This window comes from Orcinus orca, chromosome 7, assembly GCF_937001465.1.
Source record: "Orcinus orca chromosome 7, mOrcOrc1.1, whole genome shotgun sequence".
Taxonomy (NCBI): Eukaryota; Metazoa; Chordata; class Mammalia; order Artiodactyla; family Delphinidae; genus Orcinus; species Orcinus orca.
In genome coordinates, this window is record NC_064565.1 from 117971338 (window position 1) to 118026577 (window position 55240).

At 49.4% G+C, this 55240-nt stretch overlaps 2 protein-coding genes, 1 long non-coding RNA gene and 1 pseudogene across 11 annotated transcripts; 3 read left to right on the forward strand and 1 right to left on the reverse strand.

Annotated features, from left to right (window-relative positions):
* The first annotated feature begins 2136 nt into the window (after nucleotides 1-2136).
* On the forward strand, nucleotides 2137-12869 carry ERFE (erythroferrone). Its single transcript, XM_049712411.1, has 9 exons — nucleotides 2137-2389; nucleotides 2947-2967; nucleotides 4833-4955; nucleotides 6755-6857; nucleotides 8057-8319; nucleotides 8392-8500; nucleotides 8594-8684; nucleotides 9444-9522; nucleotides 10795-12869. The coding sequence occupies exons 1-9, from the start codon at nucleotides 2219-2221 to the stop codon at nucleotides 10891-10893; spliced, it is 1059 nt and encodes a 352-aa protein (XP_049568368.1). The 5' UTR covers nucleotides 2137-2218; the 3' UTR covers nucleotides 10894-12869.
* A 1112-nt stretch (nucleotides 12870-13981) lies between these two features.
* Nucleotides 13982-43363, reverse strand: ILKAP (ILK associated serine/threonine phosphatase). Of its 9 annotated transcripts, XR_007478476.1 has the most exons (14): nucleotides 43148-43363; nucleotides 34245-34310; nucleotides 33715-33771; nucleotides 31735-31782; nucleotides 30391-30510; nucleotides 28843-28969; nucleotides 27341-27447; nucleotides 26619-26712; nucleotides 26252-26339; nucleotides 24759-24880; nucleotides 17668-17787; nucleotides 15649-15747; nucleotides 14515-14596; nucleotides 14118-14256 (listed from the first exon to the last, which is right to left on the reverse strand). XR_007478476.1 is itself a non-coding variant. In XM_033424204.2 (13 exons), exons 1-13 carry the CDS (start codon nucleotides 43200-43202, stop codon nucleotides 14116-14118), a joined length of 1227 nt encoding a protein of 408 aa, XP_033280095.1. In that variant the 5' UTR covers nucleotides 43203-43357; the 3' UTR covers nucleotides 13982-14115. The 9 variants fall into 9 exon arrangements, 6 of the variants coding, with proteins under 6 accessions (XP_033280095.1, XP_033280122.1, XP_004262593.1 ...); XM_033424204.2 differs by lacking the exon at nucleotides 15649-15747 and having other exon boundaries at nucleotides 13982-14256; nucleotides 43148-43357; XM_033424231.2 differs by lacking the exons at nucleotides 15649-15747; nucleotides 43148-43363 and adding an exon at nucleotides 34101-34147 and having other exon boundaries at nucleotides 13982-14256; nucleotides 34245-34307.
* On the forward strand, nucleotides 35479-36633 carry LOC101271462 (heterogeneous nuclear ribonucleoprotein A1-like; annotated as a pseudogene).
* A 165-nt stretch (nucleotides 43364-43528) lies between the features above and the next one.
* LOC125965012 (uncharacterized) lies at nucleotides 43529-47797 on the forward strand. The gene is made up of 3 exons (XR_007478436.1): nucleotides 43529-45039; nucleotides 45805-46466; nucleotides 47331-47797. It is a non-coding gene; the product is annotated as an uncharacterized LOC125965012 (long non-coding RNA).
* Nucleotides 47798-55240: the final 7443 nt, after the last annotated feature.

The window sequence follows — 55240 nt, forward strand, 5'->3', positions numbered from 1 at the left end:
CAGGACCCTGATGGGCAAAACATGTGGCTGTGAAGATGTGACCATGCCCAGGGGGCCAGAGGGCCCAGCCCGGCCCCAGCCCGAGCCCAGGCTGTGAGTCCCTAGTGAACCCTCATCTCGCTGGGCTGACCAGTGAGAAGTGAATGAGGTGCTGGATGTGGACAAGCTTTTTCAGAAACATGAAGGTACTGTTCACAGAGCTGCATCTCCCGAGGACAGAAGCCCCTCTCTGCCAGCGGACTGTGGGTTTCAACGATGAAAACACCCCACACTTGGCATCCCATGGTCCCAGATGAAGTCTCCCCCGCAAAATGAAAGTGAACAAAATTTTAATACCTAACGCTGAAGCACACGCCCAGCACACACACATGTCATTACAAAGTTCCAATGCCTGGCTTCCTAACAGATGTTCCTTGTGGGACCAGAAATGAGAAGCCACCCAAGAAGTCCTGAATTCTTTGAGAACCTTCTGGCAACACCATCTACAAATTTTGGAGCAAATGGCCTTATTTGTAGCAAATGGTTGTTGATGGAATAAGTTCCTATAGTTTATTGAGTATGTATTATAAAAGCCAGTATTTCTCAAATATCTTCTTGGAGAGCTGCAATTTCTATAGGAATTTCAGTTTTTTCATTCCACTGATAATTTCCCCCCCAAATTGAATAAAGATAAAGACAGAACTCCTTTGCAGTTCTAATTTGCCTTTCAGTAAGTCTCATAGAGTAAGTCTGTAGGACACACCCAGGCGGGGACACATTCTCAGGGTGGGAAGGGTGTTTTTCTCTTTAAACCCCCCCAAAACTACCACCATCCCCCCATCTTACAGGAAAAGAGGCAGAATCACAGGGAAAAATTAACATCTAATACCAGGCTTTTTCTAAAGTATTAAGTGTTTCCTGTCCCCTGGAAACAGTGCAGGGGTGGGGAAAACCGCAGGCGAGGCGGTGAGGCCCTGACTGAGGATGACCCCCAGCCACTCCCCCAGGCCCTGGCTGCACTTGCTGAAATTGGCCGGAGCCACGCTCTGAAACAGGACAGGGGGAGGTCCCCCCTCTTCTCAGAAGAGGTGGAAATCATCCCTTGTGAGGGTGGCAAACCCTTGTAAGGTGCAATCCTCAGCTGTGCCCTTCCCTTGAACCCCCTGAATAAAATGCACTATTTACCCACCAGGTTCAGGCCCCTCGGGAAGAGACACCGGAGAGCCTGGAGTGCCAGCCTCAGCAGGCAGTCGGGGCGGGGTGTGGGCGGAGTGGACGGTAGGGGTGGAGAGGCGACGCGCAGGTGATAGAACAAACAGCCCAGGGAAGAGTGAAGGGGCTGCTCTTTTCCGGGAGAAGCCTGGACCCCAGGCCTGCAGGGCCTGGTCCACCTGTGCCCGCGGCGTACCCTGCGCTGATCCTGGTGGGCTGAGGGTAATGTGGTCCCGGGTCGGATCGGCCCCCCCCGGCCCCCAGGTCGAGATTGGGCTCAATCCTCCCAGTCCAGGCCTCAGGGCGCCCGCTTCAGTGCAGGGCGCCTGTCCCCGGCCGTAGATTTGCTCCGTGCCCCACCCCCGCCCCCGGAGGCCCCTGCAGGTGCGCCCTGCTGGGGAGGAAGAGCCCATCTCTGACCTCAGGGCGCCCCAGCCTTGGGGAGAAGGCTGCGTCGGAAGGAAGGGGCCGCCGCCTGGGAAAGGGGCTCCAAGGAGGGACCCTGACGGTCTTTGCCCTCCGATGTGCTCAATCTAACATGCAGGGCGCGGCCGGGAGAATGGGGAGGAGGCGTCTCGAGGTCCCCGCAGAAGACGCGCGGGATAGGGAGGAGAGAGGGATGCCCCGGGTCGGTAGAAGGGGCGTCCGGGCTCCCCGCCAAGCAGAAGCGCGGGACAGAGCGCAGGAGGGACCGGGAGTCCCGAGCTGGGGCGGAAACGAGCTCGACAGGAAGGGGCGCTCAGACCACCGCCAGCCAGCGCTCCCCGAGCCCCCTGCCTCCCCTGTACTGCCTTCCTCGACCCCGCGCCCCCTTTCCTAACGCGTGCCCCGCCCCGCAGCGTCCTCTTCCCTCCCCGCACCGGCCCCCCGCCCCCACGGCTGCAGCGCGCGCGGGAGCCGGGAGGGGGCGCCGGCGGTGGTGCGCGCTCTCCGGGCGACGCGGGGGATTCAAGCGCGTTATAAGGCGCGGAGCCAGAGGGCGAGTCCCAGACGTAGCGCTCGGAGGAGAGAGGGACCCGCCGCCCTCATGGCCCCCGCCTGCTGCCCTGCCGGAGCCCTGATGCTCGCGTACGCGGGCCTGCTGGCCGCCGCCGCGGGCCTCGGCTCCCCGGAGCCCGGCGCGCCCTCGGGGAGCCGCGCCCGCGAAGAGCCGCCGCCCGGGAACGAGCTGCCCGCGGGGTCGGCCGCCAGCCCGCAGGTAAGACGCCGCCCGACTACTCGCCCGGGCCCCAGCGCCCCAGAGACCTCCGGGCCTCAGCTTCCCCACCCGGAGCCCGCACCTCCTGAGCTCCAGGGCGCCCCGGAGGCGGAGGGCGCTTGCTTCCGGGGCGGTGGGGAGCGCGGCGCCGCGAGCGGGGACCTGGGCTGGCTTGGGTGTCCTCCTTTGTAAAGTGGGCAGAAAAACGCTTAGCTTGCGGGGGAGGCCCAGGAAGTCTGGACGCCTCCTCACTGCACCTCCCCACGGGCGCCTTAAGGCCAGCCGTGACCTTGGCTTTTGGGGTAGTTCTTTGGCATTGAAGCAAAGTTCTACCAGACCGGGGGAAATGCCTTTTCTTTGGTGACTTCTGCGTTGGGAAGTGAGTAAAGTGTAAATAACTTCATTCTCCTGAAATTGGGAAGAACGTATTTGTAAAAGTGTGAGCAAGTTACTGACCACCACCGCACCCCACCCCTGCCCCCAATCTGTTTGGTGCAAGTCTCTCTGGAAAACAAAAACTGCCTTGCTGCCGGTTGGGGAGGGTGCAGGGGAGAAAGGGGTGGGGTGCCGGGCCCCCAGTGACGTGTGATTTCTGGCCGAGGCCGGTGATGCTTAGCTCAGCCTGCTTCTTCCTTCCCTTGCTACCAAAGAGGGTGCTCAGGTTGGAGGAGGCTGGGGAATTGGGGCGTTCAGAGAGGCCCTCGGTGTGGGTGGGGTCTTTCAGACAGGGAGGTGAGGGCCGTCGGGGAAGGAGCTTTGAGTTTCTTTTTTCTGAAGATGCCTGTGGGCAGTGCAAAGGGCAGAGCCTTGCTGGGGCCTCAAGCCTGCACCTCTGCTCTCAGCATCACTCTGGGAACCATGATGCCCCTGCTAAAGGACACCCCCATTAAAGACAGGTGGAGGCGGCGGCCAGCCCTGCCTGCCCCCTGGGAGGGGCCTCCCCGAAGCCCTCGTTCCCATCACCTCCGGCCACTTCCCATGGACTGAAGGCAAACCCTACCCAGCCAGCCAACCACAACCCCTGGGGGGCAGGGTTGCCAGATGTTGGGCTGTGGTGGCCAGGAAGCAGAGGGGGCTTCACGTGCTTCCAGGTGGGGTTCTGGCCTGGGACCTTCCTTGGGTCCACAGAGGCTCCTTTCTGAGAGCCCCTGGAGGCTGGAGACTTCAGTCGGCCAGGGCAGTTGCCAGATACCCACCCATACTGCCGCAGGCCCATCTCCCAGACCCCCAGACCAACGTGGTCCCACCTGTTTCAGTTCCCCAAACCAAACTGGGGTCCGAGTCCTTCCACAGGCTACTGGTCCAGCTGGAGGGCCAGCGTGGCACACCATGCAGCCCACGTAGAATCCTCCTGCCACGTGTTTCCACTGAGGCAGTGTGAGGCTGTGAAGTGAGGCCACAGGTCCTGGTGTCCGTGGAGAGGAAGCAGTCGGGGGGCGCCTCGCGGGGCCCAACACCCAGGGAGATGTGGGGAAGCCCCAGGCACCCTGAGGCCTTGCCGAGGCTTCCCAGGCTCCTCCATCACAGAAGCCCGTCCCCATCACAGCACACTGGCTCCTGATGCGAAGCCCCAGATCCTTGCAGAGGGGCTGCCAGACCACTGAGTCTGCCTCTGACGAAAGGGCCTGGTGGCTCCAAGACCCCAGGGTCCTTCCGTCAGTCACCGGAGTCGGCACCCATGACCTCATCTAAGCCCTCTGGAACCAATTTCCGTCCCAGCTGGCAGCCCTGCCTGGAGCTCAGACTGTGTGAGGCCCACTGCCCAGAGGGCCAAGGGCCTCTCCCTGCAAGGTACCTCCTGGAACTCTCCTCCGTGTCAGGACTAGTCAGAACGCACTGTGAAGGGGAATGGACATTTCTGGAACCATCACTGTCCTTGCTTAGGTCACGCGTCTCAGAAGTCCTGAGGCAGATGAGTGGTGTCACGTGCCGTGCAGGCGCCTGGAGTCATATCTCAGTGCTGGACGCCCCCTACCCCGGTCCCCCTAACCGCACTGGACTGTAGGCTTATCATCCCTGAGGGCTGAAATTGGCCTCCCTGGAACTTCGGACCGTCGGGCTTGGTCGGGGGGCCTGCTGGTAGTCGGGGGCCCCTGCCTGAGCGCCCGTGGAGCCGGTGGTCTGATTCTCCGACTCCCAGGAAGGTGCATTCACTGCAGCTCCCGGGACAAAAGCTGGGACAGGCCTGGTGGCCCAGCAGAGCCCGATTCCCACGTGCTCTGATTCCCACGCACCCATGCCCAGGGGCCTCTTCTCCCGCAAGTCCAGGCTGTGGAGTGGCCTGTTCCCCAGGGGTCGTCCTCCGCGGGGCTGGGGGCCGGGGCTGTGCTGTCTTGGAGGACGCAGTGACAGGGGCCCGAGGGTGCCGGAGGCCAGTCCTGCACAGTGACCTCCTGCAGAGCGTCCAAGGGAGGCAGACCGGCTGATGGCCGCCATGTTCCAGGAGCCGCCCGTGGAGCAAGTGCGCGGCATCGATGCGCGAGATGCCTGGATGCTCTTCGTCAGGCAGAGTGACAAGGGCGCCAACAGCAAGAGGGGGAGCAGAGGCAAAGCCAAGAAGTTGAAGGTGAGCCCTGGAGCCCCAGCCGGTGTTGCGTGTGTGTGTGTGTGTGTGTGTGTCCTGGGTGTGTGTGTGTGTGTGTCCTGGGTGTGTGTGTGTGTGTGTGTCCTGGGTGTGTGTGTGTCCTGGGTGTGTCCTGGGTGTGTGTGTGTGTGTGTGTGTCCTGGGTGTGTGTGTCCTGGGTGTGTGTGTGTGTCCTGGGGTGTGTGTGTGTGTCCTGGGGTGTGTGTGTCCTCGGGTGTGTGTGTGTGTGTGTCCTGGGGTGTGTCCTCGGGTGTGTGTGTTTGTGTCCTGTGTGTTTGTGTGTGTCCTGGGTGTGTGTGTCTTGGGTGTGTGTGTGTGAGCCCCCACCCACGGGCCTTTCCCCAAACCCCCAGTCCACCACCACCACCCCACACCCCTCACTGGGTGTGTGTGTGTGTGTGTGTGTGTCCTGGGGTGTGTGTGTCCTCATGTGTGTGTGTGTCCTGGGTGTGTGTGTGTCCTGGGTGTGTGTGTCTTGGGGGGGTGTGTGTGTGTGTGTGTGAGACCCCACCCACGGGCCTTTCCCCAAACCCCCAGTCCACCACCACCACCCCACACCCCTCACTGGGTGTGTGTGTGTGTGTGTGTGTGTGTGTGTGTGTGTGTGTGTGTGTCCTGGGTGTGTGTGTCTTGGGTGTGTGGGTGTGGAGGTGTGTGTGTGTGTGTGTGAGCCCCCACCCACGGGCCTTTCCCCAAACCCCCAGTCCACCACCACCACCCCACACCCCTCACTGGCTCCCCCTGGACACCCTGAGCAGTTCCAACAAGCAGAGACCCTCACCCTCGGGCCAGAGGGCACAGAACTGTCAAGCTGGGGCCTAGTGACCCTGAGTTTGGGGCCTGTTCCAACCGTTTACCCTGCACCCCTGGAATGCCAGGCAGCCTCACTGGCTCCCCGCTTTCTCTCCCCTCTGCATCCTGGCACGGGAGGCCTGGGCTGGCCTGGTAGGGCAGTCAGGGACCAAGCTGGAGGGGCCTACAGGCGGGCTGGGGTGACACGGTCTGGTTCCTAGTGGCTGGGGGACGTGGGGGCCCTGGCAGCTGCCGGCCCCCACTCTCATTCAGCCTGGCAGGGACCTGGCACCTGGTCCTGATGGCTGACTCTTGCCTTGAGACCCAAGGAGGGCTGTGTCCCCTGGGGTGAGCGCTCTGGTCACGGCTGTGCTGCCCATGCTGAGTTCGGGCCTCACCCTGCCCCAGATCTGACCCAGTGACTGAGTGCCGGGTTCTGAGCCTGAGGCAGCCGGGCTGCTGGGCTGTCACCATGGCCTGACCCGTCACCCCCGACGCTGAGCTGGGGGCTCCCCCAGGCTCCTCCTTGCAGGGGACTTCCTTGCTCCTGGGTGGGTACCAGCCCAGCCCAGTGAGGGCTCCTTGAGGACCCCAGGCCCCGGTGCTGGGCCAGGCACAGGGAGAGCTTGCCAACTGCTGCTGAGACGACCTTGAGTCGAAAGCAGCCTGGCGTGTCCCTCCCTCCCCTTTTCCCTCCATCAGGAAATCCAGCCCCGGGGCTGGGCTGCAGCCCTCTGCTTCCCCGCTCGCTCGTGCACGTTCCTCCCCCCAGCCCTGCCCCCAGGGGCCCCACCGCCCTGAGGCCCTGTGCCTGCAGCTTTCACTGCCTCCTCAGGGGAATCGGAGGCCCTAGAGGCTGACCTCTACCCCAGGGGTCAAAGCAGGACCCCACCCCCTTGCCAGGCTCGGTGGCAAGAGCTTGCAGAGGGGGTGCCCGCGGTCCCCAGCCTGCCTGTTCAGATGTCTTCACCGTCAAGCTTCTCTTTCAGCTCGGCCTGCCAGGTCCCCCAGGGCCCCCCGGCCCCCAGGGCCCCCCGGGCCCCATCACCCCACCTGAGGTCCTGCTGAAAGAGTTCCAGCTGCTGCTGAAAGGTAGGGCGGGGCCCCCACCCCACCCCCGGTGTGAGCGGGGCCGGGGAGGGCATCCTGGAGGAGCTGAGGTGGGCTAGACCTTTGTCTGTTGACCCGTATCCCAAGGAGGCTTCTGCTCCGGTGCTGGCCTGGGTCAAGGCCGTGGGTCGGGAGCTTGTGGGGGAGGTGGGAGGAGCGTGGTGAGGAGGTGGCTTCCAGAGGAAGGTGGACTTGGCCACTCGGTGTTCAGCAGGGGCCTGGGGACCAGCATCCACGCCCCACTTGCGAGTCCAGTGAGCCTAGCAAAGGCCGAGAGATCTAAGCCCGTGGGGACTGTCAGAGGGGGCTCAGGGCCCCGTAAGCTTGTAAAGTGCTCCTCTGATCCCCGCAGTGACACCAGGGAGATCGGAGGCTCAGCCCAGTAACACAGGCCCCCTTCTACCCCCTGATCACCTGTGCCCCCGCCTCTTCTCCTGACAGATCTCTGCTGCTGGCCTCAGAGCCGCATGGGAGGGCACCAGGAGGCCGCCCTCACGGGGCAAGGAGGATGGTGTCTGGGGGCAGCACAGGGAGGAGGATGGGGCAGCCGCTGGAGGCCGCAGGCGGAGAGAGCAGCGCTGAGCGGGGCTCCGGCACTGAGGGCGGTGTCCCTGCACTGTGGCCAGCTGCTGAGTCGCAGCTCACGCTATTGACTAGATAATGTCATTGTGAAGAGCTACTGAGTCTTTTTCCCCCTTCAATTTAATGTACTGTTCATTTAAATAGACCAGCTTCAGCGGCTGAAGAACCTCCATATTATGTGCAATATAGCTGCAAAATTATTTATTTATACCCAGCTTCTTTTCAAAAATGACCAGTCTGGCTTAAACTATTGCATTCCCTGATACAACAAAAATGTAAACAGAGAAGAAACAGCAGCGGGAAGGGGGAAGAAGCGGTAGGATAGGCAGGTGAAGCAGGAGAACGAGGGTCCTGGGTGAATCAGCCCTGAGCTTCCCAGTAGCCAAAGCGTGAAAGGAAACAGGTGCAGCCGCAGGATCAGGAGGCAGTTTCCGAAGGCCCGCCAGGCCCGACTGCGTGCGCCTGGCGCGCGGTTCCGGGGTAACCGGTAATGGCCCCCCGCGCTCTCAGCAGCGCCCGGGGTTGGGGAAGGGGTCCGGGCGGGACACGGAAGGGCGAGCGAGGTGGTCCCGGCGCGGCCACCGCTCGCTCTGTGCCAGGCGCGGTGCGCACACGCGAGTGCTTGGAGCCTGAGCCCCGCCCGCGCGGCCCCGCCGCGGTGCCGGCCGTCCCCGCGGAGGACGAGGAGGACGAGGAGGAGGAGGCGGCGGCGGCGGGGGGCGCGGGCATGCTGGCGCTGCTGGCTGCGCCCCTGGCCCCGGGTCCGCGGGCGCCGCGCATCGAGGCCGCCTTCCACTGCCGCCTGCGCCGGGACGCGTCGGTGGAGCGGCGCGCGCTGCGCGAGCTCGGCGTCTACTACGTGGTGAGTCCGGGCCGGGGCGGCCGGGGCGGGGCGGGCGCGCTGGGCCCGGGGTGACCGTCCGTGCGCCCGCAGCCCAACGCCGAGGGCGCCTTCCGCCGCGGCCCGGGCCTGAACCTGACCAGCGGCCAGTACACGGCGCCCGTCGCCGGCTTCTACGCGCTCGCCGCCACGCTGCACGTGGGTGAGGCCCGGGGCTGGGGCGGGGCCTGGGGGGGGGCGCCCCGCCGCGCTTGGTTCCTGCCGCCCGGTGACCGCCCCCGTGCCTCCCCCGCAGCGCTGGCGGAGCAGACGAGACGGGCGCCGCCGCGCCCCCGGGACCGCCTGCGCCTACTCATCTGCATCCAGTCCCGGTGCCAGCACCACGCGTGAGTGGGCGCGGGCAGGGCGCGCAGCCCGGGCGCCCGCCTCCTCCCTCGGGGCTTCCCCCGGCCACCGTCAGGCGTTCCTCCCGCCCCGGCGCGCGCTCCCCGAACCCCGACCCGGGACGTGGGGGCCCGGCCCGCCCCAGCCCCTGCTCTGCCCGCCCCCCACAGGGGACTGACTCCCCTCCGGCGACCCGAGACGCCAGCGTCGCGTCCCCAGGCCTGTCCTGACCAGTCTGTGCGGACCCTCCCCAGGCTCTCTCCCAGCCCTTCTCCGTGAACTTGTCCAGCTTCCCGTCTCTTGCTGGTCCGGGAGGGCAGGGCTGCTCCTTCGGTGTCCCCAGCACCCAGAACAGCCCAGGCAGAGAGCAGGTGCTCCACAGCAGTTGCAGAAGGCATGCATGGGTGAAGTTCAAATCTTCTCACTCTGGTTTGGAAAGCCCTGCACCCATTGGCCTGAACCCAGCCTCACTGCTGCCAGCCCCGCACCTCCAGCTGCACCGGCCAGTGTCTCGCTTCCCATCAGAGCCAGGATTTGCTGCCCGGCCCTCACGGCACACCTTCAGCCCTGTGGAGCCTGTCCTTACTCCTCTTGGGGACCCAGTTCAGATGCCACCTCCACCGGAAGCCCCGGCTAAGACAGCCGTTCTCATGGCACTTTGCTGGTGTCGGGCGCTGCGGTGATTGTGAGCACATTGTGGGTGAAGTTGGTGGTTCTGGGGCAGGGGTCTCAGGCCCACCCTCTTTCTGTTTTGGCCGCAGCTCCCTGGAGGCTGTCATGGGGCTGGAGAGCAGCAGCGAGTTCTTCACCATCTCGGTCAACGGCGTTCTGTATCTGCAGGTGTGTGGGGCAGGCTCAGCTATGGGGGGGGCCACCACCCGGACACAGCCGTGGGGGTGACTGGGCAGGGAGGGGTGCTGATGGGTGCTCAGAGCTCTGGGTGCAGTGCCCTCAGCCTCCAGGTCCGGGCAAGGGTCAGGGCGGCACAGAGCACTCCCGCTAGCCCAGGCAGAGCCAGGCCGAGACCGGGGCTCCTTTCCCCAGACCTGGCCCCCCCAATATTGAGGACTGGTGCTTCTGGCCGTAACGAGCCCTTCGGAAGGGACTCAGTGGGCAAGGGGGCGGGGGGCAGTGACAGAGGTCAGCTCTTTGCCCAGGATGACATCACGACCCCCTGGCCCATTGGGACTTCGGGAAGCAGATGCAGTTATTTCCTACACAAAACCCCAACTGACAGTCTCTTTCTAGAACTGTGGGGATTTGGGCAAGGGCTTGAGAAACTGATGAAAAGATGAGATTTCCTAAGAAAGAAAAATTTAGGTACAGATGTGCGGAATAAAGCTCACATGTAAATAGCACTAACTAGGCCAGGCCCGTTCTGAGCACTTAACATAAATTACCCATTACTCACAGCACTTTGAGGTAGAAAATATTATTCCCCTGTTTACAAATAAGGGAACGAGGGCACAGAAGTGTTAAGTAATTTGCCCAAGCTCGCACAGCAAAGCCAGGATCGGAGGCCAGGCTGTGGCTGCAGGCGGCTGTGGTTGCTGGAAGGCGTTTAGAGGTCTGGTCCCTGGCACTGCTGCGTGAGCTCAGATGGCACACAGCGTGCCTGGGGTCTTAAGATGCAAATGCCCAGATTCTGCATCTCTGGGAGTTCCCAGCTCACATCTGGGGATGTGACCCTGCTGATGCCTGGACCACATTCGGAGTAGCCAGGCAGAGTACCAGTCCGACCGTGGCTCTACCAGATGGGTCAGTGGCCGGGCCTGTGGGGGGAAGGGGCACCGTCACACGTGAGTTCAGCACGCTTTCAGGCTTCGAGTGCAGCAGAGGGAACTGTTTGACGCTCGAGCCCCGCTCTGGCCCTGAGCAGAGGCTTGCTCCCCTGCACATGCACTACAGGGAGCCCATTGGTGCCAGGGCTGATGGAGCTGGGGAGGAGGCACTAGACCAGGCGTCAGGGGTGCTGGGTTTGAGGGCAAGGCCTGCCTGCCGGCCCTCACTCCTGTCCTTGGGCGGGCTGGGGCGGGGCGGGGCGGGCATGGTGTGTGGTGGGCGCACCTGCAGGCCGGCCGGCATCCAGGCTGACGCTGACCTTCCCCGCAGGCGGGGCAGTACACCTCCGTCTTCCTGGACAATGCCAGCAGCTCCTCCCTCACAGTGCGCGGTGGCTCCCACTTCAGTGCTGTCCTCCTTGGTGTATGAACGGCCACCCCAGGCTCTCCCTCTCGCCGGGCAAACGGAGCAGGAGTGCGAACAATCTCGGGGCCGTGGCGGAGTGGCGGGGGCCACACGCAGGAGGGAGCCCGCCGAACTGCCCACACTGGCCACCGCAGTTCAACCCAGAGATGCCACTACAGGCAGCCTGGGGAGGTGACACGCAAACTGGCAGTCCCAGACTGGGAATGATTTCAGGATGCCAGCTTAAGTTAAACGGGAGACGTTTCAGTGTGCCCAGGAGCACGTGCTTTGTCCCTCCCCAGCTGCAGACCTGGGCCCCTCCTGGCCCCAGTGGCCCCGGCAGCCTCAGCTTCGTTGCTGTGGCCCAGCCCCACCTTTTCCATCTTTCTTAGGGTTCTCACGGGCTGCCTGCTGGGAGTGCCAGGACGGAGGGCAGAGGCCTCCCAGCCTGCCTGGTCCCCACCTGCCCCTCTCCCAGCCCTGCCTTTAGCCTGCAGGGGCCACGGGGCCCAAGCCTCTCCTTGTGGCCCTGGGGCATAGCAGCCTCAGGCACCAGAGAGACACTGGATGGGGGCTGACGGGGACAGTGACAGTCTGGAGCTGTTTTCACTTGTGACACGTGCAAGGTCACTTGCACGCTCACCCAGCCTTTCCACATAGGAGCTGCACCCTCCTCCTCCGTCACAGACCCTCTCGTGGATGAGGGCCCCTTGCCCACCCCCTTGCGGCCCTGGCTCACTGCTGGGATCCACCCACCAGATGAAAGAGCTAGAACAACCCTGCAGGTCAGGGACGGCCAGGCCCTGCCTGCCCATCTGCACGGATGAAGCGGACGCTTCTCACAAGCTGACAGGCTCTCGGTGCCCAACCGCAGCCTAGCCTCGCTGGGTCTATCCAGCTCTGGGGCTCTTGAAAGAATCTTCCCCACGGGGGTGGGACTATGGCCCCAAGCTCAGATGGGTGTCCTGAGAAGACCAGGTCCCAAGTCCTTCTGTGCTGCTGCAGCAGTGATGGGATGCGGGTAGCAGTGGTGATGGGGGTCTGGGAGTTGCTGCAATTTCTTTCAAGGTGCAGGGCCCCCGCTGCCTGCTGAGGAAGTTACCCAACCCCTGTACCTACACACAAAACAGGCTACAGGAACGGGGTACCATAAGATGTCCTGGGGGCCAAGCTGGTCTGGTAAGCCATTGCCCCCTTCTCAGGCCTGGGAGAGAAGTGGGCAATGGCTGCAGTCACCTCTCACCGTAACCTTCTAGCTGGCCTTGGGATGAGCAGGTGACTGTGGCCAGGCCTAGCTGATGCCCCGGAGCCCTAAGCTTCCAGCGCCACAGTCAGGCTCAGACCTTTCCCTCCCAGCCAGGGGACCCCAGGCGCAATGCACACAAACCACCACTCTGTGCCCTTTGGCAGTCCTGGCACAGTTCTCAGTAGGACTCGTACCCGCCCTACCAGGAAGTACCAGCTGGCCGGGTCCTGCCTGCCCACGCTCTCTGATAAGGGATGGTGTGGCCACGCCCTTTTCTGGATTTCACTTTGTATCCAGATATTTTAGAGAAGCTATCTTTTACCCTTGAAAAACCCACAGATCTCTTTCATTTTCTCAATATGAGTGTGTCACACAGCAATTTATTGAAGTATTTATTGTATAATATTGTCAGGTGGAATATATATATATATATACACACACATATATATATATAAACTGACTTTTGAGAATTATTTTATGTGATTATACAAAATTACAGAAACAAAGGGCTGACCTTAAAATATAGAGTCTTAGTCATTTAGGCCAGGCTCACCAAGGACGGAGGAGTGAGCTCTGGGAGGGGAGGCGGAAGGATGTTTCCAGCCCATGGGGGCCCTCAGACCCATGGAGAAGGTGGCAGGGACAGCCCGTCCAGGGAAGACCAGCGCCAAGCCTCTCCCAGCTCTAGGACACTAGCGGTCTGGGGATTAGGGATACATGGTCAAAGACTGGTGCCTTGTTTGCTGTAAGAAAATGTTTATTGAATAAATTGTCCCACTTCCCAATTCTGAGACGCTGAGGTTCTTTCCTTCCGCGACGCCACACCGCGTCGTCCCAGTCCTCAGCAGGAGTGAAACCTGGCTCTTAACACTCTGGGGAAGGGTGTGCTGGAAACGCTCCCGAGGTACTTGTAGGGAGGCCGGTCCCACTGACAGAACTGACGAGGTGATAAGGCCATGTGCGCAGGCTGGGCAGGGCCAGCAAACATGACAAAACAGCTTCAAAAGCAAATTTTCAGAATCTTACATCATCCTGAGGCAGCATTTACACAGACCTAAAAGCTGCTTTACTAAGTAATTACAGCAATACCAATGGCCTGCTTTACATATAAATAAGGGCTTGAAAAGAATTTTAAAGTTTGTTTTTCTGAGTAGGCTCATCATGCATTTGTAACATCTCTGACGGAAGTGTGATCGTGACCATCAGCCCCAGCCCAGCACAGAACCAACTGAATGCACGTTCCTAAGACTAAGACGGGAGGCTGGACCCGGCCACAGGGAACAGCAGCTTGGCTGCTCAAACCTGGAAAAGTACGCACTTTGCACCCAGGGGACCCAGACGGGAGACCCAGTAAACCCAGCCCTTCTTAGAGTCCCTCAGCCAGACTGCATCTGTCATCACAGAACTGGAAATAAGCAGAATCCCGTGGTGTTTCTGGAGGGCCCGTTGGGGGCACGCTGCTCCACAGAGTGACCACCTCACCTTGTTCCCCTGGCTGAGCCTGGGATCATGCCGCGTAACGTTTTGTAACCTTATTTTTGTATAGAAAGCTGAAAGCAGCCAGAGTGCTCCAGCAGCCCTGGGCTCTAGTCGTGGCCTGTCCAATGCAGTCATTACCTCGATTTCCTCATTGTAAAATGCCACTTCCCCAGGCAGTTATCAGGAGGGTGAAACAGCACAGGAAAGGTGCGCGTAAACCACAGAGCACTGCACAACGAGCAGCTTACTAAGGATGGGCCGTTACCACTGGCCAACCCAAGATGCCTATAAGGGTTTTAACGAGGAGAGACCCAAAGCATGTTCGAAAGCAAACACAACCTCTGAAAGGTCAAGAGCTGCTCAAAATGTAATAAGATAACTCCAAAGTCTAGAAAAAAAAAAAAAAAACCTTTATTTACAACCATGGGAATCCCACAGGAGTACACGAAACACATAATGTGCACAACACACAAAATGAACATTGGAAGTCAACACCATGCCGCGCCCCGGCCCGCAGCACCTCAGTGCCCTATCCGCACCACCATCACGGTGACGTTGTCCGCCGAGCCCCGCTGCACCGCCTTGTTGGCCAGCCTGTTGCAGGCGGCTTCGTAGCGGGCGTCCACGGCGGGCTTCCCTTCTCGGCTCTGGATCTTCTCATCCTACCGGGCAGGAAAGGGGCACTGGTGAGTGGGGACCCTGCACCCCATCACTCTCCTGAGACACCACTGCCACAAGGAAGAACTGCTCCCCAGTCCCCATCAGGGCGGGCAGGACAAACTGACCGGTGAGTCCCCGGGCTGGAGTTCCCACTCCCAACTACAGGGAACATGGGGGAGGAAGGGGGCTTCGGGACTCCTCCTCTAAAGCCCAAGTGCAGCTGGGACGACTGGCACCCTCTCCCTTGTGAGACTTCTTACCTCAAGGCAGGACAAGATGAAGTTCACGGCTTCTTCTGGGTTAAAGACCTTGAAGAGGCCATCACAGGCCAGCAAAATAAACCTACAACACAGAGAAAAAATATAAATGGGTTTTAGCAGCAAACTTTATTAAATGGCCTGGCAGTGGAGGTAAAAATATTTGTCCAACTACTCAAAGGCTAAACATTTTTTAAAACCAATTTAACTTCTATGAGACAAAGGTTAAAACTACTTAAAACTATTTGTAGGTGAAATGTTATACATCAAAACTGGGACTACTCTCTGTTCACCAAAAATTATGGATTAACCTAAACCCACTTCTTAGACAAACTCTAGGAAAATCACCGAATAAAATCCATCAGGTGTTATGATAAATACATGCTAAATTTCTATCACCACACGCCTCGAGCCATTTCCCAAACATAATGCGTGGGCCAAAAGGTTCGTTCCGTTTTTTTCTGTAAGATGGCTCTAGTAGCACTCAGTTGTCTTTAACTTCATTCGAAACAATTTTGTTAGATTGTATGTGACAGCCGTCATATCAGCGTACATTTAAAAAAAAGACTTATTGGGCTTCCCTGGTGGCGCAGTGGTTGAGAGTCCGCCTGCCGATGCAGGGACACGGGTTCGTGCCCCGGTCCGGGAAGATCCCACATGCCGCAGAGCGGCTAGGCCCGTGAGCCATGGCCGCTAAGCCTGCGCGTCCGGAGCCTGTGCTCCGCAACGGGAGAGGCCACAACAGTGAGAGGCCCGCGTACCGCAAAAAAAAAAAAAAAAAAAAGACTTATCAAAATTGGTGAATTTTTGTGTAGCCGTTTTAACATTGAAGATGGGAGGAAAAAAGCAACATTTTCGGCATATTATGATTATTTCAAGAAAGGTAAAAACGCAACTGAAATGCAAAAAAAGATTTGTGCAGTGTATGGAGAAGGTGCTGTGACTGATCGAATGTGTCAAGAGTGGTCTGTGAAGTTTTGTGCTGGAGATTTCTCACTGGACGCCGCTCCATGGTCAGGTAGACCAGTTGAAGTAGACAGTGATCAAATCGAGACATTAGTTGAGAAGAATCAACGTTATACCACGCTGGAGACAGCCGACACACTCGAAATATCCAAATCAAGCACTGAAAGTCACCTGCACCAGCTTGGTTATGTTCATCGCTTTGATGTTTCGGTTCCACGTAAGTTAAGCGAAAAAAACTTTCTTGACCACATTTCCGCATGTGATTCTCTACTGAAATGTAATGAAAATGTTCTGTTTTTAAAACAAATCATGATGGGCAATGAAAAGTGACAATAATGTGGAACGGAAGAGATCGTGGGGCAAGCTAAATGAACCACCACCAACCACACCAAAGGCCGGTCTTCATCCAAAGAAGGTGATGTTGTGTATATGGTGGGATTGGAAGGGAGTCCTCTATTATGAGCTCCTTCTGGAAAACCAAACGATTAATTCCAACAAGTACTGCTCCCAATTCCACCAACTGAAAGCAGCACTCGACGAAAAGTGTCCAGAATTAGTCAAGAGAAAACGCATAATCTTCCAGCAGGATAACGCAAAACTGCATGTTTCTTTGATGACCAGGCACAAACTGTTACAGCTTGGCTGGGAAGTTTGATTCATCCACCATATTCACCAGACATTGCACCTTCGGATTTCCATTTATTTCAGTCTTTACAAAATTCTCTCAATGGAAAACAATGTCGATTCCCTGGAGGACTGTAAAAGGCCCCTGGAACAGTTCTTTGCTCAAAAAGATAAAAAGTTTGGGGAAGATGGGATTGTGAAGTTGGCTGAAAAATGGCAGAAGGTAGTGGAACAAAAGGGTGAATACGTTCTTCAATAAAGTTCTTGGTGAAAATGAAAAATGTGTCTTTTATTTTTACTTAAAAAAACCAAAGGCACTTTTTGGCCAACCCAATAAAACTGATAGTTTGTGGACTTAAGGAATGTTCTCAAGCACTCACTCCCCACGTGAAGGGAGAACCACCTTCCACTTTCACCATCTGAGAACAGGACTACCTCCCTTTCAAAGCCCCCTCTAGACTTCCCAAGGAAAGTCTTTCTGAACAATGATGGATGAGACGAGACAGTTCTGGTTCTCCTAGGACAGTTTCCCCACAGATCTAACACCCTTTTCTCCTCATTTGAATACCCAGGTCCTGGTTTTCCTCTTTTGACTGGGCATTCATTCAACACGTATCTACCAGGGCACAGGTCCAAGCAGGTGCCGGCCCCTTCCACTGACGTGACAGACCCTAAGCAACTGGCCATGATCCAAAGCAGAGGGAGCTCGAGCAGTACATACAACAGGGGGCCTGGTCTAATGTGGGGACAGACGAGACTCCCCTGAGGCATCATCTAGAAAACCAGAGGAGCTGGTGGAACCGTGTCCTGAGACGCTCACTCAGCAGGCAGGGGGCCGGGGTAAGCCTCCTCCCTCGCAGCACTGGCCTCCCCGGTCTCCTTCCACTGCTGCCTTAGTTCACCTCCCCCATCCCCACCCGCAGCGAGGGCCAGTGCATCAGTTCCTCACTGGCCGCTGGGCTCTGTCCTACTCCAGCCTCTAACACTGACTTGCTGAGGGCTTCTGGCACTAGGCATGGTGCCTCACCTTCAAGCAGCTCAGAATTAGGGGCTGGACAATTAAACAAGGGGTCTCTTTCTCAACCTAACTTGACTCTGCTTAAAAACCTCCCAGGATTCTCCACCAATTATGAGCTAAAATTCAAGCTCCTCAGCAAAGAATCCAGGGCCTTTACAATCTGTCCCCAGGTACCCTGCCATCACTTTCCTGACTCCCTATTATGGCATCTGCCTGGCCACATCTTCATCCTGTCCCTGTGTCTGCTCTGCCAAAAAGCCCTTCTCTTTTCTCCAGCAAGGATGCCTCTCTCCCCCCACAAAGTCTCCCAGAGCACCCCACACTCTTAAGACACACTAGACTGGAACCGCCCATTCACAGATGCTCCCCCCGGCAGACTGTGGACCCCACGAGAGCAGAAACGGTATTTTATTTATCCCTGCACCTCTAGGGCCTAGCACAGTGCCCGAGACATGGCTGCCCACCCCAGGTTCACTACACAAACTGGAAGAAATCAGAAGAGAAACAAAACCATGTGCGTGCACACCTGTGCCTCTGGGAGGTTTTACCTGTCGTTGGGGGTCAGCTGGCAGCGTCTGATATCTGGCACAGAAGTGACCCCACAGCGCTTGTACTGCCCATCCCCAATGGAGCGGGACACCTCCAGCACACCCAGGACACGCCCGTCCCTAAAATGAGGGGAAAAGCAAATTCAGATTCCATCTGACAGTCACGGGTCACAGTACTCAGAATCCGATCTTAAAAGCAGAAAAATTGGATAGAGTAAAAGATGTAACCTGCGGAATCCACATCTCTTAGCCTCTAATACATAGCAGCGTCTGAGCATTTCTGTGCTGAGTCTTCTTTGTTCTAGGTCGTTCACACTCCTGCTGCCCCTGGCTCCTCAGCCCAACAGCACACTGATGGGGACAGCGCCCCCTCTAGCTGGCATACGGCAGCCCTGGGCCTAATCCATTGATTTGCCCACAGTCCATGGTCAAACTTGATTGGATGGGGACCTGGCTTTGTTTTTATCGTAAAGCTTCTCACGTGATTCAACCATGTCACCAGAGTTAAGAATAGCTGGAACAGAGGGATATTTTGCATTTCACTCTAATCAGATTCGGAAAATACCTGAAAATGACTATTCCCAGATTTGGAAGCGAGTTTTTACACTGGGTATGAATAAGATTTAATATGACTTAAATACAAATGGCAGTGTTCTGCACAGCATTATACTTCCACCCATTCTATTTTTAGATGAGGGATAGGGAGATGGGAAGGTGACCTATAAAAAGACTCCACATTGTAAGACAGAGTTCTGTCAGCAGGAGAAACAGTCCCTAGCCTGACACTCCCAAGGACAATCCGGGCGGTGTACTTGCTGTGTGACCTCGGGCAGCTGCAACCTCCCCAAGCATCTAGACCCTCATGTGTAAAACCAGAACCCATGCTCGACAAGGTGCGTCAGAGCACTCAGCAAACAGCAGCTGTGCGTGCGTGGAGGTGTACTGTCACCACGGGGCTCCCAAACGACAGAACAAGCTCTGGAGATGCTGTGTGATGGACACACATGGCCAGAAGCTGCTCGCCTGGGTCTGGGCTGCTGTCTCATAGAGTCAGAGCTCAGCCTGGCCCCTGGCCCTTCACTGTGCCCACAAAGTCGCCCTCACCCTCCCAGTGGTCACAGCTGAATCACCAGCAACGAAGACTTCTGCTGGTGTCTGTGAAGAGCTGAGCAGTCTTCTCAAGTGCAAACAGTAACCGCGCAGCAAGAGGGGCCGAAGTGCACAGGGGCCGAGCTGAAGAGTGAGGTGGGGCGGGGGGCGGGATCCCTCAGCCTCAAGAGCGCCTTTGAGGAAGCAGCTCAAAGCACGAGCACCGTGAGAAGCCAACAAAGCGCTTCTTCAGGATCGAGGAACTGGGTGCCTGGCGCGCACCCAACCCCACCCCCAAGTCATAAACCCAGCTTGTTTCAGTGAGATTGTGTGCAATGGCAGGTCCCAAAGCCCCAGTTACTACCAGCACAACTCAGTACACAAAACGTGGAACAATTCTTGAGTCTAATGAAGAAAAATGTGTGTGCCACAACACAGAAGCTGCCATTTCCATTCTTGTTTACTGAGCAAAGTTCTACACAGAGTGGAAATCTTACACTCACTCAACTACTGGAGTGACAGGAGAAAGCAACAACGGACAGAATCGCAGACCCAGGAAAAGCCACTTACACTTCAGAAACGGACACCGCAAGCTGGCTGTCACTCTGCCTGCACTCAGTGTCACGGGCTATCTAAGACGTGTGTGTGCAAACGCCAGTCAGCTCCAGAGGCCAGTGCCAACTCTAAGGCTGTGCATCACAAGAGCACGAAGCCACACCACCTGCCTTCATGGTCAGTGACAACTGGAACAGGACCACACCCGACGAGGCCTGTCCGGAACCAGCCACGTGGATGTGTGGGCTTGCACTTCCCGGCGCGCTCCAATCCCCCTCAGCAGAGCTCCTCCACACGCACCCGATACGATACGCGGCCAGCTTCCTAAACGCACAATAGGAAGCTGCGTGCTCTGCAGCGGGTTCTCCCTCAACAAACGGCTGAAAACCCACTCTCCTCCCGCTACCCTCCAAGTTCTCCCCCAAGACCACCATGCTGAGGAGGGAGTGGGCTTTGAGGTCCACACTCACGACCCACGTGCCTTCCCTTGGTACCAATCGTCCACAGGCCTGGCCTCCCACCCTCAAGCGACTTTTGCTCCACATTGCTTTGTCCCTCATCTCCTTCCCATCTGCCCAGCCGTCAGAGAACTGCTGTTCTATTGGTGGGAAAGTCGTTCAACAGAGTCCCCTGATCGTAGCTCTTTTTGCTGCCATTTTCTGTTCCGGTTCTCCCTTCGCAATCGGAGAGGGAGGCACTGGGACAGCCAATCTGGCTGTGAGGACAAGCCAGACCCTGCTTGGACTTCAGCAACTCTGGCAGGTGAGCAAATGCAGGGACTCGGTGGTCTTGCCAGGCTCGGAAAGCTGAGGCTGGGAGGTGGACGCTCCATCCTCTTCTGACCATCCCAGGATTGCAGATGCCAAGATCCGGTGTATTAATACGATGCGTGCTACAGAGAAGACTGCAGGTATGATTCCAGAAGTGTTTCTTTTTGCCATCAGAGACCTGTACCAGCACAAGTACTGCAAATCTGACACTAAATGCTACATGTGCAAGCTTCCCTTCAGCTGTTCAGTTGCCTTCCTTGTAAAATAAACACAAAACTGTTTTCACCTTCTCCGAGGAAGTCACCTGAAGGAGTGTAACGCACTGCTGCATACAGTATACTACCTTCAGTGTAAGCAAGTAGGAAAATAAAAATACATACGTGGATTTGCTTATTTTTGTAAAAAGAAACACTGAAAAGAATCAGGAAATAAGGGTGAAGGGAACAGAGACAAAAGCATGTCTAACTGTGCCTTTTATTTAACTTAGATAATTAACCACGTAAATGTGGGGGGGGTTTCATTTTTAAAATTGTGGTAAAAATACATGTAACATAAAATTTACCATCTTAACTACTTTTTTTTAAAAAAATAAATTTATTTATTTTTGGCTGTGTTGGGTCTTCGTTTCTGTGCGAGGGCTTTCTCTAGTTGCGGTGAGCGTGGGCCTCTCACTATTGCAGCCTCTCTTGTTGTGGAGCACAGGCTCCAGACGCACAGGCTCAGGAGTTATGGCTCACGGGCCGAGTTGCTCCGTGGCATGTGGGATCTTCCCAGACCAGGTCTCGAACCCGTGTCCCCTGCTTTGGCAGGCAGATTATCAACCACTGCGCCACCAGGGAAGTCCCTTAAGACCTTTTTTTTTTTTTTTTGCGGTACGCGGGCCTCTCACTGTTGTGGCCTCTCCCATTGCGGAGCACAGGCTCCGGACACGTAGGCTCAGCGGCCATGGCTCACGGGCCCGGCTGCTCCGCGGCATGTGGGATCTCCCCGGACCGGGGCACGAACCCGTGTCCCCTACATTGGTAGGCGGACTCTCAACCACTGCGCCACCAGGGAAGCCCTTAACTACTTTTACACGTACAGTTGAGTGGCATTAAGTACATTCACGTTGTTGTGCAACCATCACCACAATCCATCTCCAAAAACCTTCCCATCTTCCCAAACTGAACTCTGCGGCCATTAAACACCAACTCCCCCTCCCCCTCCCCCGACAACTCCCACCCTACTTTCTGTCCCGGTGATGATTCTGACCACTCAGGGACCTCATATAAGTGAAACCATACAGCAGTCACTCTTCTGTGACTAGCTTATTCTAACACTTAGCAAAATGTCCTCAAGGTTCATCCATGCGACAGGATTTCCTTCCTTGTTAAGGCTGAATAGTATTTCCATTGTATGGAGAAACCATATTTTGTTCACGACTTCATCTATGGATGGACACTTGGGTTGCTTCCACCTTTTGGTTCTTGTGAAAAATGCTGCTATGAACATGGGTGCACGCCTATCTCTTCTAATCCACTGCTTTGAATTTTGGGGGGTATATACCCAGCAGTGGAATTGCTAGATCATATGGTAGATCTATTTATTTTTTATTTTTAAATTTATTTTTCATTGAAGTACACTTGATTTACAATGTTGTGTGATAGATCTATTTTTAATTTGTGAGGAACTGCCAAACTATTTTCCACAGCAGATGCACCATTTTACATTCCCACCAGCAGGAAAAGCCCTGAAGTTGAAAGCAAAATGAAACTAATGATCATAATAACCAGAGTGTAACAAAACCGCAGTGAAAATAATTATCCCATGTTTACACACAGTACTCCGTACATCCTCAGTGAAGCACAGACTAAGGATAAGAGAACCACAGGAACTCAAATTCATTAATAGTGATACTGTTGATACTATGATTTCCAAGCTATTTTGGCAAATAAATATACTAATGTTGTCAGGAACCAAGATTTTCAGCATAAAAGAAGACACTACAAGTACTGAATCAAAGAATTTAAGAGAAAGCCCTATAAGTGTCCAATATGAATGAGAAATAGCAATCTAAGCTCACAGCTTAAAGAGAGAGAGAGAGAGAGAGAGAGAGAGAGAGAGAGAGAGAGAGAGTGTGTGTGTGTGTGTGTTTCCTGGCTCTGTCCTAGAACAGACGCAGAATTGATGACGCTGCAGTTGAAACAAGCATCCCCAGCATATGGAGCTCAGCTTTAAGACAAAGGCAGAAGTGTCTGAAGCAAGCCGAAGCTCCCGCCCACTGGCCACAGATGAGGTCATGTGAGCAGCAAGAGCACCCTGCCTCCACAGCTAGAATCAGCGCCTCCAATACATAAAGCCACCTGCAGTGACTCATGGAGCAAGGAAAAGGGGATGGAGAGAAGCAGAGAAGGGAAAGAAAACACTAGTTTCCACAACTGTGGGTGGCTCTCACTCTGCAAATGGTGATTAAAGAATTCAACATTTACCCTGCTTTCAGGGAGAAACTATGGTTCTTCCCCTATTGATGAAGGAAAGCCTTTCTTTATAGGATGCCTGTCAATACACGTAGAAGGAAGCACAGAAGTAGATGATCATCTTTGCCATCCCTGTGAAATAAATGATTCATGCAAGGCTCACTAAGGGATGCTAAAACCGTCAGCTGAAAGGCTGGTGGGCCACAATGTTCACAAGGTGCTCAAGTGTATCTCCCCGGATCATGGGCTGATAACACAGAAACACGTCCTTTCACTCTGGAGCCATCTGTTGTCACCACATGGTAGCCATGGTAGCCAGCATGGAATCAGTATCACACCAGTGACCTTACATGGCTACTGAAGTGAGGGACTATCAAAAGTACATAGCATCCCCCGTCAAATATTTTTGCTGAAAATGTCTTATCTGAATTTAAAGAAGCCTTTAGACCTAACTTCTAGTTCACAAGAAATACACACAAGCGACTTAAACAATACTATGAAAAAACAGCACTGGTGACCCTATACAAGTGCTGACTAGTGATGATCCAAGCCTAGTACAAGTGGAGATGATTCTACATGGAAAGATGTGAGTCCAAGGTAGATGCGAACACTGACCAGACCCTGGTTTCAAACAGAGACACTGTGGGGACAACTGGGGAAATACGAGTACAGACGGGATATTAGATAACCTAACACAACCTAAGGAATTATTATTTTCTTAGGTGTTATGTCTGCAACTAACTTTTAAATAGTTCAGCCAAACACACACATAAACAGACAAAGCAAAATGGCAAAATGTTAACTACTGAATCTAGGTGGTAGGTATTGAAATGTTTACTCTTTTAAAATGTTTTCTGCATGTTTGAAAATTTTAATAATAAAAGGAGGAGGGGGTGGTGGAAAAGAAAAAGCATGCCACCCCTGGCCTCAGGCAGGAGATGGGCCACAGCCTGGCCCTGCTGCTCAGGAACAGAAAGCCCCTGCTGTCTCTGAGCCTCCCACCCCGTTTCTCTAAATTGAGGGGCTCACCCTAAGCCCACACTGTTCTTAGCAAGTAGGGACTGGGAAACAGGAAGTAAATGCAATGCAGCTAATCTTACTTTCAGCCATAGGACTGCCAATGTCAAAATCTTTTCAAGGAGTTCAGGCAAAAGCAGCATCTTAAAGTTATAATAAAGGGCAGAAAAGGTGATGCTGACACTAACACTGGGGTCACATTCTCGGGCATTAACTTCCACAGCAGTCATGGGGGAGAAGTCAGGCACAGAGCACTGGCCAAGGTCTGAACCCAGCCTGCAGTTCTGTCGACACTCATGTAGCAGCCACAACCAAGACCCAAATCACCTTTGACTAACCCAGGAGTTTTTTTAACCAACCCTAAGAATTCTAACTGCTCTCCAGAGACCTCCCTGCACCCCTGGCTAGAAACAGCCTGAAGCAATAATAAAAACTGCCCCAAATAAACAACAAGAGAAACTACACATCCAAGGACAAATAACTGCACTCTTACACTGATATATTACTTCTCCCTTATCTCCAACAGGAGACAAAATCCTCATGGGGTCAAACTGTAAGATGAACCAGAAAACACCTCTGATCAAATTCATAGTGCAATGTCCTTAAAGTATAATTCTCCTAAAGTGCAGAAAAGACTTAAGCCCTCCTTTAACTACCTGAGAGATGGCAGATGATAAACTAGAGCCGGCACACACCCTTCAAAGGTGTAAAGAGAGATGAACTGGAATTGCCACGGACGCAGCCAGGTAAGAGCGGCCCTCTGGGCTAGATAAGTTGTTCTCCAGGAAGACCAGAGGTGATCAGCACACACTACTGTCTTACATTTACTGTCTTAACCACTTTAGATTTTCTCTCTGGAGAATTTGCCGAAAACTGTAGCTTACCGGGTTGTGACAAATGACAGCTTTTATGAGAGTTACCAGGACCAGAGACAATGCTGCAAACGGTGAACTTGCATTTGAGACAGGTCTCCTGTTGCAAACGTAGGGAAGCATGTTTCTTGCATACATTTTTTGCTCCCACTTGGACACAGGTGAAATCCTACAACACTCGTTCACCTACTTCGACTTCACCAGGTTAGACCTCATACAGAGTCTCATTACGCTGAAGACTGCATGACACAGAACGTTCCACCCTCAGAGGTCTCAAGGCTGCTTTTACGTAAGTGAACCCTCCTTCCCGAGTTCCCGTCACTCCCGGTTACCTGACATTCCCTCCAGCCTTCTGTATTCTCATTCGTTCCTCATACTGGGTTGGATTATGCTCCTTGCTGAGGCTTAAGGCTGCATGTTTTTGACTCTCCTCATTGTAACGACACAGGATTGCCTGGGAAGATGGAGAGTACACTGGCTGTGAAATTTAATGAGCCCAGCACCTAAAGTTGACAGCTGAAGAGAAAGGCTAACAATGGAGTTTCAGATTCAGCCTCCTGCTGACAAACTTGAGGTCAGTGGATCCAGCATCAAAAGTACAAGCAGCAAAGTGGTGTCACAAAAAAAATTCAGGGACAGAAGCCCCGGGCTTGGGTCTCAACTCTGGTGCAAACTCTGCTGGATGACCACAGCTCACTGCTCACCCTCACTAGGCCATCATCTTCTCATCTGTGACGTGAAAGGGAGGACCTAACAGGTACCAAGGCCCCTTTAGGCGTTACCATTCCAAGAGTTTACAATGGCAAAGACGAGGGCAGTTTGGTGGGCTGACCAAGTACCTCTCCGTGGGTTCCCGCCACCATGTTTACTGTGTGGTAACTTCCGGACAAACCTCTTATTCTACAGAGGAGGAAGCCTGAGGCCCAGGGGATAAGCATCGTGCCTAGAGTCAGAGAGCAAGGCCAGGACTCAAACTTGGGCCTGACTCCAAAGTCTCCCTTTTTTTGGCCAATTTTACTCATGTTGTTTTTTTAAGTCCTTTGATCTAAACACCTATGTACAAGAGACAGTCCACTAGACAGACCCACTAAAACATCACCAGAATATGAACTCCACTAGGGCAGGGCTGTCATCTGTGATGCTACAGCTCCTGGCGCTCCATATTTATAGATCACCCTAAAAGCAACAGGGGTGGGAGCAGCTATTTCCACGTCTGAAGGTGCTAGTAAGAGTGGGAAGGTCACTTTGTCCAGTGACTGCTGAACAAGCATGGAGAATGGCTGAAAAGCAAGCGGCAATGGAGGTGAACATCCGCTCCTGGCAGGGGAGGTGGGAGGGACTGCAGAGACCCTGCAGAGCACTGCCCTCCAGCTCTGTCATTCCCCACAACTGGGACTGGGACACAGGATGTCACCAGTGGGAAATCATCGCGTTTCTCCCTCAGCCAGGTGTACTGGGCTCAACGGATATATGTCACATCATCTAGCACTTTCTAGCTACAGCTTTTGAGTTATTCATTCATTATGGCCTGAGGTCAGAAAAATGAAGATGAATATTTAAGGTACTTGCAGGCCAATTAAATTCCAACTCACAGCTCTGTATCTGACAGACAGGGTATAAGCCTTCTCAGAGAACAAACAGCCTCAAGCTTAGCTGCTGTTCCCTGACCCAGAACTTAAACCCTGCAGCAGAACCCCCTGCAGCAACCCCAAGAGAAGATTCCAACCCAGCCATCATCACTGTAATCTTATTCAGCAAGTGCTTCTACAGCTCTTCTCCCATGTGACATGCTGTTATCTAAACAGGTGCCTCCAGAGTCACATACCCGACTATCTCCGAGGTTGGCAATATAAAGAATGTTGTCTACAGCCAGAACACAGGTAGCAGTGGACCCATCTTTCCAGGCAGGCTTCCTGGGGGGAAACACATCAGAAATACAGTCACCACCAACATGCTAGCACTTTGAGGTTAATTTCCAGAGTTGAATGGGGAGTCTTATACTTTTTAAATGGATGGTTTGATACGTGCTTTTTTCTGTTCCAGATTTCGTTAAGTTGTGAGAGATTACTTGGTGCTAGGAACTTTTCAGACAGTGAGCATCAGCATTAAACTGCATTAGCAGGCCTGGAATGTGTTTAGGAAAACAACACGCGTGCTCCACTCATGTGTCTTCATGTGGTTATTACACTTACTGGCTTGAAGCTTGCTTCAGGAATTCTTCATCAGTATGCTTGAAAGTGTCCAAGAGGCATCTTTTCACGGTTTTCTCTACACTGATTACATCTCCTATTACAGAAGGAACAAAAGAAAACAAACTCTTAAGGAGGGAAGATTATCCTCCCGCCACTGTCATTTTGTTTCTGTATTACAACCAAGAACAGCCTGTACTTCCTCACCTCTAAGTGCCACCTGCATTTGGTTTTAGTAGTCTCCCAAATACAAAGGCAAGACACTCACTTGTACCCAAAGACATTCCACGAGAGGGGCCTATCACTCAGAGACACGAGAAGTTCCATACTAGGCACACCTGCACGGCCACTGCACCTGCTCACCTCAGAGCCGCCTCCTCTCAGCCCTGCTCTTTTATTTATTTTTATTTTTATTTTTTGCGGTACGCGGGCCTCTTACTGTTGTGGCCTCTCCCGTTGTGTAGCACAGGCTCCGGATGCGCAGGCTCAGCGGCCATGGCTCACGGGCCCAGCCGCTCCGCGGCATGTGGGATCTTCCCGGACCGGGGCATGAACCCGTGTCCCCTGCATTGGCAGGCGGACTCTCAAGCACTGCGCCACCAGGGAAGCCCATCCCTGCTCTTTTAGAGTCACCAAGGACTCTGCTAAAGCCAGTGACATGTCACTGATCAGCACAAACAGCCAACACCAAGATGAACATGAACCGATTTAGCTCTCAGTCTCACCTTTAGGAAATTTCCTGATTAAGTTCTGATGCAAATTCTGTGCAGCAAATTTTGAGGCTCGAATTCCTCCATGTCCATCGAAAACAGCAAAATATGAAACCCGGGTACTGGAACAATGAACTGAGAGTCAGAGAGATTCTCACAGCAAAGACTACTCCTCTCCATAAAAGCTGTTAACTCTTAGACAGCGAACATTAACATTACCTGAGACAAACATTTAAGTAACTTCCGTGACATTTTTAAATTAAGAATTAAAAACTCACACTTGTTTTTAAAAATCAAGATCTATTAACCCTGATTTTTCACTAAACTAAAATTCAGAACTTTTTTCTATTTAAAGCAGATTTAGTTTCAAACACTAACACACAGATAAACAGTTACTGATCCAAGACGGTCAAAAATATCTGTAAGAGTTATAGCTGATTCACTTTGTTGTATGGCAGAAACTAACACAATATTGTAAAGCAATTATACTCCAATAAAGATATTAAAAAATTATTTTAAAAAATCTATGAGAGACAGAATAGGTAATTTCAGGATTCTTGCTCAAACGCCGACCAATATAGAATTCTTAAAGCCTATCTTACTATAGTCTTATTCCTATTCCCCTTTCAAGTTTTGCCAAAAAACATAAATAGAATAAATGTCATTAAAAAACTGTTTCAAGAAGGATAGAACAAAAATGCCTATGAGAAATGACATTTATTCTGCAGAGCTGCTCTTTTTTCAAACATTTTTGAAATTCCTTTTCAATTTGGGACATCACAAGCCATGAAAAAATAAATTTCATGTGGTTGATAACTCAGAATCTTACAGCGTAGTATTTGCTAGTTATGGCTTAGTGTTCCTCAATTAAATCTATCCCGAAAATATCTACCCCCGTGGGGCTCTCCAGAAGCCCCTTTCCTGGGTTCAAAAGCAACTCCAAAGCATATTCCTGCTCTTGGTGAGCAATGGCTTTTCCTCCATGCCTTTTCCTTCATTTTAGTTTGTACAACTGCAGGAAATCTTCTTGATGCCATTTCTGCTTTTTTGTTCTCTTTCTGGGCCCTCGCTATATGCACTAGCTCTCCCGGTCACCATTCACCTCTGTAATTAGCAGCTTCTACCTCTATCTCCTGGGTCAAAGAATAAGAATACTATCTGTCAGAACCTCTTCAGGTACTGGTGGAAAGCACACACCCCAAGACCCAAAATAGGGAGAGTCATTTCCCAATTAGCAGGGTTTCTGAAGTTCAGCAGGACAATTGTTGTAGGGCTAACCCGTGCACTATAGGATAACATCCTGGCCTCCACTCACCGTATGCCAGTAGTACATCCCCCACTGTGACAACCAAAAATGTCCCTGGGGGGCAAAACCAACCCCAGCTGAGAACTACTGATGTTGAACCAAGCAGCTCAAGAAATACGTCTTTCTAATAAACACAAACTGGATACAGCCCAAAGTTCCCATCAGAACAGAGACTTTTATGCCATCAGGCTGCTAGAGCACAGACACTCACATGAGGGAGGAGGGGGGCCTACACTCCTCGGTGATGTCATTCAGGATGACATGGGCGTCCTGCATCTCCTCCCGCTCGCCCTTCCGCTCAGCTACATAGCCTTTCAAACCAAAGATCACCGAAGAGCCTAAGAAAAAGAGAACAAAAAGCCAATACAAAACTGTGCCCTTCTCTCCAGAAGCCCTAGTCCCAGAGCAAATGAGAGGGAACTATGGCTGTTCTACTCAGCAATGCCCTAATGCTGCAAACAAATAAGCTATACCCCTCAAGGCATCTCCCGGACTGCAAGTCTGTTACAAGATTCAGACCACTGTTGGACAGGGCCGGTCTCTGCAAGGCTGAGCAGTGGAAAGGAGACAGCAGACGACAGCAAGTTAGTACAGAATGGCTTCTCTTGCGAGGGCATTAAGTCAAAGCACCAGAGCAAGGAATGTGCTGTCATCCCACAGAAGTGGGACTTGAACTGGGGCAAGGAATTCTGTGCAAATCTAGTCTGTCAATAATTTAATAAGGACAAAAAAATTTCTAGTTTAGAGGAATGCAAACAAGTAGAGTTTATCCCTAATACCCTGTTGGATACACTGGAAATATATATTTCCATGCTTGAGGCTGGAAGAATTTGAACAAATGGTAAGATCAGCTGCTTTTACTTTAACTGAGGAAGGAAAGGAAAAAGGAGTTCACTGGAGGCGCAGAAATTTCTCTTTAATGGCTGGTTTAAGCTTTTTCTGACACCTAGATCCATAGAAGTGATAGAATGAGCGCTTTCTGAAGAGTGGCTGGTGGCAGGCACAGTGCTCTCCAGGCTCAAGGCAGTGACAAGCCAAGCTGAGCGCACGTCTTCACAGCAGAGGCGGAGCAGGTCCTCTCACACCTGCACTGCAGCCTACAGCCTCTGCCTTGAGATCACTTATGGCACAAGACAAAGTGGCCAGTGCGATAAGTGAAAATCCACAGTTTTTCTCTTTAGCTGATACTTTTCATTTCTTCCCCACTCACTGTGACATGTTACAAAGCTGACTACAAATTTCAATTGCTTTTTCCAGCCTCAGGCTGTCTCTTGGGACCTGTCTACTGAGCTATTCACAGAATTCCAAGTGCTAACCAACAGGCTGGGGACAAGGAACTGGGGGGCCAATAAGCTAAACACTCACTGCCGAAGGCTAAGTAAGAACTACCTGTGGTTTTTAACCCTTGAAGGACAAATGCAGGTTTCCTATCTGACCAAAGGTAACAGATGTACATGGAGAGCAAGGAGAGAGGAAGCAAAAGTAAACTTGGAAATCCGTTTGCAAATAAGAAACCCTATCCACTTCTTAAATACAGACATTAAAAGGAAGTATTGGGTTGGCCAAAAAGGTCATTCAGTTAATGAATACATTATTCAATGAACTTCCTGGTGAAAATGAAAAATGTCTTCTATTTTTACTTAAAACCGAACGAACTTTTTGGCCAACCCAAGATTGTCGGAAAGCTGAGCTTGCTTTTTGCTCTGGGTCGTTTTACAACATGAAGTCTAATACATTTGTTTTCAAACTGTCTGAAAACCTTTACAAACTTTCTTTTCCACAAGCTCTTCACTGCCATTCTTCTCTTCTTCAGAGGTTTTTCTCTTTGCTCCTTTCCCTTCATTCTTTACCACCTGGGATATCGAAGTGTCAAGAGAACCTGGAAATATAAAGTCAAAGCCAGACAGAAACACAGCTGTAGACGATAAGAGTCCCTAGCAGGCCAGGCTCCCTCCCAGCCCTCAGAGACAAAAGACATTTGAGAGAGGCCTGGCAGAGAGAGAGGCACAGCAGTCACGGCTATGACTTTGAGGGGTGGGGCAGTGCCTGGGCACCCACAGTGGGAGACCACAAATTAAGATCCAGGCCCTGCTCAGACTGGCATAAGACGACATGCAAGAGAGGCTTCTCAGTGGTAAAAATACACATTCATATCTTGGGGCTATGGCACATATATGATGTTTTACATCCACAAGCCCTTACTTATAAATAAGTTTCCAAAATCTGCAAAGTGAAATGTCCTGAACCAGTTCAAAAGAGTAACAAGTGTAGGGCTTCCCTGGTGGCGCAGTGGTTGAGAGTCCAACTGCCGATGCAGGGGACACGGGTTCATGCCCCAGTCCGGGAAGATCCCACATGCCGCAGAGCGGCTGGGCCCGTGAGCCATGGCCGCTGAGCCTGCGCGTCCGGAGCCTGTGCTCCGCAACAGGAGAGGCCACAACAGTGAGAGGCCCGCGTACCACAAAAAAAAAAAAAGAGTAACAAGTGCCAAAAAAGGCTTAAAATAAACATCAGGCTTTAAGAACTGTATGTATCCTGAAAGGCAAAATAGGACTGCTGAAGCCATTCCCACTTGCAAAGGGACGAATTTGTATTCAAAGCCAGAGCTAAGAGCACCTGCAGTGTGTATGCATTTTGGAACAACAGAAGTCTAGTTTCAAATCTCAGTTCTGCCACTTCCAAGGGGTGTGCCCTTAAGGCAAGTTACTTAACCTTCCAGCCTCAGTTTCTTCACCCGTAATAGGGCGAATACTGTCCTCTCAGGGGCTTGTTTGAAAACTGCTGGGGAGAAGGTATGTAAAGCATTCATCACAGTGCCTGGTCCATCAAGTATCCAATAAATGGCCCTAAGTATTCTCTGCATTTAGGTATAAAAGCATGCAACCATTTATTATTTATTCAACTATTCTTTGCCAGACATTTCTGAGTACTGAGAAAAAAAAGGAAAGAAATGTCCCTGCCTGCAAGAAGGGTCAATTACTTGCAAAGGACAGATTTCTGCAACAGTATAACACACACATCCCACCCCACATAGTAAGGCAAATTAACTGGGACAATGTCACGGATTTCCCAAAGATCTCTTCATTAGCCTCCTGTCACTTACTGTTTGTGTTCCAGTTTTCCCAATGTGTATGTAAAAGAATCTTCCTTTCTTTTAAATTGAAAAACAGAGAAATGTTTTAAACTGTTATTGACTTCTAAGTGAATCGCATTGTCATCAGAGAATGCGGTCTACGTATGAAGCTGATTCTTTACTGGGACTTACTTTATGGGCTAGAATGCAGTCAATTTTTGTAAATGGCTCTTGCCTGCTTGAGAAGAAAGATATGTCTTCTCAAGAAAGCCTAAATACTGCATACAAGATTGGATTCTATATCCAAAAAAAAAAAAAAAAATCAAGCTTGTTAACAATGGGTTGACGTCTTCTAAGTCGCTACTAGTTTATTGCCTTTTGCCCTGTGGATAACTAAGATGTAACTATGCTGAATCTTCCTTTTTTAAATTAAATCTGTTAAGAGCCCTAGTTGCACACGTTAACTTTCATTTTAACTAAGTGCACTGTCTTTATTGGGAAGGTTTTAGGGTAAATTGCATGAGAATGCTGTAATTTTTTGGTATGGATACATAGCCTGAAAACCTGAGACTTCTTATGTAAGACGATTGTGATACTTTTTCTAAATATAGGAATGATACCTAATTTAATCCGTACTTTCTAGACTAATTCCAATGAATTTATGGTAAAGAATTACTAATACAAAAAATATACCTGAAAAGCAGCAAGTGTTCTATTTGACAACATAAGGAAGGTTTTTTACACTAGAGGATAAAACTGCACGTGAAAAAGGACAGCCTGCATCCCCACTGTCCCCCACCATTGCCCTACCTTCCCCCTCCCTTTGGGGGAATTCCATGTGAGAAGTTCTCAGTTAGTGGAATAATACATTCGTCATATATGACAACCTAGAAGAATCGGCTCTATTTTCCCCTTCTGTGTAATTGGGACATAAAAGGAAAAGTTAAACATTTACAGGAACAGGTAGAGCCAATGTTAATAGGCTTGACAAAAATGAAATCAAATCAATAAAAAGAATCTTGAGAACATAAAAGGACTGACTGGAAAATAATTAACTAAGGTCTTGAATTTTAAGAATTCAAATTCCTGCACATGGTCTGTACCAGTCAGTAAAGCAGTGTCATTCTGACTTCATTTTCTTAAAATCAAAATTCTTTTTTATGTAAGTGGCATAAAACAAATGACTTATCAGGAAACTGAAAATTTTTAACTGTGCTTCATATATTCAGACACTTCTGCTGGATACATTTGGGTCTGTCAGGAATATAACAAGGCAAAACCAGAATGACAGACTGAGATTTTCTTTTAAACGTTAATAACAGGGACTTCCCTGGTGGTGCAGTGGTTGAGAATCTGCCTGCTAATACAGGGGACATGGGTTCGAGCTCTGGTCTGGGAAGATCCCACATGCCGCGGAGCAACTAGGCCCGTGAGCCACAACTACTGAGCCTGTGCGTCTGGAGCCTGTGCTCCGCAACAGAGAGGCTGCAATAGTGAGAGGCCTGCGCACCGCGATGAAGAGTGGCCCCCGCTTGCCACAACTAAAGAAAGCCCTTGCACAGAAACGAAGACCCAACACAGCAAAAATAAATAAATTAATTAATTAATTAAAAAAAACACGTTAATAACAAAGATCAAAGTAAATTACTGGACTCTTCACTTCTTAAAAGTCAGTTGCAAGAAGTAAAAAATAATCACCAAAAAGTGATGTAGCATTTAAGCGTCTTTTTGCTCCCACCTAATGGTATCTATTTAGGGTTTTTTTTGCGGGAACTTAGTTCCCCAACCAGGGATCAAACCTTGGCCCCAGCAGTGAAAGCACTGAGTCCTAACCACTGGACTGCCAAGAAATTCCAGGTATCTATTCAGTTTTAATAAACCTTATGTTGTATTATGATTTAATATCATCCTAAGGCTTGTTACAAGCTATAAATAAATAAATTTTACGTAAGGGTAAAATAGTGCATATTATTTCCACCAGCACGTTGGACATTTTTCCCTACCACTTACCTGAATCACCACTGCTGGCTGGTGGGAGATCATCAAAAAGCAAAGGTCCCCCCGATCCTGAAACACAGCAGAACACTGAGTGAGCCCACAAAACCAGGAGGAGGCTTAAGTTTCAGAATCCATCCCACCAGGACACCTACACAGGTCATTGAAATAAACTCAAAACTCTTGTGTCAATCCAGTGGCAACTCATACAGTGCTAAATAATGTCTTGAACCTATTTTATTTTAAAGTCCTATCATTTCAAAGGAAACAAAAAAATCTGCCTTAAAGAGTTAAATCTTATTCCAGCTAGTATATTAAACACTCAAATGAACCAGAGAAAACTGCTCAACACTTTTATGCAGTTTCTCAGGGCTAGCGACTAGCGGATTTTTCTGCCTTACCTGATGCCATGGATTCAAAACTTAAGACAGTCCAACACCTAAAACATCTGTGTGTTGAAAATGGGGGAAAGGGAAAAAGATTGAGACAACTACAATCCCAGGATGACATGTTGACACACACCTGGGAGAGCCTGAAGACTGTACCTGAGTCAGTACTGCTGGCCGGAGGGAGATCATCAAAGAGCAGAGATCCTTTCTGAGCTTCTTTCCCTAGAACACGGAACACCTGCTTAGAGAGCATTTGGTCATTGGCCAGATGGGATTCAAAGGGGGACATCTTTAAGTTTGCCATTAAATTCAAATCTTCTCCCCGCTGCTGGACAAAGCTTATTTTTTAAAAATATTTTCTTGACAGCCATTTAATAGGGACATTTGTTTCCAAAAAGTTACAGTCAACATATAATACAAGCAATGAAAGATGACCCAACAGGCGTTTTAAGGGCTATTGGGTGTTTTGAGGGAAACAAGTATTTTTTTTGATAATTTCACTATGTAACAAATATTTTAAAATCTTTCTTTAAAAGTGAATCCTGGGGGGAAAAAAAGAAAAAGTGAATCCTGGGAAGAAAAAACTGACTCTAGAGCAAAACAATAATTCTATCTTGGTACCTCAATACAGAACTTCAGAAATAAAGGGACTCTTCAAAGATCTACAGGTCTTAAAAATCCTATTTCAGTACCATTCTGAATTAACCACCAGGGAGAATCTTAAACACACGGAGCACAGAGATGGTGAGAGGCCTGAGGGAAGCCAATCTGCCTTAACAGCACAGTGCCCAATTCAATAAATATCTATGAAGAAAATGAGGGATTTCAGATACTCCAAGGTAAACTCAGGAGAAAGCCAGGAAACTTTCTAAAAACCTAAAGATTGGGCTTCCCTGGTGGCGCAATGGTTGAGAGTCCGCCTGCCGATGTAGGGGACACGGGTTCGTCCCCCAGTCCGGGAAGATCCCACATGCCGAGGAGCGGCTGGGCCCGTGAGCCACAGCCACTGAGCCTGCGCGTCTGGAGCCTGTGCTCCGCAACGGGAGAGGCCACAACAGTGAGAGGCCTGCGTACCGGAAAAAAAAAAAAAAAAAAAAAAAACCTAAAGATTTACCTACCAAAAGTACTTATCTGAAATGTTTTATACTCAATTAATCCCTTTCCACATAAAATGTAACCATTATTCCTTCTCCAGCTTTCCCCAAAATTTCTATTGAAGCTATGAAATACATGAACTGGCCCACAGGAACGTGGGGGAAACAGAGGGCTAAAGATGAAGGTGTGGACATCCATGTCCTATGAAGTTCAACACACTGATCTTTCTCCTCTGAGTTCAAGTACAGAAATGTACTCATTTAAAAACCAATTCAGAGATACGTTCGGTAGATTACTCCTTTCTGCTCATGGACGCCGCAGAGTAAGCATCGTTGACATCTCCCCTCCGCCCCTCCACTGCCATCATGTCTAAGTCAGAGTCACCCAAAGAGCCCGAACAGCTGCAGAAGCTCTTCATCAGAGGTTTGAGCTCTGAAACAACCGATGAGAGCCTGAGGAGCCATTCTGAGCAGCGGGGAGCGCTCACAGACTGTGTGGTAATGAGGGATCCAAACACCAAGCGCTCCAGAGGCTTCGGGTTTGTCACATACGCCACTGTGGAGGAGGTGGGTGCGGCCACGAATGCAAGGCCACACGAGGTAGATGGAAGAGTTGGGGAACCAAAGAGGGCCGTCTCAAGAGAAGATTCTCAAAGACCTGGTGCCCACTTAACTGTGAAAAGGATTTTTGTTGGTGGCATTAAAGAAGACACTGAAGAACATCATCTAAGAGATTATTTTGAACAGTACGGGAAAATTGAAGTGTTTGAAATCATGACTGATCGAGGCAGTGTAAAAAGAGAGGCTCTGCTTTCATAACCTTTGATGACCATGACTCTGTAGACAAGATTGTCATTAAGAAATACCACACCGTGAATGGCCACAACTGTGAAGTAAGGAAAGCCCTATCTAAGCAAGAGATGGCTAGTTCCTCATCCAGCCAAAGAGGTCGAAGTGGTTCTGGAAACTTTGGTGGTGGTCGTGGAGGTGGTTTTGGTGGGAATGACAACTTTGGTCATGGAGGAGACTTCAGTGGTCGAGGTGGCTTTGGTGGCAGCCGCGGTGGTGGTGGATATGGTGGCAGTGGGGATGGCTATAATGGATTTGGTAATGATGGAAGCAATTTTGGAGGTGGTGGAAGCTACAATGATTTTGGCAGTTACAACAATCAATCTTCAAATTTTGGACCCATGAAAGGAGGAAACTTTGGAGGCAGAAGTTCTGGCCCCTATGGCGGTGGAGGCCAATACTTTGCCAAACCCCGAAACCAAGGTGGCTGTGGTGGTTCCAGCAGCAGCAGTAGCTGTGGCAGTGGCAGAAGGTTTTGATTACTGCCAGGAAACAAAGCTTAGCAGGAGAGGAGAGCCAGAGAAGTGACAGGGAAGCTACCGGTTACAACAGATTTGTGAGCTCAGCCAAGCACAGTGGTGGCAGGGCCTAGCTGCTACAAAGAAGACATGTGTATGGGCAAAAAAACTCGAGGACTGTATTTGTGACTAACTGTATAACAGGTTATTTTAGTTTCTGTTCTGTGGAAAGTGTAAAGCATTCCAATAAAGGGTTTTAATGTAGGTTTTTTTTTTTTTTGCACCCATGCTGTTGATTGCTAAACGTAATAGTCTGATCATGACGCTGAATAAATGTGTCCTTTTTTTAAATGTACTGTGTAAAGTTAGTCTACTCTGAAGCCATTTTGGTAAACTACGCCAACAGTGTGAAGTTAGTATTCCTTCAAGGTGATGCCAGGTTCCATTCAAAATTTATTTACAACCTGTTTTGGTGGAGAAGCTACTGTCTTCCGAAACCTTGGTGTAGTTGAACTGACAGTTACTGCGTTGTGACCTGGAGTTCACCGTGAAAAGGGTCACCCAAGCCAAGTCATGGAGTTTTCTGATTATTAATATATGATTGTTGGCACATCCTATGTAATATATCTAAATTGGATTATGGTACCAGATATAGATGGGAATGAAGCTTGTGTATCATCCATTATCATGTGTAATAAACAAACAATTTAATACCCTCTTAAAAAAAATAAAAGTAAAAACCAATTCAATGTGTACGCTCTAAAAGTTTCATCCATATTGTCTTTTTGCCTAGAAATGAGCTGGGTATCAATTTTACTTTTTTAAAAAAGTAAAAATTTTAATTAAAATTTATAAACTCCAAGAAAGGAAATTTCTTCAGGAGTCTTTAGGTCAGAAGTACATTAAATACCTGGTAATTCCTAATTTAACAAAAAGTAACTCTTCTGCTTTATACCCCTAATGCAAATGGGAAATGTCGACTCCATAAATTACATTTTTATCCCTTAGGATTACCCTAAAGACATTAAGTAATTACAAATACTTTCATTTTTCTCACAAGTGACATAAAGACTCTGTGAGGAGTGTCCAAAAAAACAGCATTAGGAGGACACTAAGAGGCATTTAGGATAACCATTTACTCACTGTATTAATCCTCCTACAAGAATTGCTAATATTCTAGCAAGCCACTTCCAAGGGAAACTCAAACTGTATTGGTCTAAGCATCAACATGCCCATTCCAACAGACTCAAAACTGAATGGGATGACCCAGAACAATCACACTGGATTCAGCGGGGCCAGAGCACCAGGCATCTTGGGAGAGGGGGACATTATAGGGAGGAGGCCAACCTGAAGACAATCAACCCTTCTACTTACACAGGGTCCGATTTTAATTTCTGAATTAAACTACCCATCTAAGTCAGGTCTTTCCAAATCCAATGTCCAATGGGGCAAAGTCCTCTTTTACCCAGGTATTAATACATTTCGGTCCTGGCAAGCATTCCTCATAATAGAGTTTCCAGCTTAGCACTAGCCTGGCCTCTCTCCTTTGGCGACAACTCAGTTTAAGTCAGTTCCTCAAACCTACCACCAGCCCCAGAGAAGGGCTTATCTTCCCATGCTGAACAGAATGAGCCTCTCCTCTCCTCTGTCACTCTGGAATACTGTGAGTGGTATTTCAATTAAACACAATGAGATCATCTCATATTTTTGTTGGCCACAACTGAAAATGGCTTATATAAATGATAATTAACATTCGCTGCCTGCCAGGAACTATTCTAGTGCTCTACAAATTTTAATGGATTTAATCCTTACAATAATCTTATGAGGTGGGTACTATTATTATTGTAACTTACTGATAAGAAAACTGAGGCGCTTAGGTTAAATAACTGTCCGAGAGAGAGCCAGTGAGGAGTGGAGATCCAAACCCAGGCAGCCTGCTTTCCCAGCCCATGCTCCTGGCGACGTGCTACACTGCCCCCACCCCACACTGTTCTAGGAACTTCACAAGGATCATCTCATTTAACCCTTACACAACCCCACAAGGAGAATCCCGAGGCTCTGTAAGATCTCTGGGACACCTTTTTGCACCATCAAAAGGGTCAGAGTTAGAATAGCTTGCATCTGGATTCTGTAACAACAATCTGTAGGTCACAGATGCTATAAAGGGAACTTCTGGTTAGCCAGAACCTTACATTCTGTTTTGGATAAATAGTAATTCAAAGTATTTGGAGCTGCAATCATTGGACCAAGTGTGACCTTGACCCTAAACTTTGGAAGAGGCCCCTGATCTAAATATAAGAACTCTCATAAAGAAAGAAACAAGACAGAAAACAAGTTTTTCACTACCGATAATCTTATCTAGATTGTTGGGTTTTTTTTTTAAGTTATCTACATTCTGAAGCTAAGTCTACTGAAAGTTACATACTATGCTGAGAAAAATACTCTTGGGCTGATTATATTCAGATTAGCTATAAGTTGCTACGTACAGTAAAGCAACAACAAGCTTTTAAATATTTTGCCTAAATTGCTTCTTATACCTAGATTTTCTCTTCAACTACAAATGTGACACAGCTGACCTCCTCATCCGAGGATGTGGAACCTGTGGATACGGAGGGCCATTGTACTAGGCCATTTTATTGATATATAAGGGACTTGAGCATCCTCGGATTTTGGTATCCGAAGGGGATCCTGGAACCAATCCCCCACAGATACTGAGGGACTACTGTACATGTTTTCCAAATACCACAGACGTATTAGAAAAAGGCCCCGCCTCCCCGCCACCGTAACAGTTTATTGTATACTTTCCACTTTCCTTTATGCTCGTGAACTTGTGTATGTGCATTTTAATTTTTAAAAGGTAGAAGTATACTATACACAACACTCTACATATATCATTATTCATGTAAGCCATCACACTGGGTCTAACGATTCGCTTCAACAGCCGCACACTATTCTCTATGGAAAGCACTGCCACTCACTTGGTCTGGTTCCCTTACTGATGGGCATGCAGCATGATTCTGGTTTTTTACATGACAAATAATGCCACAATAAACAACCCTAGGCTTATATCCTTATTTTATCTGCTAACTGCTGGTCAAAGGGTAAATTAATAAATCTGACAAATGCCAAAATTTGTTCCAAAAAAAGTTGTGGTAACTTTCACCCCCAACACGCTTTATGAGAATATCCATTTCTCTACACCCTCATTACCATCTTGCCAATTTTTAAATCTGATGGGTGAAAAATATGGCACATCAGTGATCTGCTATTCCTTTCCAGTGACGGAGGAAGCTCTGGTTGATGGGTCATTTGCATTTCTTCCTCTATAAACTGTCAGGACACATCCTTTGACCATTTTTCTAACGGGTCATCTCTTTTTCTTATTAATTTATCTGCGCCTTTCCCTTACCAGGGATAGTAACCTTTAGTATTGTGTACCACAACCACTTTCTCTCAGTCTGTCTTCTGCCTTTGTGCTATTTTGCCTACAGAAACTTTTTATTTTTACATAGCTAAATCCATTCTAATTTTTATGACTTGAGTTTTTTCTTATTAACCCTGAAGTTTTACAATTAGTCCAAGTTTTTTCTAATATCTTAGCCTTTATTTTATATTTAGATCTCCAATTTTCTAAAAGGAAATATTGTGAAGATGGCCTGCCAAGCAAATATTTATTTAGTCCCTGACAGCTGACCATCAGCTTTAAAGTGTACTGGTGTAGTGAAAGAACCGCCCTATAAAACTGAAACCAGGTTACTGCCCACACAACTTTAAACCAGGACACCTTTAACTTGTTGGGACTGCCAAATATAAGCTGTCAATCTTTAAAGACATCAAGTCAGCACTTTTATGAGTATGATGTACCAGAGAAATTCCATTTCTATCTGATAATAACAAACATACTCCCTTTTTTAGGTAAGCTATGTATACTGTATATAAAAAACCTGATTTCACTCAGCAGTCAAAACATGTTAGGGGCTGGTATGAAAACTCCTAATTTAGCACAAAATCTGAAAACATTTAATGTGTTCTTTCCACATTTTTCTTCAGACCATAAAAATTAAGAGGCTTGGGGTAGGAACATTAGATGTAATGTTTAAAACAAAAAATCAAAGAACTAAATAAAATACACTTGATGTGATCTGAGGAGTGTGATACTTCCTCCCTTTGGACACTTAGTGTTTTCACAAAATCCATTAAAGAGTGCATTTTTTTCCCCTTCTGAATGGCTGTGAAAGTTAACTCATAGAATAGCATCTACTAGGCACTAGCATCTAGTAAACGCAGACCTCGTGCTCTACCTGTGCTAAACACTGTACACACAGCACCCTGTCTAACCTGTGGGCTAACAGGAGGAGGCGACATTCATGTTTCCCAGAAGCAGGAACTGCCACAGAAGACAGCAAGAGCAGAGTTGGGATCAGAAACCACACAGTCTGATAACATGTCTGGAACAACTCTTTTTGGGGACTGTGAAAGTGTCTAGGTCTTTTATTGTTCCCTGAATTAGCTCAGAAATTGGTGGCACCTGCACATCCTTTGTGAGGTCATGATGGTGCGATTTAGCCTCATCTCCCCATCCACTTCATGAAACCAACTTTATTTTCCTTTCATTCTCTCTACGTTCAATTTTGTCAATCAATATGATCAATTTTTCGGAAACAAAAAGTATGACGTTTTGAATTAAGTTTTCAAAAATCAAAGCATTTCCACAAAATTGTGAAATCAGATTCTGTTCTTGTTCAAATGATTTTGTTTAACCTGTTAAGACTCACCTTGTTGGTTTGAACTAAATGCCTGTCAAGATAACTTTGGGTCCCAATTCTGTCACTCACTTCAGTACTTATCCCTCTCAGCCTTCTGTCAGCTACAAATTCAGAAAGCATGCCTTCTTTGTTTTCAAGGCTGTTTAAAAACATACACCCAGCCAAGCAGGACAGTGTCAGTGCCCTCCCCACAGGCAGGGAGCAGCTCACGAATCCACGCTTCAGGGAAGGGGGCGTTTAAACTTCACGCAGCACCCCTGCCACCCTGTCATCTCAGCCAGGGCTGGATACGCCCTCCCAAGCACCAACCTGTAAGAGTTGTCAAGTTTTGTATCGTTTCAAGGGTCCCTTTGCGATTCAAGAAAATGACAGGCCCACAGGCACATCTGCGAGTCCAAACGCTGCCCCAAACATATTCAGATAGAGGTTATACTCCATCAACAGAGTAAGGAAGAGTGCATACACAAGCCAGAGTTTTCACCCGTACCTAGAACAATCTAGAAAACAAATCTCAGAAACAATCCACAAGATGAATGTTTGGTAGGGAAAAGTCACGGCACCGTTACTGGGAATAATAGTCCGACAAAGACTGGCCAGCCTGGTGGTCCACGTGTGACAAGCCAGAATCCAGGCCCCATGGAGGGCACAACACCCCCTTCTCTGGGGGCCTTTCTTTTAGGGCCCCATGTCACAGTAGCCCTCCACGCTGGTACGCCCAGGCCAACTAGAGAACGAAACGTTCCCCAAAGAGCACACCGTTCCCTTGCCTAGAGTCTCTGCAAGTCCCAAGTCTACCCATCTTCCGAGAGGCCAGATTCCAGCACCACCTCCTTCCCCGCTCTCTGTCCACGGACTACAAACGTCGCTCCTCTGGACACTCAGCGTGTCCCACAGGCCTTAACCTTAGCCATGTTCAATCTTCATCACTTGCATGCAGAATTAGGCTCCTGGAGAGCAAAGGCTGGGCATCACCCTCCCCTTCCCCTTCCCCTACTACAACGGCAGCTCCCGAACCAGGCTCTGCAGACCCGCGCCGCGCGGTCCCAAATCGCCCGCGGATCCCCTACCGCAGACGCGGGCCCCCCGCCCCCCGCAGGCTTTCAGACTGAGACCCGGCGCTGAGCTGAGCCTGGAGTCTGAATGCGTTTTTAGAGTTTTCCATGTTTTCTGCCACCAAGCTGGGCTCGTAAAGAAAGCCCTAAACCACAGCACCCAGCTGCGTACCTAGCCGTGAACACAGTCGCAGGTCTTGCCAACCCCAACCTGGCGTGGCTGTCACCCGCTGGACACCCAGGACCGACCGTGCGGCCCCCGCGCTGCTGCCGTGGGCGGCTCCAACCCCAGCCTCCAGGAAGGACCTGGCACAGCGGCCGAGGTCGGGGGCCGGCAGGGGAGCGGGCCCTTCCCGGGGCCCCGGAAAGCACAAAAACTACCACGAATCGTTAGATCCGACGAGAGGCGCAGAGAGAATGGATTCTCTCTTCTGGGCCTCACAACCCCAAGGACTGAGTCGGCGATGACTTCCATCTCCGGGGTAGAGACGAAAAACAAAGCCGAAGAAAACGCAGAACTGGGAGCGCGCCCGGAACGACGCGGCCCACACGGCGAGCTGTTCGGACGCAGGCCGGCGACCCGGCGCGCGACTCCCGTGAGGGGACGGCGGCGGCTGTGCGCGGCCCGCGGCGGCCACACGTGTGGGCCGCACACAAAGGTCCCCGAGCCGCGGTCCCCTCCTCCTGCGCAGCGAACATGGCGGAGACCGCGAACTCCCCGCGCCGGTGTAGGCCGCGCTCACCCTCCCGCGTCCCCGCCGCCGCCTCAGGCGCCGCGGCCTCAAGGCCGCCGCCCGCCCGCCCTCCTTCTCCTCACCGTCCGGGCGGCCACCCGCTTACCCGCAGCCGGGCGCGGCGAGCGCTCGGGCTCCGGCAGGTCCCCGAACAGGTCCATGGCGGAGGCTGGGAGGCGGAGGCTGGGAGGCGGAGGCGGCGGTGGCAGCGACGGCGGCGGCGGCGGCGGCGGCGGCGGCAGACGCGCAGCCCGCGAGCGGCGGCGGGCTCCACACCCTGCGGCGGAGGCGGAGGCGGAGGCAGCGGCGGCGGCGGCTGTTGCGGCGGCTGGGCGGTGGCGGCCCGGGAGCCGTCAATCACCCGAAGGCGGGCCCGGAACGCCACCAATCGGCGCGCGGCGTGGCCCGGCCGCCCCAGCGGCCTGCGCGCCGGCGGGGGGGGCGGGGCGGTGAGGGGGCGGGGCGGAGGCGCGCACGCGCACAGATCTACTCCTCGCCGGCTGCGCGAGCGGATACCTGGGCGCAGCGCCGCGGGCTGTGCGATGTTTCTGTGGGACGCTCGTCCCGGGCCCCTCCTGCTGTTCCTGGGCACGGCCGTCCGATACCAAGAAGGCCCTTCCAGATAGACATGTCTGAGCTCGAGGGCAGCTGTAGTGAGCCCTGGTGGCCCGGAAGGCTTTATGGGGTTTTCACATCGGTTCCGTCCCTTCATCCTCACACCGCCACGGTGGGCCTCCATCCCTGGCCAATTTGAGATTGAGAAGCCGAAGCCTCATAGAGCGGCCCCTTAAGATGCAGGGTGGAGAGGAGGCATGTCTCAACTGCCGCCATCCGGGCACGTGGGGGGGAGGGGAAAGGGAGAGTCCATGGCAGGTTCCAGAGAGCAGTGACGTTAGGGAGCTGGCCTGGCACACAGCTGGGCCTCGGTGTTCTGTTGAATATACACAGGTTCATAAAACGTCGACATCAGGCTCTGATGACTGATCAAGCCAAAACCGAGGCCCCTCTCTTCATGTCTGAACACAGACGAAAAGACGAGCGTTGGCCAAGCCACAAAAGTGACCAAACATCCTTCTGTCTTGGCCAATAAGAGTGACTGCTGCTTCTTTACCAATTACAAGTTTAGGATTTCTCTAGTCTTCCTGCCTTTGAGATACGATTTATTAAGACATCCAGTCAAGGAATTGCCTCCTTTTCCTGGCATAATCCAATCCAGAGCAAAGCCCTGCTTCCTTAAATGTTTCCCCAAATCAACTAACACAGACCCAAATGTTGTAAGTCCTCTGCATGTCCCTTTACTGAGGTTGCCCGTGGTAATAGTCTCCCTGGCTGGGATGAGTAATAACCCAATTCCGACGACTGCAGGTGTGTTTCTGGTGATCTCTGGCTGAGGACATTGTTGGGCCCAGTGGGCCTTCATGCCTCTCATCTACTTGCCCGCTCACTCACCACTATTTGAAACCCTCACTGCTCTCTGCTCTCCCTTTAACAGATGAACTGCCTCATCCCTGCAGAAATGCTCTAAAGTAGCAATACAGTCCCATTTCCTCACCTCTCATCCACTTCTCAGCCCACCCCAAACTAGCTTCACCTCATCACTTCCCCAAAACAGTTCCTGCTAAGCTCACCAGTCATTTCCCACTCTGTGGCTAAATGGAGGTGATGTTTTTAGTCGTCACCATACATGAATCCCAGCAGTATGACACGGTCAGTGTCTCTTTCCCTTTGGTTTGTGGAACACATCGCTCTCCTGGTTTGACGCCTGTTCTCTGTCTGCTTTGCAGGCCCACGTCTTCTGCCCGGCGATTAACTGATGGCATTCTTTAAGACTTGATCCTGGGTCCTCCTCATGCCACACTCCCTCCTTCGGCAAATCTCATCCACACTTGGCTTGAATTACCACTCATCTAAACGTGGTTCATTAATTTATGTTTCCTACCAGCTCCAGATCCCCATGTTCAAATATCACTCATGTGACATCTATTGGATGTCTCAAAGGTACCTCAAGGGTTTCCCTGGTGGCACAGTGGTTGAGAGTCCGCCTGCCGATGCAGGGGACACGGGTTCGTGCCCCGGTCCGGGAAGATCCCACATGCCGCGGAGCGGCTGGGCCTGTGAGCCATGGCCACTGAGCCTGGGCGTCCCGAGCCTGTGCTCCGCAACGGGAGAGGCCACAACAGTGAGAGGCCTGCGTACAGCAAAAACAAACAAACAAACAAAAAAAGTACCTCAAACTCAACATGTCCCAACCAAAATCATTTTCTCGACTCCTCACCGTATCCCCTTCGATATTTCCTTCCAGGATTGACACCTCGCTGTGTCCCTACCCCAGAATCCCTCTTGGGAAGATAGCGTCTCCTCGTATTCAGCTCTTGTGTGGTCACCTTCTTTTGAATGTGGCTGGTGTGACTTGCTCTGGTCAATAGAGTCCAGCAAAAGTGTCAGGAGGTATGTGGTTACGTGGATGTAATTCCTTCACACAGGTTAGTGACACCCATCCTGCTAGTATGACCCAGCAGGATCCTATGAGGCCTTCTCAGAATAGACTCCCACCCATGTCCTCCACCTGCCTTTTGTCTGTAGAAAAACTTTAGTCAAAGAATTAATTTAATCAGAGAAGTGAGAAAATGCAGAAAGAAAGGAAAACAGTCAAACAAGACAAAATAATAATACTTTAGTCATTAAACAAAGTCAAGGACATTTAGTTCTTCCTCAAGGACTCTAGATAATATTCTGAACCACATCCTTTGAGCTGTTTTGCAGATACTGAAACCCACACCAAGTGGAAGAAGTTAACTGTATGCTGCCCACAAGCACATAGACCCCAAACCAGTTGGAACCAGAAGGTTGATGGTGCTGATTCCCAATTACCTCACCACCAACCAATCAGAAGAATGTCCATGAGCTGACCACGCCCTGTTCCTTGAACTCTGTAAGACTCCTCACTCCCCCCTCCAGGGAGGGACACACAGTCTTGAGGGAAGTAGCCTGCTGTGGCCCCCTTTGCCTGGCAAAGCAATAAAGCTATTTCTTTCTAGTTCACCCAAAACTGTCTCCGAGATTTAATCCAGCGCCGGTGTACAGAGGCCAAGTTTCAGCAACACTAAGAGACTCTCTCCTGCTGACTTTGAAGAAGCAAGACACCGTGCTGTGAGCTGCAGAATGGAGAGGGCCACAGCGAGGGCCCGAGGGTGGCTTCCGGCTGACGGAGGCGGAGGGCTTCAATCCAGGAGCGCACAAGGAAATGAGTGCTGCAACAGCCGGTGAGCTTGGAAGCTGGTCCTTCCGAGTCGAGCCTCAGATGAGACTCCTGTCCAGGCCCACACCTTGACTGCAGCCTTGCAGAGGACTCTATCGTGCCTGGACTCCTGAACCGTGGAAACTGTGCCATAACAGTGGATGTGGTTTTAAGCTGCTCGATCATGGTAATTCGTTATGCAACAATAGATAACAAATACACCCTCCATCACCAAGTCCTATCAGTTTTATCCCCTGACTGCCTTTTGAATCCACCCCCTGACCCCTGCGCCCACCAAGTCTGTGTCACCGACTCATGGCCTCCTTTCGAGCTTCTCCCTGAGGCCTTTTCTCAACCCCTGTACTAGTTTTTCTCTCTCTGGTCCCGGCATATTTTCTCATGTGGGTCCTTTGGCTTGGGATGTTCTTCTAGGTCCTCCACTCCAGGAAAATTTCATTTGTTCCTCGGATTTCGGTCATCGATTCCTCAGGAAAACCATTCTTGAGTGACCTAAGTACGATCCCCCTTTATGGCTTTTGTCATAGTTGCCGTTTTACAGTTATTTATGTGATTATGTCATTAACGACTGGATCTCCTAACAAAATGTAAGCTGTAGGAGGTCAGGAACTATGTTTGGTTTTGCACATTACTGCATCTGACACACAGTAGGTGCTCACGTACACTGGCTAGATGAATGATGAATGAATGAATGAACGAATGGATGAATGAGTGAATGGATGAATATGTCCATTTTTGATGCTCAAAGTTCATGACACAAGCCTTCCTACCTCAGGAATGTCAGGAAGTTTGGAGCCAATTTCGTGCTTGCTCAGGGCTGCCCAGACTAAGTTCACTGTTGCGCTCTTAGAAAAAGATCACAGATTTCTGATTTTGAGAGCTTAAACTGTCTAGAGATAAGGAAGGTACCGGATGTCCTAGGACATTATCAGCTGCCTGAGTGGCAGACGGTATTTTCCAAAGTTTGCTGCAACAATGTCTCCCATCCCCTGTGCTCTTCTAAATGGGTCCTTGCCACTCCCCCCATCAACAGGTAGGTTCTGAGTCTCCTCCCCTTCAACCTGGGTGAGCTGCGACTACTTGGACGGATAGAGAGTGGAAGATGCGCCATTATATGACTTCCAAGGCTAGGTCGTAAAAGGCCCCTCAGCTTCTGCCTGGTTCTCTGGAGGTGCCTGCTCTCGAGGAAGTCAGTCACCAAGTAAGAAGTCCAACTACTCTGAGGCTGCCGTGATGGAAAAGCCTCACGTAGGCACTGTATTCAACAACCCTGCCGAGGTGCCAGCCAGCAGCCAGCAGTGAGCGCCAGCCGAGTCGAATGAGTCATCTTGGACATCCATTCCAGGGAAGGAAACACTCAGACTAGGGTTCTGAGCCCCAGCCAGCAGCTGACTGCAACCTCATGAGAGACCCCAAGCAAGGACTGCCCAGCTAAGCCCTTTATGAAATCCTGACCCACAAAACCACAAGCAAAATAAAATAAGGTTTCTTTTTGAAAATGGAAGTATAGTTGATTGACTATATTGTGTTAGTTTCATGTCTACAACAAAGTGACTCAGTTTTTTATATATATATATATATATATTTTTTTTTTTTTTTTTTTTTTTTTTTTTTTGGCGGTATGTGGGCCTCTCACTGTTGTGGTCTCTCCCGTTGTGGAGCACAGGCTCCGGATGCGCAGGCTCAGCGGCCATGGCTCACGGGCTTAGCCGCTCCGCGGCATGTGGGATCTTCCCGGACCGGGGCACGAACCCGTGTCCCCTGCATCGGCAGGCAGACTCTCAACCACTGCGCCACCAGGGAAGCCCTATATTTTTAAAAAATACATCTTTATTGGAGTATAATTGCTCCACAATACTGTTAGTTTCTGTTGTACACCAAAGTGAATCAGCTATATGCACACATATGTCCCCTTATCCCCTCCCTCTTGAGCCTCCCTCCCACCCTCCCTATCCTACCCCTCTAGGTCATCGCAAAGCACCGAGCTGATCTCCCTGTGCTATGCGGCTGCTTCCCACTAGCTATCTATTTTACATTCTGTAGTGCATATATGTCGATGCTACTCTCACTTCTCCCCAGCTTCCCCCTCCCACCCCGTGTCCTCAAGTCCATTCTCTATGTCTACATCTTTATTCCTGCCCTGCCACTAGGTTCAACAGTACCACTTTTTTTTAGATTCCATATATATGTGTTAGCATATGGTATTTGTTTTTCTCTTTCTGACTTACTTCACTCTGTATGACAGACTCTAGGTCCATCCACCTCACTACAAATAACTCGATTTCGTTTCTTTTTATGGCTGAGTAATATTCCATTGTGTGTATGCACCACATCTTCTTTATCCATTTATCTGTCAGTGGACATTTAGGTTGCTTCCATGTCCTGGCTATTGTAAATAGTGCTGCAATGAACATTGTGGTACATGTCTCTGTTTGAATTATGGCTTTCTCAGGGTATATGCCCAGTAGTGGGATTGCTGGGTTATATGGTAGTTCTATTTTTAGTTTTTTAAGGAACCTCCATACTGTTCTCTATAGTGGCTGTATCAATTTACATTCCCACTAATAGTGCACCACACCCTTTCCAGCATTTATTGTTTCTAGATTTTTTGATTATGGCCAATCTCACTGGTGTGAGGTGATACCTCACTGTGGTTTTGATTTGCATTGCTCTAATAATTAGTGATGTTGAGCATCTTTTCCTGTGCCTCTTGGCCATCTGTACGTCTTCCTCGGTGAAATGTCTATTTAGGTATTCCACCCAGTTTTTAACTGGATTGTTTGTTTTTTTGATATTGAGCTCCATGGGCTGTTTGTATATTTTGGAGATTAATCCTTTGTCTGTTGTTTCATTTGCAAATATTTTCTCCCATTCTGAGGGTTGTGTTTTCGTCTTGTTTATGATTTCCTTTGCTGTGCAAAAGCTTTTAAGTTTAATTATGTCCCATTTTGTTTATTTTTGTTTTTATTTCCGTTACTCTAGGAGGTGGGTCAAAAAGATCTTGCTGTTGTTTATGTCAAAGGGTGTTTTTTCCTATGTTTTCCTCTAAGAGTTTTGTAGTGTCTGGTCTTACATTTAAGTCTTTAATCCATTTGAAGTTTATTTTTGTGTATGGTGTAGGGTAGTGTTCTAATTTCATTCTTTTACATGTAGCTGTCCAGTTTTCCCGGCACCACTTATTGAAGAGGCTGTCTTTTCTCCATTTTATGTTCATGCCTCCTTTGTTGTAAATTAGGTGCCCATATGTGCATGGGTTTATCTCTGGGCTTTCTATCCTGTACCACCGATCTATATTTCTGTTTTTGGGCCAATACCATACTGTCTTGATTAGCTTTGTGGTATAGTTTGAAGTCAGGGAGCCTGATTCCTCCAATTCCGTTTTTCTTTCTCAAGATTGCTTTGGCTATTCGGAGTCTTTTGTGATTCCATACGAATTGTAAAATTTTTTGTTCTAATTCTGTGAAGAATGCTACTGGTAGTTTGATAGGGATTGCGTTGAATCTGTAGATTGCTTTGGGTAGTATAGTCATTTTCACAGTGTTGATTCTTCCAATCCAAGAACATGGTATATCTCTCCATCTGTTTATGTCATCTTTGATTTCTTTCATTAGTGTTTTATAGTTTTCTGAGTGCAAGTCTTTCGCCTCCTTAGGCAGGTTTATTCCTAGGCATTTAATTCTTTTTGTTGCATTGGTAAATGGGAGTGTTTCCTTAATTTCTGATTTTTCATTGTTGGTGTATAGGAATGCCAGAGATTTCTGTGCATTAATGTTGTATCCTGCAACCTTGCCAAATTTATTGATTGGTTCTAGTAGTTTTCTGGTGGCATCTTTAGGATTTTCTATGTATAGTATCATGTCATCTGCAAACAGCAACAGGTTTACTTCTTCTTTTCCAATTTGTATTCCTTTTATTTCTTTTTCTTCTCTGATTGCCGTGGCTAGAACTTCCAAAACTATGTTGAATAAGAGTTGCGAGAGTGAACATCCTTGTCTTTTTCCTGATCTTAGTGGAAATGCTTTTAGGTTTTCACCATTGAGTATGATGCTTGCTGTGTGTTTGTCATATATGACTTTTATGATGTTGAGGTAGGTTCCCTCTATGCCCATTTTCTGGAGAGTTTTTATCATAAATGGGTGTTGAATTTTGTCAAAAGCTTTTTCTGCATCTATTGAGATGAATCATATGGTTTTTATTCCTTAATTTGTTAATGTTCTGTATCACATTGATTGATTTGCTTATATTGAAGAATCCTTGCATCCCTGGGATAAATCCCACTTGATCATGGTGTATGATCCTTTTAATGTGCTGTTGGATTCTGTTTGCTAGTATTTTGTTCAGGGTTTTTGCATCTATGTTCATCAGTGATATTGGTCTATAATTTTCTTTTTTGTGTGTGATATCTTATTCTTGTTTTTGTATCAGGGTGATGGTGGCTTCGTAGAATGAATTTGGGAGTGTTTCTCCCTCTGCGGTTTTTTGGAAGAGTTTCAGAAGCATCAGTTTAGTTCTTCTCTAAATGTTTGATAGAATTCGCCTGTGAAGCCATCTGGTCCTGGACTTTTGTTTGTTGGAAGATTTTTAATCACAGTTTCAATTTCATTGCTTGTGATAGGTCTGTTTATATTTTCTAATTCTTCCTGGTTCAGCCATGGAAAATTGTAGCTTTCCAAGAATTTGTCCATTTCATCATGGTTGTCCATTTTATTGGCATATAGCTGTTTGTAGTAGTCTCTTATAATCCTTTGTATTTCTGCCGTGTCAGTTGTGATTTCTCCTTTCTAATTTTATTGATTTGCGTCCTCTCCCTTTTTTTCTTGATGCGTCTGGCTAAGGGTTTATCAATTTTGTTTATCTTCTCAAAGAACCAGTTTTTAGTTTTATTGATCATTGCTACTGTTTTCTTCATTTCTATTTCATTTATTTCTGCTCTGATATTTATGATTTCTTTCCTTCTACTGACTTTGGATTTTCTTTGTTCTTCTTTCTCTAGTTGTTTTAAGTGTAGGGTTAGATCGTTTATTTGAGATTTTTCTTGTTTCTTGAGGTGAGATTGAATTGCTATAAACTTCCCTCTTAGAACTGCTTTTGCTGCATCCCATAGGTTTTGGGTCATCATGTTTTTGCTGTCATTTGTTTCTGTGCGTTTTTTTATTTCTTCTCTGATTTCTTCAGTGATCTCTTGGTTATTTAGTAGCGCACTGTTTAGCCTCCATGTATATGTGTTTCTTACAATTTTTTTTTGCTGTAATTGATTTCCAGTCTCATAATGTTGTGGTCAGAAAACATGCTTGATACGATTTCAATTTTCTTAAATTTTCCATGGCTTGATTTGTGACCCAAGATGTGATCTACCCTGGAGAATGTTCTGTGTGCACTTGAGAAGAAAGTGTACCCTGCCACTTTTTGGTGGAATGGTCTATAAATATCAATTAAATCTATCTGGTCTATTGTGTCACTTAAAGCTTGTGTTTCCTTATTTATTTTCTGGTTGGATGATCTGTCCATTGGTGTAAGTGGGGTGTTAAAGTCCCCTACTATTATTGCGTTACTGTTAATTTCTCCTTTCATGGTTGTTAGCATTTGCCTTATGTATTGAGGTGCTCCTATGTTGGGTGCATAAACATTTATAATTGTTATATCTTCTTCTTGGATTGATCCTTTGATCATTATGTAGTGTCCCTCCTTATCTCTTGTAACAGTCTTTATTTTAAAGTCTATTTTGTCTGATATGAGTATTGCAACTCCAGCTTTCTTTTGATTTCCATTTGCATGGAATATCTTTTTCCATCCCTTCACTTTCAGTCTGTATGTGTCCCTAGGTCTGAAGTGGGTCTCTTGTAGACAGCATATATATGGGTCTTGTTTTTGTATCCATTCAGCCAGTCTGTGTCTTTTGGTTGGGGCATTTAATCCATTTACATTCAAGGTTATTGTCGATATGTATGTTCCTATTACCATTTTCTTAATTGTTTTGGGTTTGTTTTTGTGGGTCTTTTTCTTCTCCTGTGTTTCCCACCTAGAGAAGTTTCTTTAGCATTTGTTGTAAAGCTGGTTTGGTGGTGCTTATTTGTCTTAGGTTTTGCTTGTCTGAAAAGCTTTTGATTTCTCCATTGAATCTGAATGAGATCCTTGCTGGGTAGAGGAATCTTCATTGTAGGTTTTTCTTTTTCATCCCTTTAAGCATATCCTGCCACTCCCTTCTGGCCTGCAGTGTTTCTGCTGAAAAATCAGCTGATAATCTTATGAGGATTCCTTTGTATGTTATTTTTTGTTTTTCCCTTGCTGGTTTTTACATTTTTTCTTTGAATTTAATTTTTGTTAGTTTGATTTATATGTGTCTTTGTGTGTTTTTACTAGAGTTTATCCTGTATGGGACTCTCTGTGCTTCCTGGACTTGGGGGACTATTTCTTTTCCCATGTTAGGGAAGTTTTCAACTATAATCTCTTCAAACATCTCCTCAGTCCCTTTCTTTTCCCCTTCTTCTTCTGGGACCCCTATAATTTGAATGTTGGTGCATTTAGTGTTGTCCCAGAGGTCTCTGAGATTGTCTTCTTTTCATTCTTTTTTCTTTATTCTGCTCCTCGGCAGTTATTTCCACCATTTTGTCTTCCAGCTCACTTATTCGTTCTTCTGCCTCAGTTATTCTGTTATTGATTCCTTCTAGTGTATTTTTCATTTCAGTTATTGTGTTACTCATCTCTGTTTGTTTGTTCTTTAGTTCTATAAATTTATTTATTTATTTATTTTTGGCTGCATTGGGTCTTCATTGCTGCACGCGGGGTTTCTCTAGTTGCGGCGAGTGGGGGCTACTCTTCATTGTGGTGTGCAGGCTTCTCATTGCGGTGGCTTCTCTTGTTACAGAGCATGGGCTGTAGGTGCACAGGCTTCAGTAGTTGTGGCATTCAGGCTCAGTAGTTGTGGCTCGCAGGCTCTAGAGCACAGGCTCAGTAGTTGTGGTACACAGGATTTGTTGCTCCACGGCACGTGGGATCTTCCTGGACCAGGGCTCGAACCCATGTCTCCTGCATTGGCAGGTGGATTCTTAACCACTGTGCCACTGGGGAAGCCCCGAATTCTTCTAGATCTTTGTTATACATTTCTTGTATTTTCTCAATCCGTGCCTCCATTCTATTTCCGAGATTCCGGATCATCTTTACTGTCATTACTTTTTCAGGTAGATTGACAATTTCCTCTCCATTTATTTGTTCTTGTAGGTTTTTACCTTGCTCCTTCAACTGTGACATATTTTTTTGTTGTCTCATTTAAAAATTTTTTTTATGAGTGGGATTGTGTTCCTGTCTTACTGGTTGTTTGGTCTGAGGCTTCCAACACTGCAGTTTGTAGGCTGTTTGGTAGAGCTGGGTCTTGGTGCTGAGATGAGGACCTCCGTGAGATCTCACTCCAATGGATATTCCCTGGGGTCTGAGGTTCTCTGTTAGTCCAGTGGTTTGGACTTGGAGCTCCCACTGCAGGAGTTTCGCCTGACCCCCGGCTCGTGAAACAAGATCCCCCAAGCCGCGTGGGGCAGCAAAAACAAACAAAGAACAATAACAAAGTAAAGAATAAAATTAGACTAGGAAACTAACAGATATGTTAGAAAGAATATAAAAATAAAAATATAGATGAATCAACAGCTGGGATGTACAACAGTACCACAATAGTAAAAACGAGATTTCCAGGAAAAATGTCGGAAGTGTCAACTGCAACCAAGCAAAGGGTCTGAAGCAAGGAGTGCCAGGCCAAGCACAAATGAAGGCGTTGCCATAAACTGCCAAGTTTCGGGGTCTGTAAAATGCAGCAGTAATGATTGAACAACCTGTCATTCAGGCATGTTTTGTGCACTGCGAGAAAGGACTGAAAAAGGAAGAAAATGACAACTGTTTTTTTTCCGTGGCAGTGGGGAAAGGAACTTTACAGCAACACTGGTTTGGGGAAATTGGAGTAAATGTCAGAAAATCTCTCACACTGTGCAAAATTAATTGGCGGTGCTATTTTTATTATGAAACGTGTCCTTTAAGGAAGGGGCAGAGGGGCTTCCCTGGTGGCGCAGTGGTTGAGAGTCCGCCTGCCGATGCAGGGGACACGGGGTTGTGCCCCGGTCCGGGAAGATCCCACGTGCCGCGGAGCAGCTGGGCCCGTGAGCCATGGCCGCTAAGCCTGCGCGTCCGGAGCCCGTGCTCCGCAACGGGAGAGGCCACAACAGTGAGAGGCCCGCGTACCGCAAAAAAAAAAAAAAGTCCTGCACAACATTCCAGAAAAGGCAAAAGTACGGAGACTGGAAAAGATGAGTGATTGTCGGGGGTTGGGAAGGAGGGATGATGAGGGAGCACAGAGGGTTTTGAAGGCAGTGAAACTACTCTGCATGAATGACAATGGTGGCTACATGTTATACATTTGTCCAAATCCATAGTAAGTACCACAGACACCGAGAGTGAACCCTAGTGTAAACTGTAAACTTTGGGGGACAATGACGTGTCACAGCATCTGGCAAGGGATGTTGATGATGGGGGAGGTCACGCACGTGTGGGGCCAGGGACGATATGGAAACACCTGTATCTTCTGCTCCATGTTTCTGTGAACCTAAAACTGTTCTAACAAATAAAATCTAGTCTAAAACATCCTACACAAAATTATATACAAACCGAGTTCCGCAGGACCTTGATCCCACCATTACCATTGGGGCTCATAAAAAAAAACACAAACATTGCTCATTCTCCGTGAATCCCAATCACAAAATACCTCATGTCCATAGGCCAGAGGACGCACACAAGAAAACACGTGATTACCTCAAACGATGCCGAGAGGCAACCCCCCAATCTCATCGCCTTCCCTTAAAAGAAGTTTCAACAGTAGTAAATCAGGGAACTAGGAATGCCCGCTCTGAACAAGAGTGTGGAAAACCGCCACGCTCATCTGCCGAAGGTGAGAGTGTAAATCGA

Excerpts from the sequence above, each read along its gene's own strand:
- ILKAP (XM_033424204.2), bottom strand. The coding sequence starts at position 43,202 with ATGGACCTGTTCGGGGACCTGCCGGAGCCCGAGCGCTCGCCGCGCCCG. Across the intron at positions 28,970-30,390 it reads GGAAAAGAAAGTTTGTAAAG|GCTCTTCGGTGATCTTTGGT; the intron begins GTTTTCAGACAG and ends TCTTTTTCTTAG. Across the intron at positions 24,881-26,251 it reads CCAACCTCGGAGATAGTCGG|GCAATCCTGTGTCGTTACAA; the intron begins GTATGTGACTCT and ends CCATCTTCCCAG.
- ERFE (XM_049712411.1), top strand. The coding sequence starts at position 2,219 with ATGGCCCCCGCCTGCTGCCCTGCCGGAGCCCTGATGCTCGCGTACGCG. Across the intron at positions 6,858-8,056 it reads GTTCCAGCTGCTGCTGAAAG|GCGCGGTGCGCACACGCGAG; the intron begins GTAGGGCGGGGC and ends GCTCTGTGCCAG. Across the intron at positions 8,501-8,593 it reads CGCCGCCACGCTGCACGTGG|CGCTGGCGGAGCAGACGAGA; the intron begins GTGAGGCCCGGG and ends CCTCCCCCGCAG.